This window comes from Quercus robur, chromosome 11, assembly GCF_932294415.1.
Source record: "Quercus robur chromosome 11, dhQueRobu3.1, whole genome shotgun sequence".
Taxonomy (NCBI): Eukaryota; Viridiplantae; Streptophyta; class Magnoliopsida; order Fagales; family Fagaceae; genus Quercus; species Quercus robur.
The window spans coordinates 43,768,212-43,840,300 of NC_065544.1; the positions used below are offsets into that span (position 1 = coordinate 43,768,212).

Below are 72,089 nucleotides of genomic sequence, written 5' to 3' on the forward strand. Positions count from 1 at the left end.
GGAGTTACTAGCAGAAAGGCGTGCTGCCATTTTTGTCCACAAAGTAGGTCTCCATGAGTCCATTTTAGAAGGAGACTCGGAAACTGTCATCAAATCTCTTCAAAAAGATGATATGCTTCAATCTGCTTATGGTCATCTCTTTAAAGACACTATGTTCTATGTCAATTCCTTGAAGAGCTCTAGTTTCTCTCATACCTATAGGAAAAGAAATTCTGTAGTTGATGCTTTAGCAAAAAAAGTTAGATTTAGTTCTAATTTAACTGTCTGGATGGAGTCTATTCCACCAGATATCAACACTTTTGTATTGGCAGATATGCCTTCTTCTTGATTTAATAAGACATTACAGATTGGATTCTCAAAAAAAAAAAAAAAAAAAAAAAGAGTTTTCAACGGTACTCAAATGTGTGTTATAAGAGCTTCCAGTGTTTTTAACGCCTTTTTTTTTTTAAACACTAGGTGTTTTCTCAGTAACTCAACATACATATAACATATATTTTGATTTTCTTTCTTTATTTTCGGGTTATTTTTTATTTTCCATTTTGTATAGGGTATTAAAAAAATAAAAAAATAAAACTTTAAAGTGTGTAAATTGTTTTTTTGTTTGTTTCTTTTATGAGGACCCACTCTTTTCTGCATGGGTATAATGATTTTCAAATTCCTCATTTTTTTCAATGTTTTGGTTAAAGCCTTATATGTGTCTGGTATATAGGTCTCATAGGTGTGAATACCAAATGATAGATACATATTTTGGAATGCATAAAATAATTATTAGTTGCAAATGATGCATCGAAAGGAGACATTATTTTAAAGGTCATGTTAATGGATGCTCTTAGAACAATTGTTAATAAACTATTTTAGAAAAAAATTAACACAACTTTTATTAGAAATAGAAAAAACTATCAAAACATTAATTTTTTTTTTTTCATAAAACATTTCCTAAAATGGCTCATTAGCAAATGTCCTTAGAGCATTCATTACTATTTCCTAATTTTAAATGAATTTAACTAGTACATGGTGAATTTTATGACATTAAGGCATCGAGGGGAAAGAAAATGACCATGAGAAATCGATCATTATAATTAAAGACCCAAAAAATCAGTTTTAATGGGCTTGCTTAATTTTTAAAGATATAAAGTATGCTTGCTCAACCAAGTATGCTTGCTCAACCATCTTTAATTTATGTCACAACAAAATTCTCTGATTTGCCAGAACTCCACGATCACATAAGTCATAACTATTTTTTATTGTGAGTTTGTGAGATATGGCAATTCACTTGAATCATATACAAATAAAGTTGGTAAATTCATTGATTTACTTTAATAGCCTATCACTAATATACATACCATCCACCCCAACCCCCCCCCCCCCCCCCCCCCCCCAAAAAAATACATACTTTCTGTACTGATGGATGATTGTTACTTTTTGCCAAAGTAACGTAATCTTATTTTCCTCAAAAGTAACATTAATAATTTTCCTTTCATAAAATCAATTCATGTAACATTTTAAATCCATAAATAAAAGGAATAAATCAAACCAACCTAAATCCTTGTTGAGGTCCAAAATATCACAATATTGTATCAAGGTCCAAAACAATACAAAATTGAAATTTTAGAACCATTTGGGCTTTCAAGGACGGGATAAGGCCCAAACTCGCCAATTAAGGACTACTTAAAATAAGTAGGAAGGGAATGGATAAGCTTTGGACCTTATGAAACAATGAAAAAAGGAAGCTCAACCCAGCCCTTATAAGAGAAAATTGCTTGGAAACTCAGAAAGAAAACTGAACTAGAATACCTGAAGATTCCCAAAAACTTGGGATCCTTAAGATATGGGGCAGGAGACCAGCTAGGATTGAGACAGCTCAAGGGAGCATGCCCATGAACACAAAGAACGAGGGTGGATATGTCTCATTAGCCGCCTCACGATGCAGAAAAAGGCAGATGACTTAAGAATCAATACTTCATGAAAAGAAATCTAGTACCTCGGGGAACACAAAGAGATGGACCATGAAGGAAGGTGGTTGAGGATCTTTCAGCTTAACAGAAAGGAATCCGCCCATTTAGAGAAAATGACAAAATGTAAAAGCAGCCAAAAGTGGGTCTGAAAAGTAACATCTAGAAGCTTTGGAAAAAAAAAGAATTAAAAGTCAGCCCTTAGGACCTCCCAAAAAAGGAAGGTCAGCTAGGGACTTTCGGGGGGGAACCCTCAAAAGGGGAAAATAATGAGAAAATAAGGAAGGGACCAGCTACCAATGTTGCTGACGCAACATTAGTTTTGATACCCAGGGCAACAAATGGAGGGAGGCAGTGGTATACCAAAAACCCTAGGAGAGCACTATAAAAGGAGAGTGAGTCAATAGTAAAAAATCATTCAGCAACAGTGAATCAGAGAGAAAAGATCCTTTGAAAAACTCCTTTAAAATTCAAAAGGGGAGAAAAGAGGGAAAACTCCATGAGAGATCCTGAGACAAACACTAGAGGATACATTTGGATTCAAAGGAATTCAAATCTCACAAGTCTTAGAAGCCTAAAAGAACTATCTAAGTCTGTGACTTTTGAACTTATTTTGACTTTGTAATATATCCCAGTGGAGAAAGGACCTAATGTACTAAAAAGAACAAGAAATAATGAAATATTATTCATCATTCTGAGGATCTCTAACGCTTTTTATTTGCCTTTACTATCCCTTTGCTGTTCTTTACTATACAATACACACACACACACACACACACACACACACACACACACACACACACACATATATATATATATATATATATATATTTTTTTTTTTGTATGTATGAATGTGTATGTGTTTTAGAGCCCATGTCTTTGTGCACAACTTGGTTCGTAATCAACCCAACATAGCTGCAGTGAACCAAGCCTAGTCCACCAAAAACAAGTATAAGACTCAGGATCCTTATTTTATTTGGAGCCTAGGTACTGTAAAAAAAAAAAAAAAAAAAAAAAAAAAAAAAAGGGATTATTGTTGCCTCGAGATGGTTCTCAAGGCACTATTTTCAGTTCGCTATGCTTATCTTACTTCATAGATAAGGGTATGAGGGGTCTGAAAATGCCTAACTTAAACTGGTTAAAATATGCACAAGTTAAGAACTAAAGGGAATGATAAATCCTAAGATAATATGACTAAGTTAAACAACCCACTTTGAATTAACTAAGTTAAATTGTATGATCTCAAAGTAAGTCATCTCAATTGAAATTAAACCAAGGCAAATCATCACAAACAGAGTCATATCGCAAGAATTCAATCGATCCAATCCTAATAATACTAATTTACATCGAAATAAAAGTTCATACAGATCAAATTATCACAAACATGTACATAATCAAATCAAACTACAAACATTCACAATTATAGATACTAAGGCATAAACTTAACATGATGAGAATTGTGGGGGGGAAAAGACCAATAGGCCCATTTCAATATCTATACTGGGCCAGGGGCTCAGTCCATGGAAAAACCCCTCCTCGGCAATGGAAAAATCCTCCTCGGATGGATATGTTCGAGGGTAAAAGAGGTAACAGACCATCAGGGGCGAGACTCCAGACCGCTCCACAGGGCAGGGAAAGCACGAAAGTGGAGAAAGACAACAGATAGAACGAAAGCGTGTAAGGGAAGGCAGCCTTTATTGTATTCAGTGCCCTGTGCCTGACACGATCATACTTCTCTGCTCTTACAACCACTCCCAACAGCTGGAGGTAGGGGCGGATGGGACAAGTTCCTATCATGGGGACCCCAGTTAAAAGGAGGAAAACGACTATAAAAGGGGAGTAAAGAGAAACAAAAGGGAGGGTGGAACCCCCAACACATCGGAAGCATCAGGAAAACTCCTCGGATTCTGCCGAGGACAAATTCTCTCTGTTAAACTTGGCCCACGGTGAATACCTTGACGGTCGTCATTCACACACCAAAGCTCAGCTCTTTGGCCTACTCTCTATAAATTCATTGTATTGGACTCACCAAGGCCTAAAAATAAAATGTGACCCTACAAGAACTTATCCATTCACAATGCAGTGGTTCGATTCATCGTACGTAAAATTCACACGCTTGCTTAAGTAATACAGTTATTGATTCAGGGGTGCCCCAAAACATGGAAGAAAACTCTAACTGGGGGAAAATAAGGTGAACAGATAGTTATTCATAAACAATACAATATGACTTCAAAATGTAAATGTTGAAATAGTACTTGCCAAAAAAATAAAAACCATTGAAAACGTAATTAAACTACTAAATAAAGATAGCTTCGAATTCATTTCAATGTAGCCTTACATCACTTGATATCCATAATGATTTTAAATAAGCCAAGAAGTTCAATTCCTTCATTAGGGGCTATATAATTACACAACCACAAGTTTAAGTACTTAATCAAGGACTATCTAATTGCACAAAATACAGAATACAAACAGCAAAAGCAAAGCGTTTATATCACATACATATAACATATAATAACCATCTTTGAAATTAATTGCAACCCTTTCTTGAACAAGAACACTCATCCCTTTAAACAAAAAACATTTTTAAAAAATACTACATAAATCAAATGCAAGAAAAATCAATTATAATGAATATTTAAACACATACCAGGATAATCAAACAACTCATGTCATCAAAAAATAACATTTCAGTTAATCCAATGGGTCAATGGTGGTAATTAGTTTGTAATTATTATAAGAAACTTAAACTACAATCATTACAAGGTTTAATATTTGTGACTGCATCAATACAACTGTAAGATTAGTTTTGGTATAGCAAAAAATAAGTACGATGGGAAATACTTTACACCAAAATGTTCTAACTAAATTAAGAATTTAAAATAAGAAAGCAATATTTCATATTTAACTAAATAACCACGTAAAACATGGGGCAAAAATCACGGAGGAGCATCTAAGCCAGAGAAAAAAATTCCTACCAGTCCAGCGTCCATTTTGTTCATCCTAAAACCTTTTTTTTCTAAATATTTAATATAGGAAACTTTCTAAAGAAAAGCCCTTTGGCCTCGCCTCGATTTTTTTTTTTTTTTTAAGCTCATGCCACATGCCCCATGCCCAAGAGCATACCTGCTATAAGACTAGGGTTTTAATTGTCAATGTTATGCTTTGTTTATTGTTACGTCTTTTGCATTTTATAGTCATGGGACTTAAATGTGACTTTCAACATAGTTAGATGGTCAAGATTTTACTTTTATATAACAGATGAAGGATTAGGATTCCAAAGGTTACTAAATGCTATTAAAAATAACCTCTTTTGGGGTAATTGTAGGCAACCTAAACAAAGAAATTGATCTACTATTATTTTAACATTAACCCAAATTATATCTAGCCAAAAAATTTAAATTAAACAAATAAAAAGCGCTACTTCAGCATCTCAATGCTTTTTAGACACATCCAACCTGCTCTGAGTCTGGACCAAAGGCTTCTGAACAAGCTAGGGCCAAAAACCGATTGCCATTTTAAATTCCAATTGATAATTTGGTTTCTAACAATCAATATCCATAGATTTTATGAAGAAAATTTGAGTAGTCTAGTCACACAGGATTTTCATAAAACAGAACAACTAGCAAGGTGGCAAGTTCAAAAGCAGGAAAAATACATAATTACACAATACTAAGAAAGCCTTTAATCAAAACGATCATATAACATATAACATAGAGTTGAGTCCTTCATCTATGTTCCAATACTGCAGGATTGAATAAAGAATACCTTTTTTTAGTACTCTGAGCAAGCCCTTATCTTAATAATCTTCGGTTCCTCTGATGTCTTTGGTTTCTTCTTCTTTGGTGGTTGAGTTCCATGATTGCTGCAAGTTTTACAGGCACACATAAATGATTAGCAATTCCTACATTAAAGGGCAAAAGATGATAGCTAGCTAGAACTAATTGTGTGTGCGTGTGAGAGAGTAGGAAACCTACGTAATCATGCAGTCCAACAAATCTATTTTGGCATCCAGTGAGTACTTCTGAATGGATAGAACATATAGAGGAGGCTCGTCTGCGTACTGATCATTGGTGTGAAAAAATGCAGAGAGGTCAAGTACGAAACAATAAAGAAAATTAGAAGTCTTTTTGGCTCGCTTGTTGGAGCTCAACAGAAGGCAGAATTTGTGATCGGATAAGTGGAGAAGACCAGGCATAATCCAACAGAAATATTCAGAATCCCCCAAAAATGGTGTAAGGTTGAGCCTTTGACAAGCCCACGATTTCGATTCTAAATCAAATCCATAGATAGAGCATGCATTCATATTCGTCATAGATTCGATGGAAGCCCAATAGGCCTTAGTATGATCAACAACTACAGCCCTTCCAAATAGAATATCTGAGCTAGCTACCGCCCAATGCTGCTGAAGCCAAGTTTCCCATCTAGAAGACACAACATTGTATTTTAAAAAATCAGCTCGCATGTTGTTTTCTCTGCTATTGCTCAGATCAACCACCATAATCTCGTGTTTGTCTTTCTCCGACTCCAAATGAGCGTAAACAATTTCATCGAATTTGCTTCTGATATCAGAGCAGGGTGGGTTTGGTAGGCTTTCCCAGGTTTCCAAAATGGGGTCATAAACCTCCATCCATCCACGGCCGGAGGAACGATCTTCGAGTATGGGTTCGAAACCATATAAACCGCCAAAAACATAGAGCTTGCCGTCTACAACAATGGTCTGAGGGTCTTTTCTGCGGTTTTTCATGGGCTCACCGAGCTGCTTCCATCCCAGATCAGGACATGTAAGGTCAAGGGTCCAGACAAACCTACTGGGCATATAGATATCATTCAGAGGGCAGTAGTCTTCGGGGCCTATAACATCTCCAAGTTCAGACGTAGGGGTCTTTAGATAGCCACCAGCAGCATACAGATGGTTGTTTAACAGTGCGAAGTATCTAGAGCTGCAAGGTTCCTTGGGAGTGGCCACTGAAAACGGAGTGAGATTCTTTGGGGTGAAGTTGCTGATATCCTTTACTTTTACTCCGTGAATTAACGAGTTGAGTGGAGCAGCTGGACGTGCGAGAAAGTGTAAAAGAGGAGGACGGGCCTCACGTTCTGGGACCTTAATGGTATAACACCTCACTTCATCGATCAATTTTTGCGCACAGATACAGATCTCATATTCACCGTCAAGATCATCTAAACTCCCCCAACCTATATTCTCCTCCACCTCCTCCTCCATAGGATCCATAGCGTTTTCCTTTTTTTTCTTTGAGATTAGGTTGGATGCGAGAGATAGAGATATTGAAAGGTTTGGGAATTAGGGTTAGGGTTAGGGTTGGGAATTGGTGACGATAGAGACTCACACGGACTAGCGAGTATTTACACGGATCCGAGTATTTATAGTATCTACAAGGTTGTTGAGAGATTTTTATATTTTTTATAAAAGTGTTATCAAAACTTTTTTTATTATTTATATTTATACTACTATTTAAAGGACTGCACCTGTTTGGACCGGATTTTTTTAGTTCCAAAATACTCCTATTTTCCTAGGTTTAAGTAGAGACAAAACTAAAAGATAATTTGGTAAAATAGACAAACAAAGCACTCCTAAAATTTGGAATTTTTTTCTTCACGTTCATCTTTTTATTCCCTAAAATTTAGCATTTTTTAGAAATAGGCTCAATGTCAAACACTACCAAATTAAAAAAAAAAAAAAAAAAAAAAAAAAAAAAAAAAAAAAACCGAAATTCTTGCTAATAATAACAAACATTCCACCAAAAACCTACTGCATCACGTATAAAAGTTAAAAAAGAAAAAAGAAAAAGAAAAAGGCTGTTCACCTCACCAGTATTCAAATGTCTGCAATATCCTATCCGAAAAAAAAAAATAATAATAATTAAAACTTCTCAGTTTCCCTCTCTTTTATCCTACTAATTCATTTATCCATTTCCCTCTCTTTCACCTCCCACTAAACTCAGTAGTTATTATTTAAGATAACTACTAAAAACTGACCATTTATATTCATCATTTTTTTCAATAGAAAGTGCCAAAACTGATTAATTTGAAAAAAAGAGAAAAATGGTACTCCATAGTTAATCCACCCTCTCACAAATCAGAATTAGGTAACTCTCTCTCCTCTTGCACTCTCTTCCTTTCAATTTCATTTTCAGGTTTTTTTTTTCTTTAGTCATTTTGATAAAATTTTCTTATAGTTATTTTTGGTTGATGCATTTTTCTTAAGGATATTTTTTATTGATGCATTTTGACAGGAAGAATTCAAAAAGACACATTTTGAAAGAGATTAAATGGTGCTCTACAATTAATCCACCCTCTCACAAATCACAATTAGGTAACTCTCTCTCCTCTTGCACTCTCTTCCTTTCAATTTCATTTTCAGGTTTTTTTTTTTTCTTTAGTCATTTTGATAAAATTTTCTTATAGTTATTAAAGTTGATGCATTTTTCTTAAGGATATTTTTATTGATGCATTTTGACAGGGAGAATTCAAAAAGACACATTTTGAAAGAGATTAAATGGTGCTCGACAATTAATCCACCCTCTCACAAATCACAATTAGGTAACTCTCTTTCCTCTCACGCTCTCTTACTTTCAATTTCATTTTTAGTTTTTTTTTTAATATTTATTTCTTGAGTCATATTGATATAATTTTTTAAAGCTTATTTATTTATTTATTTTTTTTTTTATGTATTTTGATAGAGAGAAGACGCATATTGAAAGAGATTATCATTGAGTGATTAGATTGATTGCGAAATAGTTGACGATGGTGATGAATCGGAGACACAATATTACATAAGCCCTTATTAAAGAGCCCCGATGAATGCAAAGGAGTATGAGACATCTAATTTCTTATTTCTTTTATTTTTATATCTTCATCTATTGTTGTTGACTTATATTCTTTGTTGGATTTCGTGAGGAAAAAAAATTGTAATTCTTTTTTTTTTATGAGTTTTTTTTTTTAAATTTTCCATCAGGTTGATCTAAAAGATTAAGAAGAACTAGCCTCTGAGAGTCTCAGAGGCTCTTCTATTTTTTGGGTAAGGGTTAATTTATAGCATTTATTATAATTTGGGATTACTACATTTTCCAATCACAAAAAAAAAACTTAGGGGTGTGATGAGTATTATGTGTGGTGAAATAATTTTTCATCACACCCCTAGGTTTTTTTTTGGTGATTGGAAAATGTAGTAATCCCAAATTATAATAAATGCTCTAAATTAACCCTTACCCAAAAAATAGAAGAGCCTCTGAGCACGCACGTGAGCGCGTGCTCAAAGGCTAGTTACTATTTAAAGGGGCTTTCCCTGTTTGGATTCCTCATTTTTTATGCTTAAAATACCATCATCATACTCACTTACAAGTTTTCAACTAACAGGAATAAATATGTAAATTAAAATTTTTACACTTTAAGACCCACAAACTCACGTACACTTTGCAGTTTCTATCTTTCATTCTTCTTCAGATTGAAGACATTTAGTTTAGCTCTAAGGGGCTTCCCCTATTTGGATTCCTCATTTTTTATGCCTAAAATACCCTTATCATACTCACTTACAAGTTTTCAACTAACAGGGATAAATATGTAAATTAAAATTTTTACACTTTAAGACCCACAAACTCACGTACGCTTTGGGAGTAGCCTTTGTTTACATTTTATTTAAAATTTTTGAATTGAAATAAAAATAGTTACCACAATACTCCCTGATTAATGATCAAAATATAAATGATCAATTACTATTTCCTTCTCCTCCCTCACTTCTTCTTTTTTTTTTTCCTTTTTTTTTTAAGAAAGTTTTTTTTTTTTTTTTACCATCATTGTATATGTTTTTGGCATTATTTTTTTTTTTTTTTTTTTTTTTACGTATGTAGCAACCTTGAGTTCTACTTCTTCTTCTTTTTTTCTTTTTTATATGTGTCACGTTAACTCCCTTTTCTTTTCTTTTCTTTTCTTTTTTCTTTTTTTAAATGTAATTTTCAAATGAATGGTTCCTTCATATACTTTATCATTGTATTGATGATGATGTGGTGATAAGATTTTAAAGAGACAACGATAGAGTTAAATTCTAAAAAACTTTTATCTTTATTCTGAACAATTTTAATAGGATTTTCAGGAAAAATGACCTCATCAAAATTTAAATCAAACACAACCTCTAACAAACTTATGCTATTATCTTTAATAACATGCACGCTAACTTTGGTTTGTTGATTAAAGTTTTTTTTTTTTTTTTTTAAATACTTGGTTTAACCCTAATTCTTTTATCTCTCTCAGGTTCACATACGCACAAATTTTTTGGATTGCATTGAGGAGTCATTGGAATGGAATATTAGATAAGTTCGGGTGAGAGACTTTACAAGAATTATTATATGTATTAACCTCACATAAAGTGGTTGTTATCTAAGAAATTGTTGTAAAAAAATTTCTTTTGTAATAGAAACTATATTTATCATTTGTATAATTCTATGTCAAATTCAATTTAAATTTTTTTCCATAAGTATTAATTTACTACTTCATAAAAAATGTTATGTACCTTTTTCTCAGTTTTAAAGGTTATTGATGTTGTTGATATATTTGAAATTTAAACTATTTTTAACTTCTGTTATAGATATATAGTAACTGGCTAACTTTTAGGACTAAAAAATTAAATTTTTGGATTAAACAAAAATTGATAAATGTTATTAAATTTTTTTTAAAAGAACAACAACACCAAAAGAAACTTGTATCTCCTGCCATAAAATTTGAAATTTAAGCTTTTATTTACTTATGTTATGGATGTGTAGTAAATGTCTAAATTTTAGGATTAGACAAAAAATGATAACTGCCGTAAATAAAAGTTGAAAAAAAGAACAACATAAAAACAAATACGTACGTACCAAAAATTAGTGTATGCGTGCATGGGATGTGTTCATTTTTTTGGTTCTGACTTTTTAAAATATGGGTAAGTATCCCATGAGAACTATTAACATATTAACGTGAGAGAAAGAGAGAGCAAAAAAAAGAAAATTTTGTAATAATTACTTACTAACGTGAAAAAAAAAAAAAAAAAAAAAAAAAAAAAAAAAAATCCTACTCCGCATTTCAAACTATCTAGAAAAACGTCCTATTTACTTTCTAAAAAAACTGTTTTATTTTTAAATTTGAATTTGACAAAGAAAAAACATGGATAGAACATGGAATTTTTTTAAAAGTGTAGTAACTAAGGATAGGGTCACACCAATTCCCCACCTTAATCTTTTAAATTTCCCTAAAATTTAGCCTTTTATTTTCTTTCAAAATCAGATATGTTAGTGCCTAAATATAAGGATATGGATGGAGAAGTTATAGTAGCAGTTTTATTGTAGAAGTTTTTTTTTTTTTTTCCCCAAAATATGGAAGAGATTTAAAAAAAAAATTTTAAAAAAAAGGAGGAAAATGTGAATTTGAACTTAAACTTGAATTTGGATGCTATTCCTACTGCTATGAACTTAAACTACATTTAGTGTACTTTTGTTCAATAAAAAATTTAGAAGAACAGCATTAACGAATTAAAATAAAAGTTCATTATTATTCCTATTGGGTTTTTGTTAAACCACCTTTAATAATACTTTATAGTATTTTTTTTTTCCTTCTTAACAAACAATCATGAAGTTTTTATACAATTTTTTTTCTAGATACTTTTAATCTTTAATTCCCAATTGTATTAGCCTTTTGTTAAGGTTAAAGCACCATTTAATACTTTATTAAAAAAAAATCTCAAAATACAATTGTGGTTTTATACAATTAACGTGTACCTCTTGCCATAAAATTTTCAATTTAAACTTTTTATTTACTTATGTTATGGATGTGTAGTAAATGACTAAATTTTAGGCTTAAAAATACTACATTTTAGGATTAGACAAAAAATGACAACTGTCATACATAAAATTTGAAAAAAAAAAAAAAAAAAAAAAAAAAAAAACAACAACAACAACAACGTGGATGGGTAGTTACTAAATTTTAAGATCTTTTTAGGAGCATTTCCTTTAACAAAAATCTTATTAATTTACTATTCCATAGAAAATGTTACGTACCTTATAAAATACTAGCCTCTAAGCATGAGCTCACGCGTGTGTTCAGAGGCTTTTTTATTTTTTGGGTAAGGGTTAATTTAGAACATTTATCATAATTTGAGATTACTAAATTTTTCAATCACAAAAAAACTTAGGGGTATGATGAGTATTATGTGTTAACAGGTAAAATAATTACTCATCACACCCTTAGGTTTTTTTGTGATTGGAAAATATAGTAATTCCAAATTATAATAAATGCTCTAAATTAATATATTTTTCAATCACAAAAAAAAAACCTAAGGGTGTGATGAGTAATTATTTTACCTGTTAACACATAATACTCATCATACCCTTAAGTTTTTTTGTGATTGGAAAATTTAGTAATTCCAAATTATAATAAATGTTCTAAATTAACCCTTACCCAAAAAATAGAAAAGCCTTTGAGCACACGCGTGAGCGCGTGCTTAGAAGCTAGTGGTTTATTAGCAATTACTCTAAGGGCATCTGTTAACATAACCCAAAATAAAATGCCCTAAGTCCCTTTTGTTGTTTACTATTTGCCGTTCATTTTTTTTAGGACAAAATTTAGTTACAAAATTGGTTGTAGTTAAAGGCTACAATCTTACTTAATATCTTTTTTATTGTAGGTAAATTTTGAGAATTCCACCATTGGATTACATCATATTCTTATATCCTCCATACTTGCAAAATTTTTAGAAAATTAAAGATCAATGGCTCCATCAATAAATTGTTTAAATTGCTATTTTTTGCAATTTTTAAAATTTTGCATAAAATATAAGCTTATAGATCGTATAATATAAAATATCTAATTGACATAAAATTTGACATGTGTATTAAAAGTGTAAAGAACATGCAATTCAATGGTTAGATTATCAAAATATGTACTAATGTTTATTTTGTAACTAAAATTTTGTCATTTTTTTTTTTTTTTTATATCTATACTACTATTAATGGGTTTTCCCTGTTTGGGATCCTCAATTTTGATGATTAAAATACCCTCAAATTTACCAATTTATAAAACTTAAATAATAGGGTTAGATATCTATACTACTATTTAAGGGACTTCCCTTATTTGAAATCGTCAATTTTGATGCCTAAAATACCCTCAAATTTACTAATTTGTAAAGCTTATATAATATGGTTAGATATGTATAATTACTGATTTAAAAACTCCTAAATTTTAGCTAAATTATAAATAAATAAATAAAAATAGTTTCTTCTATGATTCAAAACGACGCCGTTTTGGCTCTTTTTTAAAATAAATTTTGTAATTAAAATTAAAAAAATCATTATTAAAAAAAAAAGAAACAATTAGGGGAACGGCGTCATTCCCTTTAGTCAAAATCAAAACACACAAAATAGAAATTGTTCCCCTTACCTTAGAATAGTGGTGACTCCAGAATTGTTTTGCAGAAGTGTCATTAAAAAACTTAAATTAATAATAATTTAGTAAAAAGAGAATTTGAATTTATCGAATTATAGACAAAAAAATGCAAATACATTATTTTTTTATAGAAGAAATATATGAAGTTTTACAATTTCCTTTTAAGAGTTTTCATATTCTAAAATAGTTATATGATAGTTCATTATTAATTGTCATTATCTAAGGCTATCAAAAAAAAAAAAAAATGTCATTATCTATTATCAATGTGGATAGGTGTGATCATTTTATTTTCTTAAGTTTGTATAACATTTTTATTTTTATTTAGTTTTTATTTCCTATTTGTCATTTTTTTTTTTATAAAAAAATATTTCATTGTTTTTATAAAAAATATTTTAAACAAAATGACAAAACTAAACCCATAGGCATTGTATTAATTATTGACCCATATAGCCACATTCAATTATACATAAATAATATACTAAGTGTCTACTTAACTAATCAAATACTTGAAACATCATTTACTTTTTTAACAATATATACATATGTAACAAACGCTCTGTATTTTCTAATTCTTAAATTATATAAAGTTATATTATATTTATAATATGCATGCACACATTCACACACATCACAATTCACACAAATAATATTATGATAAAATAAATAAATAACAAATACAATCAGTATCACACGCATACATAATATAAATCTATAATAAAGAGATACTGATTTAGATAGTTAAATAAAAAAAAAAAAGAGATGAAATGAGATTTATGAGAATGAGATTAGAAATCAACTCAAAGAGAGAAAGTGAGAGTATTCTGTGTTTTGGTTTTTAGATGGGTTGATCTGTGTTGTTATTTGATTTTGGATTGAGTTGTGATCGAGGGTGCAAAAATACTTTTAAGTTTAAATCAAACTAATAAAACAAATATTATATATATATATATATATAATATTTTTTAATTTCCAAGTCAGGGGGTTCATTTGAACCCCCTAAAGATAACATATAGCAACTCTTGCCTGAGAAGCCCTAACTAAGAAATTTGGGGGGAAGAAGGGAGAAGTCTAGGTCTGGGTTGGCAGCAGTGAGTTCGAGATTGAGAGACCGGGTTTGAGAGAAGTGAAACCGAGATTGAGTGAAAGAAATCAAGATTGAGATATTTCGCGGCAGCCTAGGGTCCACATAGTGAAATATCTCAATCTTAGTTTCTCTCCCTCTTAGTCTCGATTTCTCTCTCAATCTCGGTTTCTCTCACTCAATCTCAATCTCACTTCTCTCAAACCTAGCCTCTCAATCTCGGACACACTACTGCTGACCCAGACCCAGACTTCTCCCTTCTTCCCTCCAAATTTCTCAGTTAGGGCTTCTTAGGTAAGGGGAATGATTTCTATTTTGTGTGTTTTGATTTCAGCTAAGGGGAACGGCGTCGTTCCCCTAATAACAATTTTTTATTTTGTTTTAATTACAAAATTCATTTTTAAAAAATAGCCAAAACGGCGTCATTTTAGCTCACTTAACACTACTAACTGATGTTTAACGGAATACTGAATTGACAACAATTGAAACTTAGAGGACTAAAATGACAAAACTTAAAGTTAGATGATTGAAATGACAAAGGCTAAAATTTAGAGGGTTAGTTTTGGTTTTGTGCCATTATAACAAAAACAAACAAACAAACCAAAAAAAAAAAAAAAAACAAACAATCTTTGTTACTTAACTTATCAAAGGAAGACTTCAAAGGAGGCCAACATCATGGCATCCCGCTTTCTCTCTCATTTCTTTTTAATTTTAATTTTTGGATTCTGTTTGCCAAAATATTTTGCATGCCTATATGTTTATTGTGCCCAAATTTCTTAATTTTTTTTTTCTTTTTCTTCTTAGATAGCATTTCCTTTGTCTTAGATAGCGTTTCTTTTGCATGCCTAAATGTTTATTGTGGGTTGAGTTTATTGGTTGGTTTTATGTATTTTGTAGATGATTTGCACGCCCAGAAATGAGAATTAGGGCTAAGGGACAAATATAAGAACGGAGGAAAAGGATGTAAGGCAAAGCATTCAATAGTATTTTCCCCCAAAGAACAGGAGAATGCAGTGCATTGAATGAAAATTTTAATACTAAAGTTATGCCAAATTCTTGACAGGAAATTGTCAATAAATTGTAATTTTCTTCATATACGCTAAAGTTACGAATTTTTTAAATTCTTTAATTTCTTGAAATTTTCTTCATCTTTGTTTTATATATAGAATAAGTGACCAATACATATGGTTATATGTAATTCTGTCAAAATTCAACACTATGATTTTTCTTTCAAGAAAACGGTGAAGAGTGAAGACGGATGTATTTTGGTTCTAAATAATGAAGTTTGTGGTGATTTGTGAATTGAAGTGGGAGATGAAGATTGGATTGAATTCTAGATTGGGTTTGTGGTTGAATTTATGGAGGTGAGGGCTTCTCATGTGCCGATCCCAACGATCTATGTAGAGATCTTAGTTTTTACATGGGTTGTGATCCCCATTATCAAAATTAACTACTTTTTCATCCACCCCATCTTTGGAGATCTTGATCTTTGAGGTTTGATTTTTTTTTTTTTTTTTTGAGAGAGAGTTTCAGTGTCCACTCCTAATGAGCGCTCTTTATCATCAGACCAAGACACAAATCGGTTTTTTGTGTAAGCAGAGATTAAACCCTAGATCTCTTATTCAACCATCAGAGATTTTACCAGTTGAGCTAACTGGAATCTACTGAGGTTTGATTATTTTGAAACATGGCCATTGAGTTGTTGGAAAGTGATTTTGTTTGTTTTCAAGCATAGTAGGAGTTAGTTTCATCTTTTATCAAAACAGTGTACTTCTGAGCTAACAAATTTATTCAAGGTTTTATTTTTATTTTTTACTCTACAAGCATATCAGATTGTTTGCAATTTTTTTAATAATTCTTTTCCTTTTAGTTATTACCTGCATTTTTCTTTTCACTATTTGTGGTTAAATAATAAATGTTCTACATGTTACCAATTTTATTACATTTACAATATGAAAGGGGGATTTTGATATTAGATGGTAATAAAAATCACATCAAATTGATTTGTGCGTGTGTGTTTTTTTCCCCATTTTTCCCGTAAGTTACAAGATAATTATACTTTTATCCTCATGACAATTGGGTGGTTTAAATTTCTAGATGTAAAAACAAATCATATCACGTTAATTTTTTCCACATCAAAAACACATCAAATTATCCATTTAAGTAAATATCAAACCAAAGTACTTTAAAATAAAAATATTGGCCCAGAGATTAAGTAATACCATAAAATATCATCTTTCAATCACCGAAACTTTGATAATCACATTTCAAGAATTGCCAAAAGCATATGATGATTATAGAATATTAGCCTTTGAGCACGCACTCAGGTGCGTGCTTAGAGAGTCTTCTATTTTTTCTAAAGGCCAATAATTTTCATTCATAATAATTTGGAGTTAATATATTTTCTAATTACAAAAATTATCTAAAGGTGTGATGAGATTTATACGAAAAAAATTATTTCACCCTCAAACGCATAACACACACCCTTAGGTAATTTCTTTTGTGATTAGAAAATGTAGAAACACCAAATTATTATGAATGAAAATTATTTACCTTTAGAAAAAACAGAAGAGCATTTAAGTGCACATGTTTAGAAGCTAGTTTTTCTTATTGAGTTTTTTATGTGGATTTTGTGATTGTGTTGGGGTTTTTTGGTGAGTTTTAATTCAAACCTAAATAACAATGAATTTTTTTTTTTTTTTTTTTTTTTTTTTTTTTTTTTTTTTTTTTTTTTTTTTTACATTTGAATTCCGTCCCTCAAATCAAGGTTTATATGCAACTTGGGATGCAATAATTTTTAAGTAACTAATTATGTGGCAGATAACATAGCAAAAATATCAATTTGGTTTCTACATTCTGAGATCATAGTCAATTTAATTAACTTTATTTTCAACTTACAATCAATTTGGCCTCTACCATAATTTAACTAACAAAAAATATCTACATTGTTAAACATTTGGCACATTTAAAACTTATTTGGCTAACAATAAAGAGTAATGCTACAGCCATAAACTATTTTACAATATTTTTACAAATTGTTGTTGTGACGAATTCTCAATGGTTCTCATCTGGACCCACCACTAATATCACTTTTTTTTATTTACCACTACCTACTCACCAAATTAGCCATTTGTAAAAATGTTGTAAAATATAATTTATAACTCTAACATTTTCCAACAACAAAATATGAGAGAGAGAGAGAGAGAGAGAGAGAGAGAGAGAGAGAGAGAGAGAGAGAGAGAGGCTTCAACTTTGAATGGAATAGAATTTAAAGTAAAAAAAAAAAAAATCAATTAAATATAAGACTTGTGCTTACTATAAAATTCTTATTCTAATAAGATAAATTTAACCAAAAAAAATTCATGTGTATTTATAATCATGTAATATTTTTAATGTTTCATGTGACTTGCTTAAATAATACACATGAATAGTTTTACATATTGTCACCTATGAATTGTGTAAAAATTATTGCAAGCCAAACTACATGCATGTAAACTTTTCCACTGTACATAAAAAGTATAAAACAACAATCTAGTTATTTTCTCCTCTTTTTTTTTTGAGAAATTTATCCACCTTTTTTTTATTTATTTTTTTTTTTAAGGAGATGCGTGGTTTCTTTTTTGATAATACAGTAAAATAATTTTAAAAGAAAGCTAATAGAAAATTAAAGTTCTACTCTCTTAAACACGAATCTAGAAATTATATTTGTTGCTTCATCTGCCGGTTAATTTGTAGTATTGGGCCCAAAATTACTTGTCCCTTTGAAAAACTCTAGTTGCCTTGCAGCCTAATTATTCATATGAAACAAAATAAGGTTATGTTTGGCATTTGTTTAAAAAGTCAATTTTTTTTTTTTTTTTTTTACTATTTGGTTTTTTTTTGTTACTATTCATGAGGGATTCAATTGTAACGGCTTTGCCAAACAGTTGTTGGTCTCCATCTCGTCTTCTTTAATTGATATTGTTGTTATTTGTGTTGAGACAGTTGATCACCTTTTAAATTTTTGTTCAAATATTTCATTTTATATTTAGTTGTTGTGAGACTATTGATTTCAAAATTAGGTAAAGTGCAATCTATTGAACCATGATTAGTTAGGCAATGTAAAAAATTTTGCCATATGTACAATATTTTCATAAAAAATTTTTAGGTAATAAGTTGATAATGAAAGGCAAAAAAATTAATTTAAGTATTGGGCCAAGATTAGAATCAATAATAACTTATCATCTAAGATTTGTTGCAAAAATATTATATAGATAACATTAATCTTTAAATGTTGTTGATTACAATATCGATGATGCATATTTCTAAGAAGGGGTAAAAGACTAATGGATTTATTTTAATATAAATGCAAGAAATCATTTATCAGTTCCGCATATTTGGTACAAAAAAAAAATCCTTTAAAAAATAATTTAAGTTTAGCAAAACCACAAAAGATAGATACGATAAAGACATTTAGAAGGAATCTAAATAAATATGGTTCCGAAATAAAAATATTCATAATTGCATCCGAAAGTTTTATCAACCCAGATATTCAATGAATTTTTATTCATCTACTAATCAATGAACCTAAAGTTTCATTTGATGATTACTAGCATATATGAGACATGTTAAAGACGAGAATATATCAAATTGTTTCATATATTTTTTTTGCGTTTTATTAATAGGTCGGAAATCTGAATATACTTTTTTTTTCTTCTTCAGGATTTTAATGCTTGTTTCTATAGTGCAATTCTGCTGATTTCAAATGTTGTGGAAAAATTGGGTACCGAGGTATGTTGAATTATTTACTTGTATCTATCTTCTCATCAGAAAAAAATAATAATAATAAAAGAAAAAATAGGCGGTTTGGGATGGGATTGGTTTGAATTTTCAAAGTGAGACAACAGTACGTACGATTTTTGGGCAACAGAGAGATAGAGAAGGATTGTTGCTCTCTGCCCTAGACAGAATGTAGCTGTGCTACCAAATCAATATAGCAGTGAATAGTGTATTATTGTACTCCCATCAGTCTTATTTCCTTCTGCCAATCACATTGCCCATTGCCTTCTTCACAAATAATATATATATCCATTGCCACTATTCGTACACCCCCACACAAACCCATTAGCTCATCATTTAAATATATATATATATATATATATATATATAGCTCCAATCAGGAAATTTACTTTAATTCAAGCCCAACCAAATATGATAAAATAGGTGTAAATATAAGATCTTTTAGATGAACTACATTTAGTTTTTGAACTTTTATCAGTAATTGTGACATACATCTAATACATTTTTTTCTTGCACATTAATGACACCCACAAACAATCTCAAGAGCATATCCTTTTTTAAGTATCTCCTTCCAATGTTTTAGAGGATAGACGAAACAGTTAAATTCACACATGATTAATGATTTATAAAAGAAAACTTCCATCTTTAATGTCATTGTCATGTATGAATTTTTAAAATTTTTTTTTTTTACTATTCTTTTGTTGGGAAAAATTATATATAAGTGGGACTAAATTTCAGCAAGCACAACTACATAAAAACACAAAAATTTACATGGAAGGCCTTTTTTTCTTGAATGGAAAAATCATGTAAAAAACTCTAAATAATTTCACCAAATTAAATAAAGATTATATAACTTAAGGATACAAAAAAAAAAAAAAAAAAAAAAAGTTTTAAGGGGTGTGTTATGTTTTTGTTTTCATTTTCATAAGTTTATTGATTACAAATTCATTTAAAAAAGTGTCTTGTTTCTTGAGGTTGTCTTTCTTGCTTACAAATTATTTCAGGTTTCATATATAGAGTAGAAAAAAGAAGAAGTAAGACATGAAATACCTTTAATTAGGTGCTTTGAAAGTAGATATTGCTTAGTAATGTGTAGTAACTTTGGAGAATGGGAAATGCTAACGAATGCCATTGGAGCATTGGTTAACAATCCATTTAAAGAAAGTTTTTATAGGGAAAAAAAATTAATGTTTTGACAAATTTTTTCATTTCCCATAAAAGTGGTGTTAAAACTTTCCTAAAATGGATTGTTAACCAATGCCTTAAGGGCACTTATTAGCATGACCCTTGGAGAATATTATTGATGATTTAAAGACATTTTATGCTAGGTCTCTTTTCAATCCACTAAAGAAGGATCATAGAGCTCTACTGATAAATTGAATTACGCTGGTGATTTAGGTAATGTTATTGCGGAATGTGATTTTATTTGCTATTATAAGGGAAATTAATTGTGGTCTCATTTATAGTTTTAATTCAAACTCTTATGGAGTAGTTGATATTTCCATTAAGGTCAATCATAGTAATTCATTTAAGTGAATTATAGATTTTAAGAAGGATCATAGAGCTTTACTGATAAATTGAACACGCCTCTAAAAAAACAGGTAACGTTATTGCATAATGTAATTTTATTTGTTATTATAAGGGAAATTAATTGCGGTCTCATTTATAGTTTCAATTCACACTCTTATGGAGTAGCTGATATTTCCATTAAGATCAATCATAGTAATCCAATTAAGTTAATTATAGATTTTTTAGTATCATGCTTTGACTCTCAACTTCTCTTTTCTCTTCTTTTTATTGCATTTTAATTTGAGGCACACATTTTCCTCAAAAATAAATAAATAATTTGAGGCGCACATTAGATATGTCGCACAATATAACAGGAGGGCAGTTATTAGTAGACTTTGTATAACAAATCTTCACAAAAATTTATCTTCACAATAAAATGGGATTAATTTTATTTATTGTAAGCTGCTTTTCAGTTTTTATTACCTTTTACAATTCTTTAGTGTCACTATGGGTGTTATTACTTGTTAGTTTACTAATATTGTTGGCCTGAATATAACATAGAATATCAGTAAAACATAGAACATCTTCTTTTCTTTTTTTCTTTTTTTTGGAGAAAAACTAATAGAATATCTATAAAACAAATATCAGGCAAAATCACATACAATAAAAAGAAATTAAATCAATTGCGTAGAAATTCCCTAAAAAGGATAAAAATACCTTCAAATATATTATAAAGTTTTATTAAAATGAAAAAACTATACTAAAAATTAAATAGACGATTTCAAATAGAATGCATTCATGAAATTAAAAGTTAAAGTAAAAAAAGAATAACTTTTTTTTTTGGTTTTAATAGCAAAGATAGAATTTATTGCATAATTAGGTAAAAATAATTACAAAGTATCACTTAGAATTGGTGAGACTTCCTTTATCCAAACTGTCTTAGAAACAATACTGAAAGCATAGTGTGACGCAATTCCCCTTTCCAAATTTGAAGTCTTTAAGAATTTGCTCCATCTGTGAGAAGTGCATGTGCTTGTATGACCATGCTGCTCTCAACAAATGTCCAAAGGTAGCTTGCCATGGCTTCATGAAATGTCTGCAATTGTTTTGCCATGCAACCCTCTACCATGTGCAAAAAAAATTAATGTTATATAGAAAATGTTTATGTCCTTCCATTATCCCCTTAAAACAAAAGCGTTATATACCAAAGAAATATATGTTATTAGTCAAATTTTAAACATGCATGGTAAGTGAATAATGCATGGTATGCTCTTTTCCATAATTGTTCTCGGAATTAAAAGGTGATAACTAAAAAGATTTAAAGAGGTAATAGAGGATGAGTAATTTAAATAATAATATTCTCTTTTCCAAAACTGTTGATGAGTCATGTAAAATAATGATATTCTCGTTTTTAAAATTGTTCTTATTGATAAAATTAAAATGTAAGGGTTTAAAAAAAAAAAAACAAACAAACAAACAAATAAATGTAAAGGGATGGAAGAGGAGGGATCATTTTAATTAATTTGTACTGTGTGAGAGACCAGGAAATTGCCTCTCAAAAAAGAGAGATTGCTGGAGTGCTTTTTAGGGCACTTTTCTTTTTGAGTAAGTGGTGTGGAGTCACCACTTATTTTTTATACAAAAAAGTAAGAAAAAATAAATACAACTATACATGACTGAATTGTTTCATTCATTGATTGAATAAAAAAAAATGACATAATTGGAAAATTGAAAATTACATGGTTTTAGGTCCTAGTTACAAACTACCAAATAATTACATGGCTTTTTGTCCTAGTTACATTCTACCCAAAATAAAATAAAGACAAGGCTTAGATCTACTTATCCAAATACCTAAATTCCGAGGCTAGGTTACGGAATGGGAAGGTGTTAGGCACCCATTCCGCCCAGACAAAGTCTAGTTTTCTAGACTCTTGTGACCTATGTACCCTTTATGCATGTCATGAGTGATATGTTGAACATGTGAAACAAAACTAAATCACTCAAATTTATTTATGAATGAATCCTCTTCTTTGTTTTAAGAAAAATTCAGATCTATTTTAGTGATGATAAAAAAATTGATCTTATTTTGGTTTAGAAAAAATTAGATCTATTTTTAATATGTAGAAAAAAAAATGGTTTTTGGAGATAAAAATTCAGATCTGTGTTTATTACATAAAACAAAGTCTTTTGATTTGAAAAAGTATCAGATTTGTTTTTTGAGAACTAGAAAAATGGTTTTTTGATGACAGAAAAACCAGATTTGTTTTTAGGAACTAAAAAAAATTGGTTTTTGATAAATGAAAAATCAAATCTATTTTTATGTTTTTTTTTTTTAAATGGAGAATATTTTTTATGAAAAGAGTTTCACTCATAACATAAATTTATGCAACATGAATTGAATAAAACAAACATAAACACAATCATGCTTAATCTTTTTCTTTGTTTCAAAATCTACATATGTTAAAAAAAATCATATCTGTATCTAAGAAAGATACAAATCAGTTTTTTATTTGAGAAAATTCAGATATGCATCTAATAAAGATGCAGATCCGTTTTTATTTTGAAAAGAAACTCAGATCTACATCTAAGGAAGATGTAGATCCATTTTTTGATTGAGAAAAATTCAGATCTGCATCTAATAAAGATGCAGATCCGTTTTTATTTTGAAAAGAAACTCAGATCTACATTTAAGGAAGATGCAGATCCGTTTTTTGATTGAGAAAAATTCAGATCTACATTCAAGAAAGATACAGATTTGTTTTTGTTTTAAGACAAATTATTGAAATTAAGAAAGAAATTATAACAATTACATATGAAAAATCAAGATAAACTAAGCAATGATTAACAATTCATTTATGGATAAAGACAAACATGCATCAACATGAACAAGAATCATAAAAGAGAAAAAAAGAATAAGGTGATTGAAAACAACCTCTTGCATGAGCACTCCTTGTTCTTGAGAGAATGTTTTAAGGTTCAAAGAAACTTATTCAATTATCTTTAAAACCTAAAAACCCTAATTTTAGTAGCAAATATTATAGAGGATCAGCAAATATAAGCACTTTGAGAGCCTAAAAAGTATGCCTCTCAGAGCACCCAAAAGAGGTTTTTCTAATTATGAGCTCCAATCTCTATTTATAGAGGTCATAAGACTCTAAAAAAATAGCTCCAACGTATATAACACGAATCGGGACTCATCCTTCTACGAAAAGGTTGAAAAGGGTGTGTTTTATCGTCACCTAAAAGAAATTGGGCCAAAGCCCAAAAGGAGCTAATTCGGCACTTTTAAAGTACCGTTCGGCACTCCAAAAGTGCCGAATGGTGCTCTTGGATGCCGAACACACTTTCGTGTTTAGGTGTGTTTTGGACTCTCCTTCTAAGGTTATTTGATCCGGTCCTTGCACCTAGATGTGTTTTCATCCTCAGTCTATGATTTTTCTATTTTTTGGATAATTTAGACTTTTAAAGAACAATTATCTTGTAGATAAATACCCTAAAATAAATCTTAATAAAGTTCAGATTATCCACAATTTTATTGTTATCCAATCATCCATTTTATTCCTATGCATGCAATCCTATTTTAAACACTAATTATCAATCAATCACAAAATCATTTAATTAATTTTAATTGTTTAACCAATCAGAATTAATTTAAATTAATCGTGTGTGGTCGACTCTACCTGGACACAATGCATGCTGACCATGCAAACTTGATCATGCGATATCTTTCGATTCGGTGGTCTGATTTGGAAACCGGGCACACCGTTGTAACCGTTAGAACCTCGATATCATTTTTATGATATGAAATGAATGAACTGATGCATGTAATGCAAGAACAAATTGATGCATGTAATGTAATCATGATTTTTGGGGTACATAGATGGTCATTTCAGTCATTCTCCTTGATTAAATCATGGGTGTAAAATTGAGTGTCTACATACTGATATTAACTTTTTGTAAAAACGGTCTTCTAGCAAATCATTATCCTTCTGAAATTTTCCTCAAAAAAAAAAAAAAATCCTTTTGAATGTAAATTTATTACTTTGTTCTTAAAAAAGGGTTATAACATAATTTGGATTTATTTATCATTTTTTTCCTTATTGAAAATGTTTTTGGGCTAATAGATGGTAATACATGTGGGCTTCAAACATGCGACAGTGAAAAGGAAACATTTTAAGGTGACATTTATTGTCTTCAGTATGAATAAATTATGATTTTGCAAAATATTAATTAATCACAACAAATATGAACTAAAGTACATTCTCAAAAATATATATATATATATATATATATATATGAACGAAAGTGGCTTTAAAGGCCATTACCTAAATAAATTAATTTAAATAAAATGAAATGATTTAGTAGTAAATGAGTATTCATTCTCATTGTGAATCCCTAATTTTAAGAAGAGATGACATGTGTTATCATATTATGCTTTAAGAAAGGGACACATGTCTATGTAGTGTGCATCTTCCAATTTGGAGAACCAACTTTTTGAATATTGTAGATGATACTTTACAATTTCATTTGAAATAGTTTTTATGTATATTAAGACCTACATATAATACTTATTAATATTAATTTTTTACCACAATATTGTTGAATATTTTGAAACATGATTTTCTTAATTCATATTTTATTTTAAAAATTCTATATATAAGACTATAAAATATTATAATATTTACCGTTAAAAGTAGATTTTATTTTTAAACAAATTAAATGATTTTGAAATCTATGAATAAGAATTTAAAGCAAGAAATACTTTTATATCCTAAAATTACATAAATTTAAACAACCTCCCAAACACTTCCTCAACCACTATATTCTAACAATGAAATATGGAGATCTCAATTGCAAATACCAAATTATTATCTCAATGAAATTAAGGAAATCATTTGTTGTAATTTAATTGTTTTTATTTGGGCTTCCACATCCTTTAAAAAAAAGCAAAAAATACTTTGAAATCATCATCGATTTTTATTTTTTATCATTATGACTCATATCGCACAAAATAACTGTAAAATAACCCACTAAGAAATCTACAAATTATGAGTTCTAACACAAAATAATAATAAAAACTAACTTCATCAATAATAACTTATAATGTTTCTTTTTCTTTAGTTCTAAAACAAAATAAATTTACGACTTTCCCAAACCAAATTTCCAAATACTTAAAGATTTAAAGCAAATCACAACCTTCACAAGATTCACAACGTCTGACTTCAACATCAAAATCATAAGCTACCGTCATTAAATAAAAACTTCTACTCATTTATATGTAAAAACTGTATATAAATGAGTAGAAGTGAAAAAAGGTGAATGAAAATACAAGGGGTTTTTTCAGAAAAGACTCATCTGGTAGCAGTGTTTAAGTATTGTTATTTAGTTTTCAGTGTTGTAGAAATACGTGTTTGAGTATTATGGAAATATATGTCAGAAGTGTTATTGTTGTTTAAACACTAAAAACTATTGTTTAAACAACAATGCCAAACAACCCCTAGACTATTTAGTAGTTTCAAAGACTCTTGTAATTACTTAGGGATATGTGTAAGTACAGTATTATGCTATTTTAGTAGTTTAGCAAACATTTCAACAACAAAAAAACGTAGTGTAGCAGATATTAAGGTCTCGTTTGGTAATGGTATCTAAACAATGAAAACTGTTGTTTAAACATCACAACACGTATTTTCACACACTTTTTCACTCACACGTATTTCTACAAAACTTAAACAATGTTATTAGAAATTTCTTACCAATGTGCTCCATTGTTGGTGCATGTGACTGATTAATAGGTTGTTAGAGGTAGTTATGCCAGTTAGCATAAGGAGTTCCTAGATCAGATAGGTAGTTAATCAATTATTCAGGATTGTAGTATGGTACACATACAAATAGATATTTAGCTAAGATCACGCAAAATTAACCAACAACTTTATTTCCTGTTCTCTCTTCGCCCTCTCAATTCTAGAGGTCAATCATATCCTCCAAAATCTGTTGTTTAAACAACAATGCTAAACAACTCCTAGACTATTTAGTAGTTTGAAAGACTGTTGTAATTACTTAGGGATATGTGTAAATACAATATTATGCCATTTTAGTAGTGTAGCAAACATTTCATCAACAAAAAAAGTAGTGCAGCAGATATTGAGGTCCCATTTAGTAATGGTATCTAAACAACGAAAACTGTTGTTTAAACATCACAACACGTATTTTCACACACTTTTTCATTCACACCGTATTTCTACAAAACTTAAACAATGTTATTAGAAATTTTTTACCAATGTGCTCCATTGTTGGTGCATGTGACTAATTAATAGGTTGTTAGAGGTAGTTATGCCAGCTGGCATAAGGAGTTCCTAGATCAGATAGGTAGTTAATCTACTATTCAGGATCGTAGTATGGTACACATACAAATAGGTATTTGGCTAAGATCATGCAAAATTAACCAACAATTGTGTTTCCTGTTCTCTCTTCGCCCTCTCAATTCAGGAGGTCAGTCATATCCTCCAAACAATCAATATCCATATTTTATGAAGAAAGTTTGGGTAGTCTAGTCGCAGAGGATTTTCATAAAACAAAACAACTAGCAAGGGATCAAGTACAAAAGCAGGTCCTTATCCAAAAAAAAAAAAAAAAGTACAAAAGCAGGAAAAATACATAATTACACAGATTGAGATTTGGTAAAAATGATCTTAATGCATTAATTACACAGAACGTTCCTTCTCTAATCACTCTTTCTAATGACTTTTTTCTTGAATTGAAGAAGAAGTTGCGTAGTTCATGTACATCTTCCCGGCAAAAGAACCTTCCTCCATGAGGATGTGATCCAACTTGCAATGAAACAGAACCGACTCTGCTCCATCTAAAACTTTTCTTTATCACTCAGATAAGGCAACATCTAAAACAAAGAACCATAAAAAATTTTAATACACAGTAAAAAAAAAATTCTCAAAATAATGAGAAGTTAGGGTTCATTTTGCAGTCGTGAGAAAGAACTATGCCCCTCTTTTTGTATTCTAATTCATCATTGATTCCTTTCCTCTTTTTGTTCTCCATTCTATTTGTTTCATTCTGATTATAAATCCTTTTGTTTTTCGTTTGCATACCTTTCATAAAATGTTCTTGCAAATTGCGTATAAAAGTTAAGGACCTGAGAAAGATATCCATCAACGAAGTCTACCATCCATATGATGGGGTGAGTAGGTTTTTTAATTCCGCTGAGGGAAAGAAATCAGATATCAGACACTTTTGCTGGCTACTGGCCTTGGTGGTCAAGAAGTGCTTCCCAAATGATTATGAAGAATCTTGTTCGCCTTTTTTCAAACTAATTTTTTTCCCAAGTGTATCTCCACCGAAAGGCTCTGAAACACAACTTTATATTCCAATATTTTATTGCCATATAAGACGGGTGAAAATATTGTAACATAAAGTTGTGTTTCAGAACCTGAAGATACACTTCGAAAAAAATTAGTTAAAAAAAAAGTGAACAAGATTTTTTGTAATCATTTGGGAAGCGCTTCTTAAGTCTTAATCACCAAGGCCAGTAGCCAGCCAAAGTGTCTAACATTTGTTTTCTTCCCTCAACGAAATCAAAAAACCTCCTCACCCCCATCATACGGATGGAAGACATCTAGATTTTGAGACACCATCATTCGGCCGATAACATCACCGCAGAATTGGCGGTTCTTGTGATACGAGTACAAAATCTTTCCAATACGTCGGAATATCTTACAGTAAAAAAAACCAAAGTGAAGCACCTTCTAGTTGTGGGATCGAACTCCCATGTAATGCAACCTATCGGTGCTTTGTCCAAGAAATCAACGATTGTTTGAAAACATATTAGAAAATCAATATAAACATAAAAAAAAGCCATATCAAAATAAAATGACGACAAAGAAACAAAAAATTAAAAATCTTACCCATGCATCCTCTTGATGAAGTCTTGAAATTAAGGGATTTAATCTGTTCATTGTAGGTGGCTTCTGGTTCTTGAATGCATCCAGCTCTTCGGGATGACTAGTAGCATCTATTCTTCTCTCCTTGAAGGTGCTCATCTCTGTTGATGCGGGTTTAGTCTTCTCAAATTTTTTGGAGTTTGGACTGAGAGAGATGAGAGATTAGAGGGGTGTTTGGTTTACTTTTTTCATCATTCAATTTCCGTCACTCATCACTCATCGCTCCTCACTCATCACTCTAAAATACCATGTTTGTTTGGCACCATCACTCACTTCCCATTACTCAATATTTTTCACACTATTTGTGGGCCCCATACCTTTCACCCAGTGCAACTTTTTTTTTTAGTACCCAAACTCACCAAACCCAGTGAAAAAAAAAAAAAAAAAAAAAAAAACCGAACAGCCAACCTAAGAGAAGAAAGGAAAAAAAAAGTCAAAAGGTGCGGTTGAGTACTGTTTGTGGGTCCTCTATGTGTGTTTAATTACAATATTGCCATTGAGTTATGAGTTATGGAAACTGAAAACAGCCAAAATGTGTTTTCAGTTTCCATAACTCATAACTCAAAAATCAGATAATTGAGTGATGGAAATAGAGTTATGGACTTCCCAAACAACCTTTTTGCTATGGGTCTCACCGTTTTTGAGTTATGAGTTATGGAAATTGATGAACCAAACACCCCCTAGACTTTAGAGAACTCTGATATGTTTAACTGGTATTTTCTACTATTCAACAAAGAACTGGTATTTATGGGGCCAAGACAGTAATACAAAAAAAAGAAAAAAGGACACGTGGCCTCCTCTGTATAGTTTGAAATTTGAAGTCCAAGAAACTTTAAAGCCTCTGTGGCTATAAATGAGATTGGTTGCTTTTGCTCCTGACAGAGTACTTGACTTGGGAAGGGTTAGGATCCGGTGTTGCACAAATTTTTATTATTTATTATTTTTACTTTTTATTTCTCATAAGGTTTTTTATAATGTTTTAATTCAAAGGTGAAGATTGAAAGTTGCTTTTTGCAATTATCAACCTCAACCACTAAAAATAATTGGTATTATTAGCCTATAGCTGCACTTGGAGTTACTATAGAGTAGGCCACTTAAAGAGAGAGAAAGAGATGTGTACTGATGAGGAATCTTGTTGGTTGCAGACCTATGGCTGCAGTCGCACTTGCAAAACTATTAACTAATTCTAGGTCAAATTCATTATTTGTGATCTGCAAACCTTTGATATACTTGCAGAACTATTAACTATTTCTAGGGCAAATTCACTATTTGTGATTTGCAAACCTCTGAAACATCAAATATTTCGTTCAGTTCTAATACATAGTGAAATATTTTAATCAAATTTGATGGAAAATTATGCACTTTTCCATATTTCATATTTCCTTTCACCTAAAGCCAAGGTTTCCACCAAGTGGGAAAATGAGTGACTTTTAAGAAATTGATATTGATTAACATGTTCCTACCCAATAAATATATATATATATATATATATATATTTATTTATTTATTTATTGGGTATATTGAGGATTATTGCTACACGTATGTTGTTGAGAAAGTTCACCATATCCAGAGGAGTAGATATATATGTTTTGATTTGCTAATAAAAGTAGTGTTGGTGTTAAAAAAATCCATGTAAAAACTACTATGTTCTAAACTTTAGGACCTGATTGGTAAAAGATTTATATTAACCTTTGATGGTGTCTAAAAAAAGCCAACTCCTTACTCGTCCATAAATGTCGTCCATGAGAAGGTTACACAAGCCACATTACTGTCGTCCAGAGAGACCTCTGGACGACATGTACTAACTGGTGTACTATCTCTCGTCCAGGAAGCACTTAGGACGAGGGCAAGGCAGTTTTGACAAAGATAACCGCTATAACGGTTATCAAATTGTACGCTCCGGACTCCGTAAAATTGGGAGAGGTTATCCAATGGATAACCGCTCCCTAAACCTATAAAAAGAGATGAGTCTCCGACAAAGAAAGGCAGGGTATTTCTTCTTTACAAACAATATTTTTCCATTAAGAGGAGAGTTACTAACTTCATCATTGGAGGAGTTTTGACCGGCCAACCCCGGTCTCCTCTGACCTTCTATTTCTTATCTTTCAGGCCCTCAACATCATCGTGATCCGTGCTGTTCAACTAACTGATTCCTTGATCGCTATTAGTTTGGCGCCGTCTGTGGGAAGAATTATACTTCTCTTTGACAAAAAGTTGATGGTACGGACTAGATCGAGGGCTACCAGCCCAGGCCGTCAGGGAAGCAGAGATGCTTCCAGTAACCCTCACCGCCACCGCCAATCCGCACCGGTCATGCAGAATTCATCTGTTCAAAACGTACAATCCATGGCGGCCGCAGTGGCGGAGTTGACTCGCCAAAACCAAGAATTAAGAATGGAGATTAATCTAAGGAGGCAGACGCGTGAAGAACGTGAGGGTGGAGGACAAACGCAGAGTCGTGATGACAGAGAGAACACTGAGATTGGAAGTCAGTTAAGAGGTACCACTTCACGAGCGGTGCCACATTTGAAGGAAGAGATGGACCAGATGAGAAGAGTCATGGAGGAAATGAAAGAAAATATGAGAAGGACAAATCCTATAGAAGACCTGGTCCACCGAACTGATTCCCCCTTTACGGCTTCTATCAACGGTCATCCTCTACCATTGAAGTTTAAGATGCCTTCTCTGGATTCGCACGACGGAACACGAGACCCGTTCGATCACATTGCTACCTTCAAGACCACCATGCATCTCCAAGGGGTTCCTGACGAAATAATGTGCAGAGCATTCCCTACTACCCTCAAGGGCCCAGCACGGGTTTGGTTCAGTAAAATACCCCCGAATTTGGTGAGTTCTTTTGAAGAGTTGAGCAAACTGTTTGTTAACAATTTCATAGGAGGACAAAGACATAAGCGTTCCTCGTCCAGCCTATTGACCATAGAGCAGGGAGAGAACGAAAGTTTACGGTCGTTCATCACCCGTTTCAATAGAGAGGCCCTGAGTGTGGACGAAGCAGATGACAAGCTCTTGTTGGCAGCTTTCCATAATGGGGTGAATTCGGATCTGTTCATTCACAAACTCTATGAAAAAGAACCCCAGTCTATGGCAGAACTTGTCCATTCGGCACAAAATTTTATGAATGCGGAAGACGCAATCATTGCTAAGAAGAGGAAGAGGTCTGAGAGAGTAGACGCAAATCCCAGTCGCCACTTAGAGCAGGGCCCTCGTCCAAAGAAGGGACGCACGGAAGACAGGAAAGACCGAGACATTAAGAAGCCGGGCTCTTCAGCACGGAACCAGCAGTATACCTCTTTGAACGTCCCACTTGAGCAGGTCCTAATGCAGATCAAGGATGATCCTTCCTTGAAGTGGCCGGAGAAAATGAGGGGAGATCCCAATAAACGCAATCGGAACAAGTATTGTCGCTTTCATAGGGATCATGGTCACGATACGGACGAGTGTTTCGATTTAAAGCAGCAAATCGAAAATCTCATAAGGCAAGGGAAGCTGAAGAATTTCCTTGGACGAGATAACAGGGACGAAAAAATGAAAGGAAAAATGGAAGAATCATCACGGCCACCACTCGAAGAAATAAGAGTCATTATAGGGGGAAGTTCGACAGGCCAGTCATCCAAGTCTAAGAAAGCATATTTGAAGGTAGTGCAGAGTGTCCAGCTTTCTGGACGATCACCGAGAGCAAGGACCACGGACGAAGCAGCAATCACCTTCACAGACGAAGACACTGAGAGAATTCATCACCCCCATGATGATGCTCTCGTCATCACCTTAATGATTGCTGACTACATAACTAGAAGGGTGCTTGTAGACAACGAAAGCTCGGCGGACATTTTGTATTATCCAGCTTTTCAACAAATGAGGCTAGGACGAGACCGGCTCCGTCCAATGAACTCCCCCCTAGTAGGTTTTGGTGGCATGAAGGTACAACCCGTGGGTACCATTTCCTTGTCAGTGGTAGTGGGGGCATACCCACGACAAGTCACCAAGGATGTGAACTTCCTTGTGGTAGACTGTCCGTCCTCCTATAACGCCATAATTGGACGACCAACTTTGAATAGTTGGAAGGCCGTTACCTCCACTTACCACTTATCAGTTAAGTTTCCAACAGAACACGGAGTAGGGCAGGTGCAAGGGGATCAACTGGCAGCAAGAGAATGTTACTTGGCCATGTTGGCCATAGACGAGCAAATTCAAGCCATGAATATTGAAGAAAGGAGAATGGTAGCCGAGCCTACCGAAGCATTAGAAGACATTTCCCTGGACGAAGAGAACCCTGAGAAGTGTACCAGGGTTGGGGCAGATCTAGAAGAGAAGATTAAGGAGGGCCTCGTCCACTTTTTGAAGAAAAATATTGATGTGTTCGCATGGAGTCATGAGGACATGCCGGGTATAGACCCTAGTGTCATTACCCACCGTCTGAATGTATGCCCTTCCTCCAAGCCAGTGCAGCAAAAGAAGAGGGTGTTTGCCCCTGAGAGAAATGATGCTATCAAAGACAAAGTTCAAAAACTGATGGGGGCGAGGTTTATCCGGGAAGTGTACTACCCAGATTGGTTGGCAAATGTTGTAATGGTCAAGAAGGCAAATGGTAAGTGGAAAATGTGCGTGGATTTTACCGACTTGAACAAGGCTTGCCCAAAGGATAGTTATCCGCTGCCACGCATTGATCAATTGGTGGATTCAACTGCGGGCCACAAGTTGCTTAGTTTCATGGACGCTTTTTCGGGATACAATCAAATAAGGATAGATGAGGCGAATCAGGAGAAAACATCCTTTGTCACAAGTCAAGGCTTGTTCTGTTATAAGGTGATGCCATTCGGCTTAAAGAATGCAGGAGCCACATATCAGAGATTGGTCAATCACATGTTTCGACAGCAGATTAGGCGGAATGTGGAAGTCTATGTGGACGACATGCTGGTAAAGAGCCAGGACGAAGGAAGGCATCTGGACGACCTGCAGGAGACATTTGACACGCTGAGACAGTATCACATGAAGTTGAATCCTAGTAAATGTGCTTTCGGAGTATCATCAGGGAAATTCCTTGGCTTTATGGTCTCTCATAGGGGGATTGAAGCGAATCCTGATAAAATTCAAGCAATACTAGACATGAAGCCTCCGCAGAATACAAAGGAGATCCAATCTCTTACTGGACGAGTCGCTGCACTAAACAGGTTTGTCTCTAAAGCCACTGACAAATGTTTGCCATTTTTTAAAGTTCTTAGAAAAGCATTCGAATGGACCGACGAGTGTCAGAAAGCTTTTGAGGATCTGAAGGCATACTTGACCAAGTCTCCATTGTTGAGTTCGTCAGTAGTGGGAGAGGAATTATACTTGTATTTGGCAGTAACCCCGTATGCCGTAAGTTCAGCACTGATAAGGGAAGAAGGTAAAGTGCAAAGACCCGTGTACTATACGAGTAAGGCATTGAGGGGAGCGGAAGGACGATATCCACAGATGGAGAAGTTAGCCTTCGCATTGATCACTGCTTCCAGGAAGCTAAGGCACTATTTCCAGGCACATGTCATTAATGTCATGACGGATCATCCACTCAAGAAGGCGATGAACAAACTGGAGGCAGCTGGACGATTGGTTCAGTGGGCCGTCGAGCTCAGCGAATTTGACATCAGATATCAACCAAGGCATGCTATAAAAGCTCAAGCATTAGCAGATTTCATTGCAGAATTTACCCCAAGTCATGAAGAGACAAAAGACAATGATAGATGGGTCGTCCATGTGGATGGATCATCCACAAAGTATGCAAGTGGGATTGGTGTGGTTTTACAGTCCCCAGAAGGAGACAAACTGAGGCACAAGGTTCGTCTACAGTACCAAGCAACTAACAATGAAGTCGAGTATGAAGCCCTTCTCAAAGGGCTAGAATTTGCTAAGTCTGTGGAAGCCAAGTCTATACTCGTCCTGGGTGATTCTTAGTTGGTCATGGGGCAAGTAAATGGAATGTACGAAGCAAAAGAGGAACGGATGAGGAAATACCTTAGTAGAGTGATGTGCCTAATGAAGAGATTTGAAAAAGCTGAATTCGTCCAAATCCCAAGGGAGGAAAACATGGAAGCTGATACTATAGCGAAAGAAGCCTCGGCAAGTGAATTTATGGACGAATATGACCAAATTCAGTACATGCCAAGCATAGATATTCCAGAAGTACAACAGGTGGAAAATAGAGGAAACTGGATAACCTCGATTATATCATACCTGAAAGACGGACAGCTACCAAAAGAGAAAGACGAAGCAAGGAAGTTGAGGGTGAGATCGGCTAGATATCTACTTCTGAACGAAGTGTTATACAAGAGGGGCTTTTCTCAACCTTATCTTAGGTGCTTGGCTCCGGACGAAGCAAACTACGTACTGAGGGAAGTTCATGAAGGAGCATGTGGCAATCACTCCGGAGCCAAGTCCCTTGTCTCCAAGGTCGTCCGTGCAGGGTATTACTGGCCAAATATGCAAGCTAATGCTAAAGCGTATGTCAAGGTCTGCGACCAATGTCAACGATTTAGCAACGTCCCCAGACAACCATCAGAGTACCTCACCCCGATGATGGCACCGTGGCCCTTTGCACAATGGGGACTAGACATTTTGGGTCCTTTTCCTCAGGGCATAAGGCAGATGAAATTTCTAGTTGTGGGCATCGATTACTTCACAAAATGGGTGGAAGCTGAACCGCTGGCGACGATCACACAACAAAATGTTAAGCATTTCGTGTGGAAGAACATTGTATGCAGATTCGGAGTGCCCAAGGTATTGGTATCTGATAACGGACGACAGTTTGACAACGCACTCTTTAGGGACTTCTGCGCACACTTTGGAATACAGAATCACTATTCCTCACCCGCTCATCCTCAAGCAAATGGTCAAGCTGAAGTGGCAAACCGATCCTTGTTGAAAATCATCAAGACCCGGCTTGAGGGGGCAAAGGGGGTATGGCCAGAGGAGTTACCTGGTGTTCTATGGGCCTACAGGACGACGGTGAGAACCCCTACGTGGGAAACTCCTTTCAAGCTAACTTATGGAAGCGAAGCAATCATACCGGCGGAAGTACATATGGCCAATCACAGGGTGATGATGTATAAAGATAAGGACAATGAGGAGCAGCTCCGTTTGAACCTTGATCTAGTAGACGAGGTAAGGGCAGACGCAGAATACAGAACAGCAAAGTACAAGAACCTCATGGCTAGGCAATATGACGCAATGGTAAAGCCTAGGCGTTTCAACATAGGAGATCTCGTCCTAAGAAAGGTCTCTTTGGCAACCAAGAACCCAGCACATGGGAAATTGGGCCCGAATTGGGAAGGACCCTACAGAGTTATCAACTGTAAAAGGCAAGGATCCTACTACTTGGAGGCCCTGGACGGGAGGAAACTGGAGCACCCTTGGAACGTGGAGCACTTGAGGAGGTACTATCAGTAAAAGTCAGCCTAGACGGAAGTATGGCCACAGACGAGGCTGGACCTTGTCTGAAGACTTATTCTACTTATATTTAATGTTGTGTTATTAACTACTATTTCACTATTTATATTTAGTGTGTTGTGGACGAAGTTAAGGCTTTACTATTTATGTTGTGTTTATGGACGAACTTATGGAGCTTGTACTTAATAAAAAAGGCATAAATATATGTATATGCCTTACCTGAAAACAATGTTTATGTTATGTACAAAGTATTGTGCAAATTTCTAAGTCTCCAAGTTATTTTCGTTCCAATTAACTCACCACAAGGCTGAAAAGCCCAAGACGAGGAAAATCTCCGGACGCGGGGATTTAACTTCGACAAACAAGGGAAATGTATGCATGCCCAAGTGTAGACGAGAAAATTTTCCCTGAAATGGTACGTCCACAGAACATCCGTCCCTGAAGTAGACGGGATGGAAGATAGTACGTCCACAACACGGACGAACAATAATACGTCCACAAAGCTCAACTGAAACGTGAGATTTACATGTCCACACATGGACGAATACATGCAAGGACGATGTTCTGGTTAATTAACCAAGAACGTTCCAGAGCAATTAAGCTCAAGGACGAATGCAAAGTCTAGAAAAAAATAAAAAAAGAGGCGAAGTCTCAAGACGGGTGATGCTGACATCTGGGATTTCTCCAAGACGAGTATAAAGTTACAAGCATTTCATAAGATCACCCTCATAGACGAGAAGAAATTTTAAAGCAAGCATAACTTTCGTCCTTGATATAACAAAAAAAAGAAAACACAAGTGTTTAAAGGGAGGACGACCAACGTCCAAACACCCTTAAGTTACATGATAACTCGTCCATAAACTAAGGACGAGATAAATAAAAAGTTACATCAAGTCTTAAAATTATAAAAAAAGAGGCATCAGGCTGGTGGGGCATCTTTGTTCTGCTCGTCCTGAAGTGGCTGGGTTGTAGCATCATCCTCCACATTAACGTCTTCTGAGCTCATCTGGAGGAGGGAGCTGGTAGGAGCACCACTGAGATTGAGGTTAATAGAGCTGAAGTCAATGTTGGGGAAGTTCTCGACGACGTCCATCCTGAAGTCCTCAAACCCAGTCGCATAGTTAGTATCCAGCAAATCAGTGAACTGCTTGGACGCCTTGAACTCTGCAACTACGTCTTCCTTGGCCTTCTTGAGAAGATCACTCAGCTCGTCATTCTTCTTTTGCAAGTGATCAAGACGAGTTTCCTTCTCCACAACATCAGTCTTCATCTCTTGAATTTGATTTCGCAGCTCCTTTGCCCCTTCGTTGGCTTTAGCAGCTGCCTCAGCCCAACGCTTGCTCTCGTCCTTCACTTCCTTGATTCTCCTCTCTAACAAGACCCTCGTCTTGTCAAGATCAGTTGCTTGCCTGGACGCGGCAATGAACTTGGACATGGCCTGAATAATGGTTTAGTTAGGAAGCTTATCAAAGAGGACGAGACAAAAAAAAAAAAAAAAATACATACATACCTTGAAAAGATCATGAACCCCAGAATGCTCGAAGTCCTTCAAAGACATGTTGTAACAGGTAGACACGTCCTTATCAGTCACAGCCATCTTAAATCTTTCCCAAGCCAGATCCTCATTCCCAATGAGGTATTGAGGTGCTTGGGGAGAAGGCTGAGACGTGGACGGCGTCTTGACTATGGACGGGACTTGCATGGGTGAATCTTTGGGCTCAGAATCAAGGATCTGGACGTCTTCAGGCTCATGAACAGGAGTAGGCGCAGGTTGAATGTCTTTGGGCTTGGACGACTTATGTTTGACCTTTTTCTCCCTGCGCCTGCTGGGAAGATTGCCCAGGTCAACTCCCAGTGATAAGTTTTTTCTTTTCTCACCTACGGACGGGTGAGACTGAGGTGCGTCCTTCCCAGTGGCAGCAGCGTCGTTCACAACTTCTTTACCCTTGTTTTCCTTCATTGTAGCTATTCCTGAAAAAAGAAGGGGTGTTAAAAATAACAAGTAAAAAAAAAAGAGGAGGAAAAAAGAGAAACAATTATACTGACTTACGTCTACGAGTGGTGAGCTCGTGTGCAAGGGCTTCACTGAACGGGTTGGGACCTAAACCCCAAGTGGCAAGACGATGGAGGGTTACCAAAGAATGGAAAGCCCTATCCGTGTATAGACGAACCTTTTGGATTCTTTCTATATGAAACCTGTCCAGATGAGGTCGTCCAGCACCTAAAAAAAAAAAAATTTATTATTTAGCCGTCTACAAAGATAAATACAACACAGTAAAATGACAAACACAAGCATACCTTCAGGACGAAGGTTCCCTAACTCTCCTGTGTAGGGAGGAAACGGGTCTTGAGAAACCTCGAGTGGGCGTCCAGCCCAGAAACCTGAGACGAAGAAGAACTCCGTCTTCCAGTTCCTATCCGAGGAAACTACGGACTTAATCAATCTATAATATTTCCCTCTGGCTATGAATTGATAAAAGCCAAGGGACTGATTGATCTCAGAAGGCTTGTAACAGTAGAGGAACTCGTCCACAGTCAGAGGACGGTTCCCCTCAAAGACCTCCCTCCACAAAACTTGCATGGAGACTACTAACCTCCACACATTGGGGTTAAGCTGACAAACACCTATACCTAACCTAGTGAGTAACTCTCTGGCAAAAGCATTTAAAGGTAACCTAAGTCCACCTAAAAGATAGGCTTCGTAAATACCTATCCCAAAACGAGGTTGACAACACCACTCCCCACGAACTGCTAACCTAGGATTAAGGTCGTCTGGGATTTGGTACCACTTCTTAAGCAAAACTAACTTCCTATCGTCCGTCTTGGACTCTACTCCTATGGCACAGCTATACACTACCTCAACCTCGTCCTGAACTGTGGACGAGGGGGCACTTGTGCCTGCCTGGGATCCAGACTCACTCCTCGTCTTGAGTCCTTGGAGAACTTCTAAGGGTACCCCAAGGACGCCGGACACATACTCATCCGTGGTGTTCCCTTCACTACTAGTACTATTACTGTTATCACTAGAGCCACTAAAACTACTTGGGTCATGATACTCGTCTATGGCTTTGCCTAAACTATTGCTAGACGAGGAAAGAACGGTCTCAGACATTGTAGAAAACTTAAAATCTGAGAACGAGGAGTAAAGAAATACCTGAAATCTAGACGAGGGAACTAAGGATGAGATGATGCTTCTAGACGAGGATCTAAGACGAGGATGCTCAGGGAGGGAAATCTCATAAATGTGAAGGGCACTAGAGGAATTCAACTATTTATAAGCTGAAAACTTTGGGATGCGAAACGACGCAGCCAACCAAAGTGCGCCACGTGGCATAGATCTCGAAAATTGAACCAAGTGCATCAGTTCATCAGTCAGATTTTGACACGTGGCATACAGTACACATTTTTGAAAATCCCCCAAATTATCCTTAAGACGACACATATGGACGAAGGGGCAATTGATGGTGTCTAAAAAAAGCCAACTCCTTACTCGTCCATAAATGTCGTCCATGAGAAGGTTACACAAGCCACATTACTGTCGTCCAGAGAGACCTCTGGACGACATGTACTAACTGGTGTACTATCTCTCGTCCAGGAAGCACTTAGGACGAGGGCAAGGCAGTTTTGACAAAGATAACCGCTATAATGGTTATCAAATTGTACGCTCCGGACTCCGTAAAATTGGGGGAGGTTATCCAACGGATAACCGCTCCCTAAACCTATAAAAAGAGATGAGTCTCCGACAAAGAAAGGCAGAGTATTTCTTCTTTACAAACAATATTTTTCCATTAAGAGGAGAGTTACTAACTTCATCATCGGAGGAGTTTTGACCGGCCAACCCCGGTCTCCTCTGACCTTCTATTTCTTATCTTTCAGGCCCTCAACATCATCGTGATCCGTGCTGTTCAACTAACTGATTCCTTGATCGCTATCAACCTTGTTTAAGTGTTGTGAAAATATATCACAATTTATCTATTTTTCAAAATAACCACAACTTGTCAAATCAATAATTATTAAAAAAAAAAAAATTGTATCTTTGGATTAACTTTTTGAAATTGTATTATCCAAAAAAGAAAAAAAATTTATTTGAAAATATTTTTATTTAGGTGTGCAAACTCGATGAGAAAGAGAGTAATGGACTTTAGTGAGGAAGTCTCATGGACCGGTCCTACTGTTACAAGCCAGGTGGGCAGGTTTTTACTGGGGAATTGATGAATTCCATAAATGGAAATAACCCCATTATAAAATTCCTTTTTACGATTGATCCTCTTTCTTTTTTGCACTTTGCATTTGCTTACCAACAGAAGGAAGCGTGCAGACAATAGTCAAAGATTGAACAAAAATTATAAAGATGGGCTTCAACTCGATCAAGATCATTGAGATCTTCTAGCTTTAAAAAAAGATCTTCTGGCTCCACTTCCCAAAAGAAAAGAATTGATATCGTGGGGCCCAAACGGTAAAGCCCTCACATGCCTTCTGATGATGGATGGGAAATTGAAGTCCATGAAACTTAAAGTTTGTGGCTATAAAATGAGATTGGTTGCTTTTGCTCCTGACAGAGTACATGTCTCTTGGGAAAGAAAAACTTTAGGGCACTCACAGTAGTGGTGCTATATAGGTATAATGGTATTTTTTAGCTCTCAATCACAAAAAACAATGATGTAGCAGTGGAGCTAAATCTAAAAGATTTAGCTCCTCAACTACAGTGCACATCTATCTTTAGATGCGCACTGTAGCAAAAAAAAAAAAAAAAAAAAAACAAAATTTTATTACACTTTTTTCTCTTCACTCATTAAATAAACATTTCGTTTTTTCTCTTTCTCTCTCTCTCTCCGGCTTCTCTTCTTTCTTCTTTCTTCCTCAATTTTTTTTTTCTCTCTAGCTCGCTGGCCAGCTCCCTCATCTCCCTCATCCCTCAGCTCACCGGCCAGCTCCCTCATCGCCGATCTGTTCCGCCGACCCACCCCAAGCCCCATCGCTGATCTCCCCAAGCCCCATCGCCCAGTCCGTGCCTCTCTCTCTCTCAATCACTCTCACCTCTCTCTCTCAACGTCTCCAACCCACGCCTCCGCCGGCCTCAATGTCACCAACCTAAGCTGACCTAAGCCCCAATACGCCGCTAGGTTTCATCGTCGATCGTTGATCCAAGCTCTGGGTTTCTTTGGGTTTCATCGTCGAAGCCGCCACTGCCTTCCTCGTTGTGGGTTTCGTGGGTTTTTCCGTCGATCCAAGCTTTGGGGTTTTTTTTTTTTTTTTTTTTTTCCCCTACGGAGGACTGGTGGTGGTGGTGGTGGTGGTGGTGGTTGTGGCTGTGGTTGAGGAAAAAGATTGGAGATTTGGGTTTTTTTTTTTCCCCTACTGTGGACTGCTGGTGGTGGTAGTGGTGGTGGTGGTTGTGGCTGTGGCTGATGGTAGAGGTGGTTATGGTTGGTGCTGTGGGTTTTTTTGGTATTGGAATATATTATTTTATTGTAGTGGTTATAATATTTTATTATGATGTTTATATTATTTTATTGTGTTGAAAGCTAAAATAAATCCACTGCTGCAGCATGTGTAGGTAAAATAGATAAAATAATTTTTATTGGTGTCAAATAGCTAAAATTATAGATCCACTGCTGTGGATGCTTTTATCATGTTTCTAGTGTATATTACTTCTCTCTCACAAGGGGGTGGAGCCCACAAGTGGTATTTTGCTTGCTTTTCTAATGAAAATTCTGAATTCATTTATTTTTTTTGGTACTATTGGAAGCTAGCCACTAGCCAGTTAGTCTATAGCTGTCACTTGGAGTGAATATAGAGTAGGCCACTTAATAAAGAGAGAGAAAAAGATGTGTACTGATGAAGGAAACTTGGTTGCAGAACTATTAACTATTTCTTGGGCAAATTCATTATTTTTCTGATATGTCAGATATTTTGTTGAGTTCTGATAGTGATATATAGTGAAATATTTTAATCAAAGTGGTTGGAAATTTATGCACTTTTCCATATTTCATATTTCCTTTCACCTAAGCCAAGGTTTCCAACAAGTGGGAAAATGGGTGACTTTTAAGAAATTGATATTGATTAACATGTCCCTACCCAATATATATATTTATTTATTATTTACATGTCAATTCAATTTAAGAGTCAATCCAGGCTATATATCCAACACCAATTTCTACCAACTCTTTTTTGTTTATTTAATGGTAAAAATATATTTATATATCACAATTAGGGAATGTTTGGTAGTATTGTTCTAGTAACATTGCTTGTATTTTTTGAAAATATGTGTGGGTGAAAAGTATACGAAAATAAGTGTAATGTTGTTTAAACACTAAAAACCATTGTTTAAAATACCTTACCAAATACTAGCCTCCAAGGCTCCTCTGTAGTCTAAGAAGGATTAGGGTTTTGGTTGACTTTACAGTCAACCATGATTAAAAATACCAAACTCTTCAGCCACATATTAGCCTCCAAGGTCCCCTGATACGCTGTAGTCCAAAAGAGCTAGGCTTTCCAATGTTGGTATTTTTCTTTTAATTTTTAGGTAAAATTAGTGATTAACCCGTGGGAAATAGTTTAACAAAAGTTATATATTTTCGCTTTGCTCAAAGGTACACATGCTAAAAGTGAATGAAAATTAGTAAATCCAAGTGAAAATAAAGGTGGAAAACAAATATGAAGAGCTTGATCAAATTCATTTCAAAATGTCATTTAAATAAATTCTAACCATCATAACAATGAAAATAAAATCCTCAAACAATACTATAATTATTCTTTTTTAATGTTAAGATCCTATATATAAATTAGAAAAATGTAATCATGCGTAATCCTCTTCTAATATGACAAATAAAGATACATTACTTTTGTCCCTACCATTTATCCCCAAAGAAGCAATCCATGTTGGCCTTCACAATATGTGAGCCATGACAATAGTCAATCAAGTGGAAACTTGTTGTCGATGTATAACCCTTTCCTTTCCTCTTTTTTTTTTTTTTTTTTTTTTTTTTTTTTTTTTGAGAATGATGTATACCTCAATCATAATTAGAAAGACATTAATAATGAATTAGCTCTAGACTATCCTACAATAATTTTTTTTACTTAAAAGTAGTCTCTTTTTGAAGATCTTCAACAAGAGAAATAGACAATCAAAACTCTCATCAAAAGGAATATATATATATATAAAACGTACACAAATTCCAGTTTTGAAAGAAATGAAACCTCCTAGTTTTCTATTTTTTATTTTCATTTTTATATATTTTTTTATCTTATGATGAGTTCAACACTAATTTTAAAGTTTTACGTTAGTCTAAAGTCTAGACCTTCTTTCTTTTTTGCATATGAATTATAACCTTTTAACTCTAATGTAAAATTTTCCTTTAATCTTAAAATATAATAAAAATCCATTAACATTTAAAAAATATACAAAACTCCATCAAATTAGTATTTTTTTTGATACACAAATTAGTATAATATATGTGTGTGTGTGTAAGGGCGAGTTTTGGATCCTAAGCCCAAAAGAGAAAAGGATTAAGGCTCAAAGAGCCCAATACAATAAATTTGTAGAGAATGGACTGAAAACTAGGCTTTAATGGCTTGGACAACACTCACAGTGGATTAAAGATGATAAGAAAACAACGACAAACAAGTTTTGTGCAAGGAAATTCTTCCTCAGCAAAGTCTGAGAAGAGTAGTTCTTGAATATATCCCTCTTAAGCTTGATTACAATTCTAGTTCTTAGTGCTCCAGTCTTTTTTCTTTACAGATTCTCCGATCCTCCCCTTGTAATTGGGGTCTTTCTTCTTTATATTACCCTGTTTGCCTCATCTCAACCCTCCACGTGTAGGTCAAGTTGCTGGCTTTTATCCTTATCCCATCAACACCTTCCTGAAGTCTTTGGGAATAGCTATAAGGCTGAATATCACTGTTCAGGTATCACCTCCACATTAAGAAAAAGTGCTAATAAATAAATTTTAAAACATTTATTTCATTCAAATTTGTAAATTATTATTGACGCTTGGTAAACATATTGACATGTACAAATAATTGTTTGACACATGACATTGTTTGTCCATATAATACAAATAAATATAGGAAGTCATCATATGTCATTGAAGTATAGATTGAGAAAGAAACATGTGTCATTACTGTTTGTGTCCATCAGTTGTGAGATCCAACTTTTATAATATACTAGTAAGTTACCCATATGATGCACGGATAATATTGTAATGTTTTGTATAAGATGGTTTTGGAGAATGTTGTATATATATTATAGCATAATTGTTATAGAACTTTATTAGTAATGAGTTTATCATAAAAAGTAACAATTATAAATTGCATACACATATCCATTATAATTATTCAATTGAAGCAATGAAAAAAAAAAAAAAAACTTTTGACATATATTATAGAATAAAAGTTAATATAGAATGTGTCTTTCTCTTTCTTCTTAATTCTAAAACAAAATACACATCCCAAACACCCACAGTTAATCATATCATTTACAAAACTCACAAATCCACAATGTTTGACCTTGACATCAAAATCGTAATCACCGTTTTCACTCAATATAAAATGCAAGCCCTCCTTCCTTGGTTGTAGCCAACTCAAATGGGGTAGGATTAGATGAAACAACAATGTTAGAGCTAGGTAGGTTTGCCAAAAAATTAAAGGTAGACGACATCATTTCTTGTCTGTGTATATTTGACATGGGATGACATGAAGGGCCATAGGTAGGTATATATAAAGAGATAGAAGTGCGAGATGTGAAAATAGTGAATTAAAATGTAAAGAGTTTTGTGTGTATGTGTGAGAGATGGAAAATCTTGAAATACTGAACCAAAAGATATAAAGAATATTTATTTTTTAATTAGAAAAGTTTTAAAACATTGAACCAAAAAAAAAAAAAAAAAATCAATAATTAACTTGTTCTTATATTTTATGTGGTTTAAGAGTATTTCAATTCTTTTCATAAAATATGCCACATGGTAAAATCTCGTGCTCTTCAGTATGAGGTCTCTATTTTTACTTATATATTAATTAAAGATAGATAGATAGATAGATGTTTTCCCATCTCTTTGTACAAGAGTTTTCAATGGCACTCAAATGTGTGTTATAAGAGCTACATCATTTAATTTGTTCTTTTTTGGTTCTTGGGTTTTCTATTTTTTGTGCCTTCATAATCCCAGATAAGCTAAAAAGCCTAAATGGTTAGTGCTTAAATTGATTCATGGGAGGCGAAAAGTAACACTGGAAGTTTCGCTGATTAACGCCTTTTATTTTTTAAACACAAGGTGTTTTCTTAGTAACTCGCCATACATATAACATACATATTGATTTTCCTTCTTCATTTTTTGGGTTATTTTTAATTTTTTTTCATATTGTACAGGGCATTAAAAAAAACTATAAAGTGTGTAAATTGTTTTTTGTTTCTTTCTTTCTATGAAGACCCACTCTTTTCTTCATGGGTATGATGATTTTCAAATTCCTTATTTTTTTTCAATGTTTTGGTTGAAGCCTTATATGCGTCTGATATATAGGTCTCATAGTTCCACTTTCAAAAAAGAAAAAAACAGGTCTCATGGTTGCGTGAATACCAAATGATAGATGCATATTTTGAATGCATAAGACAATTATTAGTTGTAAATTGACTCTAATAATGCACTGGAAAGAGATATAATTTTAAGGGTCACATTAGCAAGTGCTCTTAGGACAATTATTAACAAACCATTTTAAAAAAGTTTTAACACAACTTTTATAAGAAATAGATAAAACAGTCAAAACATTGATTGCTTTTTTCTTTACCCATAAAACATTTCTTAAAATGGCTCATTAACAAATATCCTTAAGACATTTGTTAACATTTCCCTAATTTTAAATGAATTTAACTGGTACATGGTGAATTTTATGACATTAAGGCACCGAGGGGAAAGAAAATGACCATTTCGATCATTATAATTAAAGACCCAAAATATCAGTTTTAATGGGCTTGCTCAATTTTTAAAGATTTAAGGTATCCTTGCTCAAGCATCTTTGATTTATGTCACAACAAAATTCTCTGATTTGCCAAAACTCCACGACCACATAAGTCATAACTATGTTAATTTATTCCGAGTCTGTGAGATATGGAAATTCACTTGAATCATATACAAATAAAGTTGGTAAATTCATTGATTTACTTTAATAGCCTATCTCTAATATACATACCATGCCAAAAAAAAAAAAAAAAAAAAAAAAAAACTTTCTGTACTGATGGAGGGTTGTTATTTTTTGCCTGAGTAACATAATTTTATTTTCCTCACAAGTGACATTAATCATTTTCCTTTCATAAAATTAATTCATGTAACATTTTAAATCCATAAATAAAAGGAATAAATCAGACCAACCTAAATCCTTCAACAAAAAAAATAAATAAATAAATAAATAAAAGGAATTATTGTTGCCTTGAGATGGTTCTCAAGATGCTAATTTCAGTTCTCTATGCTTATCTTACTTCATAGATAAGGGTACGGGGTCCGAAAACGCCTAACTTAAATGTTTAAAATATGCACAAGTTAACAGCTAAAGGGAATGATAAATCCTAAGATATAACAAAGTTTTCAATATGACTAAGTTAAACTACCCACTTTGAATTAACTAAGTTAAATTGTATGATCTCAAAGTAAGTCATCTCAATTGAAATTAAACCAAGCCAAATCATCTCGAATAGAGTTATATCGCAAGAATTCAATTGATCCAATCCTAATAACAATAATTTACATTGAAATAAAAGTTCATACAGATCAAATTATCACAAACATGTACATAATCACATCAAACTACAAATATTCACAAGTACAGATTATAATGCATAAACTTAACATGATGAGATCATGAGAACTTATCCATTCACAACGCAGTGGTTCAATTCATTGTATGTAAAATTCACTCGCTTAGGTAATACAATTATTGATTCAAGGGGCCCCAAAACGTGGAAGAAAACTCTATCTGGAGAAAATAAGGTGAAGAAATATTTATCCACAAACAATACAATATGGCTTCAATATGTAAATGCTAAAATAGTACTTGCCAAAAATTAAAATAAAAAATCCCCTACAATCATAATTAAACTAATAGATAAAGATAGCTTCGAATTCATTTCAATGTAGCCTTACATCACTTGATATCCATAATGATTTTAAATAAGCCAAGAAGTTCAATTCTTTCATTAGGGGCTATATAATTACACTCCTACAAGTTTAAGTAGTTAATTAGTCTAACTGCACAAAAAACAAATAGCAAAAGTGAAGTGTCCATCCCACATACATATAAAATATAATAACCATCCTTGAAATTGCAGCCCTTTCATAAACAAGAACACTCATCCCTGTAAACAAAAAACATTTGAAAAAAATACTACATGAATCAAATGTAAGAAAAATCAATTATAATGAATATTTAAACACATACCAGGATAATTAAACAGCTCATGCCATCAAAAATAACGTTTCAGTTAATCCAATGCGTCAATGGTGGTAATTAATTTGTAATTATTGTAAGAAACTTAAACTACAATCATTACAAGGTGTCAATATATGTGACTGCATCAATACTACTGTATGATTAGATGTATAGCAAAAAAATAGTATGATGGGTAATACTTTACACCAAAATGTTCTAACTAAATTTAGAATTTAAAATAAGAAAGCAACATGAATCAATATATCATATTTAACTAAATAACCACGTAAAACATGGGGCAAAAATCACAGAGAAGCATCTAAGCCAAAGCAAAAATATCCTATCAGTCCAGCGTCTATTTTGTTCAGCCTATTACCTTTTCTTTTTCTTTTTTTAAATTAAATATTTAACATAGGAAAACTTTCTAAAGAAAAGCCCTTTGTCCTCGGCTCGAATTTTTTTTTTTTTAAGCTCATGTCACATGCCCAATGCCCAAGAGCATACCTACTATAAGACTAGTGTTTTAGTTGTCAATGTTATGCTTTAAGCTCATGTCACATGCCCAATGCCCAAGAGCATACCTACTATAAGACTAGTGTTTTAGTTGTCAATGTTATGCTTTGTTTATTGTTACGTCTTTAGCATTTTATAGTCATGAGACTTACATGTGACTTCCAACATAGTTGGATGGTCAAAATTTTACTTTTATATAACAGATGAAAGATTAAGATTCCAAAGGTTACTAAATGCTATTATAAAAAACCTATTTGGGGGTAATTGTAGGCAACCTAAACAAAGAAATTGATCTACTATTATTTTAACATTAACCCAAATTATATCTAGCCAAAAAATTTAAATTAAACAAATAAAAAGCACTGCTTCAGCATCTCAATGCTTTTTAGACACATCCAACAACCTGCTCTGAGTCTGGACCAAGGCTTCTGAACAAGCTAGAGCCCAAAACCGATTGCCATTTTAAATTCCAATTGATAATTTGGTTTCTAACAATCAATATCCATATATTTTATGAAGAAAATTTGGGTACTCTAGTCACACAGCATTTTCATACAACAAAACAACTAGCAAGGGGGCAAGTACAAAAGCAGGAAAAATACATAATTACACAATACTAAGAAAGCCTTTAATCAAAAGGATCATATAACATATAACATAGAGTTGAGTCCATCTATGTTCCAATACTGCAGGATTGAATAAAGAATACCTTTTTTTAGTACTCTTTGCAAGCCCGTCTTAATGATCCTTTTCCTCTGATGTCTTTGGTTTCTTCTTCTTTGGTGGTTGAGTTCCACGATTGCTGCAAGTTTTACAAGTACACATAAATGATAAGCAATTCCTACATTAAAGGGCAAAAGATGATAGCTAGCTAGAATTAATAGTGTGTGCGTGTGAGAGAGTAGGAAACCTACGTAATCATGCAGTCCAACAAATCTATATCGGTATCCAGTGAGTACTTCTGAATGGAAATAACAGATAGAGGAGGCTTGCGATCCGGATCACTATAAATATAAAAAAATGCAGAGAGGTCAAGTACGATACAAAAAAGAAAATTAGAAGCCTTTTCGGATGGCTCGTGGGAGCTGTTGCGGGAGCTCAACAGAAGGCAGAATTTGTGATCGGATAGGTGGAGAAGACCAGGACTAGTCCAACAGAAATATTCAGATTCCCCAAAAATGGTCCAGGGTTGAGCCGTTCACGAGTCCACCTTTTTGATTTTAAATCAAATCCAAAGATACAGCATTCAGTATTCCATTTCTCCATAGATACGATGCAAACCCAATAGGCCTTAGTATGATCAACAACTACAGCCCTTCCACATTGAGTATATGAGTCAACTAACGCCCAATGCTGCTGAAGCCAAGTTTCCCATGTAGAAGACATAACATTGTATTTTAAAAAATCAGCACACATGTTGTTTTCTTTACTATTGCTCAGATCAACCAACATAATCTCGTGTTTGTCTTCCTCCAACTCCAAATGAGCGAAAATAATTGGTTCGAAATCGCCTCCGATTGCGATGCTGAAGGGTGGGTTTGGTAGGCTTTCCCAGGTTTTCAAAATGGGGTCATAAACCTCCATCCATCCACGGCCAGAGGAACAATCTTCAGGTATGGGTTTGTAACCATATAAACCGCCAAAAACATAGAGCTTACCGTCTACAACAATGGTCTGAGGGTCTTTTCTGCGGTTTCTCATGGGCTCATCAAGCTGCTTCCAACCCAGATCAGGACATGTAAGGTCAAGGGTCCAGACAGACCTACTGGGCATATAGATTCCATGCAGAGGGTAGTCTTCGCGCCTCTAAGTTCTTCAAATTCAGACCTAGTGAGTTTTGCATAGCCACCAACAGAATACAGATGGTTGTTTAACAGTGCCAAGTATCTAGAGGTGTAAGGTTCCTCGGCAGTGGTTACCGAAAACGGACTGAGATCCTTTGGGGTGAAGTTGCTGTATTCCCTTATCTGTGCTCCATGAATTACCGCGTTGAGCGGAGCAGAAGGACGTGAGAGAAAGTATGAAAGAGGAGTACGGGCTTCATGGTCTGGGACCTTAATGGTATAACACTTCATCACTTCAGAGCTCGTTTCTCGTGCACAGAACAGATCTCATATTCACCATCAAGATCATCTAACCTCCCCCAATCTTCCTCCTCCTCCACCTCCACCTCCTCCTCCATAGGATCCATAGCTTCTTTCTTTTTTTCTTTGAGAATAAGTTGGATGCGAGAGATAGAGAGACATTGAAAGGTTTGGGAATTAGGGTTAGGGTTGTGAATTGGGGAGGAGAGAGAGTCTCACACGGACTAGCGAGTAGCGAGTATTTATAGGGATCCGTATAGACGACCCGACCCGTGGTCCCACTCCGTCTGGCCATTTCGGCCGTAAGACATGAACAATGGGCTTGAAAGCATACTTCGACATGGGCCTTATTATTTCGTCACCAAAACACGTATCTGGGATGGGAGTTCTTACTTTTAGGCCACGTTGGGATTTTGCTAATTACTGACTTAGGTCAGCCGCATGTGAAAGATTACAAAGGAGCAAATCAAAGCAATATTAAGTTGGCTAATTCGATAATATATAAGCCTTCGGTCAGTTTGAATGAATTTCTCCAATTTGGTTGTTGGTTGTAGGAAGCAGGGTAGTGCTCCCGTGCTTGTGCATGTGGAAGCAGTAGAGTCTTGCAGGTTCTCCCTTGCAAGAGTGTAGTGGTCCTCACCTACGTAGGACCAGTGTTGGGTGAAAGTATGGCAGCAGAGTTAGAAGAACTGTGGAAAAAGTTGTCTTTCACAGAGGAGGAGGATGAAAGCATTGTGTTGGGAAGGAATACTACAGAGGCTGCGATAGCAATAGGAAAAAACTGTCTGTTGATGAAGGTGCTTTCACACAGGAGCATAAACATTGATGCTCTTAGGAAGAACCTTAGAATGGTGTGGAAACCAAATAAGAGCATCCAGATAAATGAAGTTGAAAACGAACTCTATCTAGTGGAGTTTGGAGATGGAAGGGATAAGAAGAGAGTCATGGAGATGTGTCCATGGACATATGAGAAGTCCTTGATTCTTTTGAGAGAGTTTGAGGGCGAACGGATACCAAAGGAGATCTCACTTTGGCAGTCCCCTTTTTGGGTGCAAATACACAATCTCTCTTTAAAAAGCAGAACCAGAGAAACGGGCAGAGCTATAGAAGCAAAGCTGGGGGAGGTTTTGGAAGTCGACGTAGAGGAATCTGGTGTTCACTGGGGAAAATTTTTGAGAGTGAGGGTGAAGATTGATGTTACGAAGAAACTTGTGAGGGGAAAAAAGATTGTAATAGAGGGGGGAGAGCAGAGGTGGATAGCCTTCAAATATGAGAGGCTTCCAAATTTTTGCTATAGATGTGGGCTGCTCAGCCATGGTTTAAAGGATTGTAAGGAAGGGAATGATAATGAGGACCAGGTGGATTTGAGTAAACTTCAGTACGGGGCATGGCTATGAGGGGAAGCGCCGAGGAGAGGCGGAGGTGAATTTATGAAGGCTCGACAGGAGGAAGGAAGGCCGGGGAAAGGGTGGTCGGAGAACAAAGCGGAGGAAAGTCAAGCGAGAGTGAAGCACACGACAAAAAAAAGAAGTGGGGCGGAAAAAGCGCCGGAGTCAACACAACCACCCTTGGGGAATGAGGACATGGTGAATGAGACAAACTGTGCAGATCAAAGTTGTCAGGAACCAGTGAAGGATCATGGAAAAGGAAAAAGTCTTTGCCTAGGAGAGATGACAAATGGAACCTTACCTATTTCTTGCAAGGAAGCCTGCGGAGAGATGACAAATGGAACCTTACCTATTTCTTGCAAGGAAGTCTGCAATGAGAGTGAGACACAAAAGGCACCAACGGATGGGATGCAGTGGGAGACAGGGACGTCTCAGGAGGAAGATAAGCTGTTTGACTTTAAAGTGGCGCCAACGGATGAAGCAATTAACGAGCTAGAAGGCCAGGTAGAGGTAGAACGTGGGCTAGGCCCAATGGCACTATGTTATAAGGAGAACACGGGCTGGATTGCGAAACAGCTGGGCCCAGTGAGTGGTCACTGGAAGAGGCGTGCCCGTGAGGCCCGCAATGAGTTTTTGAAAGAGGAAAAAGCCCCAAACGTGAAGAAGAGACTTGACCCTATCACGTTAGAAGAACTTGAACCACACATATCAGCTCATAAAAGAAGGAAAGTAACAGAACGCAACACAACACAAAAGGAAAACTCAGCTTTGGATGGCGATGAGGCGGTGGCTGCGAAGCAGCATCGCCGAGCCCAGTGAGTGTCCTGGCTTGGAATTGCCGGGGTTTGGGGTCATCCCCGGCAGTTAGGATCCTCTCCGATGAGGTGAAGGCAAAAAACCCAATTTTGGTCTTTCTATCTGAGACCAAGGCTAGTGTGAGTCGTATTAAGGGGCTTCAGAGGAAGTTGGAGCTTACTCAAGGCATTGCAGTACCGAGTGATGGCCAAAGTGGTGGTTTGGCGATGTTATGGCGTGAAGGAGTAGATGTGAGGCTTCGGAGTGTTTCGCACTCACATATCGACGTTTGCGTGATCGGAGAGGGTGGGGCGTGTTCTTGGAGAGCAACCGGTTTCTATGGCCACCCCGATACGAGGAAGAGGCATATCTCATGGGAGCTGCTTAGGACGCTAAAAAATCAAAGCACACTTCCATGGGTTATGCTTAGTGACTTCAACGAAATCGTTCGTCCAGAGGAGAAGCTGGGCTGGTTGGAACGGGTTGCGGATCAGATGAGAAATTTTCGGGAATGCTTGAATGAGTGTGGTTTGCTTGATCTGGGTTTTGTGGGGCAGAGGTTCACCTGGTGTAATGGTAGATTCGGGGAGCAACGAATGTTGGTTAGGCTGGACAGAGTAGTGGCAGATGAAAGATGGATTGAGCTTTTCCCCGAGGCACAAGTCCAACACATTTCCATGTCAGCTTCGGATCATTGTCTGCTTGCATTATTCCTAAGAAAGAAAAAACCCATCAAGCCAACAGAAAGGAGGTTTATGTTTGAAGAGATGTGGGTTTGAGACAAGAGTTGCAGGGGAATAATTGAATCGATATGGGCTCCCACACAAGCAAGTGCAGATGGGTGCATTGTCGACAAGATTAAAATGTGCCAATCCCAGCTTAGACAGTGGAATCAGAGGACTTTTGGAAATGTTAACACAAGGCTAAAAAGACTAAAGGAGCGGCTTCAATTTCTTGAGGGGAAGAATCTTCTTCACGAGACAGCTTGTGAAATCAAAGAAGTGAATAAGGAAATTAACGAGACTCTCATAAGGGAGGAGGTGATGTGGAATCAAAGGTCGAGGGCGCTTTGGCTGAAAAGTGGGGATAGGAATACTAAGTTTTTTCATGTGACAGCGTCTCAACGACGTAAAAGGAATAAGATTGAAGGGATTATGGAAGAGGGGGTATGGCTTGATAGTCCTGAAGACATAGAGAGAGTGATCCTCAACTATTTCTCAAGCATCTATAGTACAGACCATCCCAACTCTTTTGAGGCAAGTTTGAATGCGGTGGATCAGCGGGTCACTCAGGAGATGAATGGCGAGTTGCTGAGAATGTTCAGTGAGGAGGAGATTAGAGCCGCATTGAACCAAATGCACCCGACCAAAGCCCCTGGCCCCGACGGTATGTCACCCATTTTCTTTCAACAATACTGGGAAGTGGTGGGTCAGTCAGTGGTAAACTGTGTTTCTGAAATTCTTAATACTGGTGTAATGCCTCAGTCTTTGAATGAAACTTATATATGCTTAATCTCAAAAGTTAGTTGTCCCCAAAAGATTACTGAATTCCGCCCGATTAGTTTGTGCAATGTTGTATATAAAATTGTATCCAAAGTCCTTGCAAACAGGTTGAAGAAGATATTACCTGGTGTGATTAATGAGTCACAGAGCGCTTTTGTCCCGGGAAGGCAGATTACGGATAATGTATTGGTGGCTTTCGAGACAATGCATTGCATAAATCAGAAGAGAAAAGGAAAAAAGGGTTTGATGGCCATTAAGCTCGACATGAGTAAGGCCTATAACAGGGTGGAGTGGGCGTTTTTGGAGGCAATGATGAGGAAATTGGGCTTCCAAGAGGAGTGGATCAGGCTGATTATGATGTGTGTAACAACAGTCTCATACTCCGTTCTTATCAACGGGGAACCAAAAGGCAAGATCACTCCGACGAGGGGCTTACGCCAAGGGGATCCTATCTCTCCCTACCTTTTCCTTTTGTGTGCGGAAGGGCTAACGGCTATGCTTCGAAGGGATGAGAGAGAGGGGTTAATTAGTGGGATTTCTGTGTGTAGGGGAGCACCAAAGATTTCACATCTCTTGTTCGCCGATGACTGCATTATTTTTGGGGAGGCAAGTGTTAGGGAAGGAAACAGGGTGCTAAAGGATCTTGATGATTATGAAAGGGAGTCGGGTCAAAAGCTGAATAGAGAGAAGACGTCACTCTTTTTCAGCAAGAATACGGGCAGGGAAATCCAAGAGGAAATCAAAGATAGCTTCGGGGCTCAGATCATAAATAAGCACGAAAAATACTTGGGTTTGCCTACCCTTGTGGGGAGAGGAAAGAGGAAGGCTTTTAACAGGATAAAAGATCAAGTGGGAAGGAAAATAGCGGGGTGGAAGGGCAAGTTACTATCAAATGCGGGGAGAGAAATTCTCATTAAAGCGGTTGCCCAAGCAACCGCAACATACACGATGAGTTGTTTCAAACTCCCAGATTCCCTTTGTAGAGAGCTAAATGCTTTGGTGAGCCAATTTTGGTGGGGTCAGAAGGAGAAGGAAAGGAAGATGGTGTGGATATCGTGGGAAAAAATGTGCACGCCCAAATCAGAGGGTGGTATGGGCTTTAAAGACTTAAAAGCCTTTAATCTGGCGCTCCTAGCAAAACAAGGGTGGAGGTTGAACCAAGATCCGGATTCTCTCACCCACAACGTGTTTAAAGCTAAATACTTCACAGAGTGTACGTTTATGGAAGCACAAGTGGGAAAGAAGCCATCCTATGTGTGGAGAAGTCTAATGGCTGCAAAGGAAACTATTGAAGCGGGATCTCGGTGGTTGATTGGAAATGGGAGGAAAGTGAACATTTGGCGGGATAGATGGCTTCCGTTGCCCGATGCATCCAAAGTTAGTAGCCCACAGAGACACAATACTGAGGTGGAGATGGTTGCACAACTCATTGACTATGAGGTTGGTACGTGGAAGTCTGAATTCATAAGGGAGGTCTTCCTCCCCCATGAAGCGGATATCATTCTAAGCATTCCGTTAAGTACACAAATGCTAGAGGATTCAAAGGTATGGGCTTGGTCAAAAAATGGCCTATTCACGGTGAGAAGTGCGTATGGGGTGTCACTAAAACTGTTAAGGAAGACGAGTCAAACAAGACCAACTGGGGACAGCTCTGACAAAACAAAAGTGGCGCAGTTGTGGAAGACAGTGTGGAAGCTCAAGTGCCAAAATAAAATAAAGCATTTTCTATGGAGGGCTTGCAAGGAGATTTTGCCAACAAATTACCGCTTAGCTGTGAGGAAGGTGAGTAACAATGACCGGTGTGGATTTTGTGGCGAATGTGAGTCTTCGGGTCATATCTTGTGGGATTGCAAAGTTGCTGTTGAGGTGTGGAGGGAGGTGGATATTGGTCTTCCAAGACTGAACCAGCCCATGAGGGACTTTGTAGATGTGTTTTGGGCAGTGATGGAGAGAAAAGGGGATACAGATTGGGTTTTGTTTGCTATTACGGCTTGGCATATATGGAATAATAGGAATAAATTCAAGCATGAAGGAAGGTGTAAGGAGCCGAAAAGAATAGCCAGGGAGGTTCGTGATTTTGGATTAGAAATCCAAGAAACTCATCTGCCAAGTCCACGTACTACTGCAAGAGTCTGCAACCAATGGAAGCCATCGAGACAGGGGAGGTATAAGGTAAATGTAGATGGGGCGGTTTTTGCAAATTGGGGATGGTGCGGTGTGGGGGTAGTTATTAGAAATGAGAATGGTTTCATCATGGGGGCAATGAGCAAAAAACTACCCCTTCCTCTTAGGGCCACGGAGGTGGAAGCGAAGGCTGTGGAGGAAGGAATTAAACTGGCATGGGATCTGGGACTTAGGGACATAGATTTGAAAAGTGATGCTCAGGTAGTGGTGGGTGCTATTGCTGGAAATGATCCAGGTCCTTGCTCAATCCAGAAAGTGGTTGAAGGCGTAAAGTGTTGGCTGAAAGGTTTTAAATCTTGGAGTTGCGCTCATGTGCGTAGACAAAGTAAGAGGGCAGCACATATATTGGCTAAGGAGGCTTTCAATGCTACGGGCTGTGTAGTCTGGGTAGAAGATACCCCTCTTGTAATTGCAAATCAGATTCAACTAGATGTAAACGTTATGGACAGTTTGTCCTAAGGAATGAAAGTTATGTTTTCACTATAAAAAAAAAAAAAAAAAAAAAGCCTTCGGTCAGTTTGTAAAACCATATAGAGAAAATAGACGGTTAGGGCTGGAGCGCACGGAGCAGCGACTGTGTGTGACGTCCTCTATGGCTTTTCTTTAGCATTGTGCATTGTGACTATTTCTTTAGTTATTATATTTGTCTAGTTGAATGTTTAGTATTTTATTTTTGTGTTTTATTTCCATTACTATGAGTAGCTAAATTTATAATTAAGGCTGAGAATGAAACCTTGTTAAAGATTATCAATAGTATTTATGAGATTTAATTTTTTTCACAATAGTTGTTTTTTAATGATTTAAATTGTTCTTACATCACATCTATTGACTAAGATAGAATTCTAGATATGAGTTCAATCATGTTTTTCTCATGTTTTTGGATTTATCTTAATTAATTGAATACTTGGTTTATTATGATTTGATTTTAAGAATTGGATACTCTTGTGATTTGTTTGTCAACGGATACAATTGATGATTTGATTTTATACATTGGAAGCAAAGAAGAACATGCTTTAGATTTTTAAACATAAGTTTTAGTGATAATATTTTCCACGATAGCAGTTGATTTCAAGATTATCATGTAGTGGTTTCTCAAAAAAAGATTATCATGTAGTGGTTGGGAAAAATTAATGATCATGAATATATGCTGATATGAATTAACAAGGCAGATTCCAAAACCTTAATACATCTCTCTAGGTTGTTTAATCTCTTTACTGCCTTATTTTATATCTTTGCTTAAAATGGACGCAAGTGCCCACGTGCGGTTGGGGACAACACAGTGGTTTCATCCTAGCAATGGGTGAATACGCCTTGGCCTAGGATGGACCATGGCGGAAAAATGGAGTCGCCACCTAGATTAGGTCTAGGAACCATAGATTAGCACCGTTCGTGGAATGATTGATCTATTACTAGAGCATGTGTCTAGAGTTTAGGTATGGGGATGGCAAGGTGTTAGGCACCCAACCCCACCTGACCTGTGAGTTAACTTTCACTCATTGTGTTCCACATCTTAATCCCATTAAAGGCACGCTCAACATTGTTATCTTAGACTCACACACTCTAACATGCATCTAAGCACACAAACATTGTATTCTCATCTCAAACCCTAGCATACATCTATCATGACATCATAGCATACATCAGGGGCAGAAACAAAACATGGCTACAAAATCATATTAAAGGCATTTAAACATCAAGAACATGGCTTCCAACCAAACATGCTTGCATCCATTGCCAAGGCAACATCATAAAATGCATGTCTATGTGAGTGCATGACTTACCTCACTTATCTTACTACATCACAGCACCTATGCATCAATGCATGTTCATGTAATATGCATGTTCATGTCACATTAAAAGGTCGAAACCCTAACTAGCATCAAGAAACAAACAAACAAAACAAAACATGGAGGCAGGGGCTTTATAAGCATGAAAACCAACTCAGAATAGAAACATGTTACATAAACAAAACAAAGAAACAGAAGTAAACAAGACTTGGATTAGGGTTTTTGGGCACGAGTATGCGTGTGCATACATAGGGCCTACATGCATAGCCTAGTTGTATGCGTGCACACACTTTGAGGATGCGTACACATGTAGAAAGCAAGCGCACGCATACACACCCTAAACCCTAACCTAGAAAACAAGAACACTAAACAAGCAAAAACTAAAACCTAACATGCTTATTACAGAAAGCAAGATAAACCTAGACTAAACAGACATATTAAAACATATATGAAGCAAAATAAAACAAGAACAAACAAGAATAAAAAAATAAAAAATAAATAAAAAAAGGAAAAGAGGCAAAAGAGGGCTAGAACCTTTATCTTCAAAACAAAGGCTCTTTAGCTTAATTTTGACCGCTCTCCTCAGTTAATCTAGTCACAACTAAAACAAGATTAGTTTGTAAACCTTGAAACTATAAGATCAAGACTAGAAAAGGTCTCAATCAGAAAAATATTATCTTGAAAGTGTTTTGTGAAAAACTCCCTTTTTGATTCACTATTTCTAGCGAATCTTGTATGTTTTCCTCTTGGATTCTGTGTTGTTTTGAAAATGTACCATGTATGGCTTTTTATAGTAAAAAAATGTCGGTTTGAGACCGCTCCCAAGCAAATGTGGGATTTGTTCCAAATCTTTTTTTAATGCAGAAAACATTTTCTTACATAGTTTCTGGAACCCTAGCATGTGCACGCATGCCCATGTTTTTGTTAGTATACATACCCAAGTGAATCATAGAGGAGAACCCAAGAGACTTTCCAAAAATTTTCTTTAGTTTATAAAAGAGTTATATTTTCCATAAACACTTTCCTCAAGTCAATTTCAATCTGATTGAGGCCCTAAATCAACCTTGGGCTTTAGAATTCTAACATAATTGGAGAACGGGGGCCTGAGTCATAAGGGATACAAAATGCGGTGTTTACACTTAGATCAATTTCTTATTTAGTTTATTTAATTTCAAAACAACCAATTTTTATTAAACTAGATTAGGATTAATTTGCTTAAGGTTTAATTAATTTTCCTATGTTCATACAAATCTCTATGGGTTTAACCTCGTTCATGTCAAACTATAGTTTGGTACGGTTCGTACACTTGCAAGTATTTTAAAATTTTACAACAAATTTTTGGCGCTGTTGCTAGGGACTTGGTTAGAAAAATAAATTAGATCTTAGTTGAATTTTTCCTTCTACTAGTTGTAGTTAGGATAAACAAATTTTTAAAAAAAAAATTTTAAAAAAACCAAAAAACAAAAAAGCTAAAGAAAAAAATCATCTTTTTCTTGTTTATTTTCTACTTCTAGATTAATCTTTGAGTTTATTTCCTTGTTTATTTTTATTTTCTTTTGTTCTAGCTGATGTTTGACAGAAATTAAAATTTATAACAGTCAACTTCATTAGGTACATTTCCTCCTTCTCTCTACCTTACTCACATTATACTTGATTCTCATGTTGCATATCAATATTGTTGCTCTCTTTTCATTCAAGGCATATATTTGAGAGTATCATTTTTAACATTAAGGACAATGTTTGGTTTAGGTTTGGGGGGATGTACACGGATTTCTATCTTTCTTTTTGTTTTGTGTAGTGCTAAAAGAAAAGGAAAAAAATTTCTTTTGCTTGGCTTGAGGTTTATGCTTTAAGTTCATTATACTACTCTTGCATAAAGAATTTCACTGCTCTCATGCTTAATTCATTGCACATGCACATAGCCACTCAGACACAACTTGCTGTTGAAGGATAGAAGTGATTAGAAAATCTTGAAGATAACATATGGAGACTGTAACCCCTGTGAGTTTTTGAGCCAATCATTATTTTTGGAGAGTTATTTAATTTTTCTAATTTTAAAGTTCATTTAGAAGTGCATAACATAATCCCCTTGTTGTAGTCTCATTGTCCTTTCTTTTGGCCAAGAAAAAAAAATTTATTTTATGCCACACTTGAATCTTTTAAAGTCATTAGTATTGAATGAACTATACTAGTCTTTGGGAGATGAGATTAAGCCATTTTTGTCCACTTTGAGCCATATATGTGTTTTTATTTTTCTTTCTTGATACATTATCGCTAGTCACCCTGTTGAGCCTTTTAATTAGCCTTCTTTCTTAAAGAGTGTTTCAAGATGGAATTTGATCAGTTTGTCTCAATATGGTGGCTGTGCAAGAATTCAAAGAAGATAAAAAAAAGAATTCAAAGAGAAAAAAAATGGAAAAGAAGAAAAAAGAAAAAAGAAAAGTTCTCATCAAATTTTGAGAAGGGAGGAATATTGCGTTGAAGAAGAAGAGTTGGAAAAATGATATTAAATGGAAATTCCAAAAGTGTTGACATTCCGACTAATCTTGAAAACACTTCTTATATTTATCTTCACCCATTTTTATTTCATTCCCTTTACTTTTACCCTACATTAAGCCCTAATAAAGTCCTTATTTGATCTTGAACATTATGTAGTTCAAATATTGATATGATTGAAAAAAAAAGTGTGGTATCAATATTTTCGGCGTCCCTTCATGAGACTACTTGTTCTTTCTTGTTTAAGTGTTTTTCATGTGATTTATATGTGAGGTATTTGATCTTGCTTACATTATTCCGCTCACATATCCTATTGAGAGTGTTACACTCTATTTCAAAGTGATTTCATTTGTTGAGTGATAACACCAGAAAGATTTGAGTTGAAGCATACTTTCAAATAGAGATTCGAGTCAAGTTTATTTTAAAACTAAGAGTATGTTTGGGCTGGCTACTACTTTTCACTCACATTGAGTTTTGATGGCATGTGAACTTTCTTGGCAATTGTAGTGTTTTTGAACTTGAACTAATCCTCTTTGCAAAAGGCAAATGAAAAAAAATAAAGTTTTAGTTTTGTTTGATTTTCTTTGTTTTGCTTGTTTTAGTATTTATTCTAAGAATTTTATAAGTATATTCACTGCAAACCCTCACGAGATTACAATTCGTTCACTAGTGTAAGCTAGGGGTTTAAAGGCTTGTTGCATATGCTAAATGCAATTGAAATTTCCAACGAAAGTGGATTAATTAGGATTTTCTTTTTCTTCATTTTAATTTCTTATTTTATTTTTACTTTTTATCTGTTTTGCTCGAGGATTAGCAAAATGTAAGTTTGGGGGTATTTGATGTGCATTAAAAATATAGCCAATAAAGTACTCTCATATCTACATATTTAGCCTTAGTTTTATTCTATTTTGTGATGAACTATATATTATATTTGTGTTATAGGTAATAAGAGCTTTAAAGAAAAGTGGGGCTAGGCCAATTGACTCAAGCCAACTTGCATCCAGTCAGGCGTGAATTCAAGAGAAGACCAAAAAGTAAAGAACAAGAAGTGAGACCTACTATTCAATCTGACACGGTAAAAGTGCTGAGAAAACATTTAGGGTCTTTTTAAATACCGCTTATTTTTTAAAACTGAAAATTTATTACTGAAAAAATTGTAGCAAAATAATTTTTAAATGTGTGAATAGTGCCGTGGGACCTAGTTTTAAAGTTGTTTTGCTTAATTCCGTATTTTTAGGTCCCATGAACAGTGCACGAGACTCACAGAAAAATGCCAAACGCAAAGGAAAATCAGTTTTCAGTGCAATCCAAACATGCACGGATCCCACAACACTATTTACATATTTAAAAATTATTTTTAGTAATAAATTATTAATTTTTAGCAATAAATAGTATTTAAACCGACCCAGTCATGAGGCAGTGAAGTCAGCCTGTGAAGTAAAAGGAAAAAGAAAAGCAAAGAAAAGTAAAAAGATGAAAATATGAAAGTTTGCTTTTGTAAGACATTTACAATGGGCTTGAAAGCATGCTTTGACGTGGGCCTTAATGTTTCTTCACCAAAACACGTACCTAGGATGGGAGTTCTTACTTTTGGGCCACGTTGGGATTTTACTGATTACTGCTTTAGGTCAGCCGCATGTGATGGATTACAAAGGAGCATATGATAAATCAAAGAAATAGTATTCGATTTGTATTAGGGGTGGCTTCTCATGTATAAGCCCTTGGTCGGTTTGTAAAACTAAATAGAGAAAATAGACGGCTGGAGGTGGGGCGCATGAAGCAGGCAGCCACATGTCGTTTCCTCTATGGATTTTTCTTTAGCATTGTGACTATTTCTTTCTCTATTTAATTTGTCTAGTTGGATATTTAATATTTTATTTTTGTCTTTTATTTCAATTACTATGAGTAGCTAAATTTATAATTAAGGTTGAGGATAAAACCTTATTAAGGATTATTAGTAGTATTTATGTGATTGAATTTTTTTAACAATAGTTGTTCTTTAATGATTTAAATTGTTCTTTCTTCACATCTATTGACTAAAATAGGATTCTAAATATGAGTTCAATCATGTTTTTCTCATGATTTTGGCTTTATTGTAAGTAATTGAATGCTTGGTTTACTATAATTTGATTTTAAGAATTGGATTACTCTTGTGATTTGTTTGTCAACGAATACAATTAATAATTTGATTTTATATCTTGGAGGCAAAGAAGAGTATACTTTAGATTTTTAAACATAAGTTTTAATGATAATATTTTTCATGATAGCAAGATTGATTTCTAGATTATCATGTAGTGGTTGGGAAAAATTAATGATCATGAATATATGCTGATATGAATTAACAAGGTGAATTCCAAACCACAATACCTCTCTCTAGATTGTTTAATCTCTATACTACTCTATTTTATATCTTTGCTTAGATCAATTTCTTATTTAGTTTATTTAATTTCAAAACAACCAATTTTATTAAACTAGATTAGAATTAATTTAGTTAAGATTTAATTAATTTTTCTACGTTCATACAAGTCCCTGTGGGTTCGACCTCGTTCTTGTCAAACTATAATTCGGTATGATTCGTACACTTGCGAGTACTTTAAAATTTCACTACAAATACTAATATTTTACAAGAATAAATAGTTATAAGCAAAATGACATTTATATATTTTTTAAACTCTCTAAAATACTAGTAGCAAAAAAGTATAGGTAGTTTGTAGTAATTATTGTAGTGCAAAAAAGAGGAATATGGGGCTTGTGTTGTATTTTAAATGTGACATAAAATTTAGGTGTTTGGAATATATTATTTTTCCTATTTGACCCTATTAAGTGATTTTAACGTATTATAAGTAATGTGTGAGTGTATTTTGGATCATCTAAAAAGTGGACATCTAAGAGTTGTATGCTCTTAATAATAGTAGATTCAATGTTTAGATTAAAAATATGGTTATATATACTTGAAATAGGAAGGTATAAGTTTGTAAATAAATTGTAAAATATTAAATTACTATTTGTAATTTATAAATGATATAAAGAGTCTGTGAATGTAAAAATTATATAATAATTTTCAACAATGCAAATTTGATATCATTTGTAGGTTCATAAACGAAATGGATCCTAAAAATTCCATAAAAAAAAAAAAATTGCATGTGGCACATGAGACATGAGTAGGGTGAATTTCGAGTCAAAATTTCAAAATTAGATCAAGTGATTGACATGTGAACTTAGGAAAGAGATGCCAAGACAAGTTGCTATGTATGTACATTGTCAGTTTGTAAAATTCTAAGGTCACAGACATTATTTTAAAAACTGGACCTAACCAGCTAGTCCGACTGGTTTATTGTACATGTGCCTCAAAAACAAATTAGTATTTTTTTGATAAGTAAAAATAATAATTATAATAAATATGTACATTGTACATACTCAATTTGTAAAATTTCAGAGTGATAGCCATAGTTTTAAAACCAGATCTGATCAACTGATTCGATTAGTTTAGCCATACCTATACGGCTATACTGGACCAATGAATACCCTAAAACCGAAAAGGGTCCAATTAATGCATGCCCTTGGGACATACATTAACAAATTCATTTTTGGAAAAATTTTACCGGAAATTAAAAAAGCTGTCAAAACTTTTTCAATTCCCGATAAAACTTTTTTCAAAAATGGTATATGACACACGTTAGTAAAATCCAACCGAAAATATTAAAAAAACAGTCAAAATCAGTATATAGGAGGTTTCAATCTCCAAAACTGTGTACCAGAACTGGTTTTCGTTGGTTTTGATTTTTTTTTTTTCCCTCTATTTTTTTATAACTTACCATAAAACTTTTTGACAATTCCTTTTTTCTTTCTTAAAAAGTATGCTTACATGCATTACATCTTTCATTGGGAAGAAATGGACCAAATAACAAATTCAACATTGAACTAAAGAATATTAGACCCACACGGGAGAGGATCCCCTCCAGTTTAGAAATCTGCAGTTTCCTCCCATTTTAAAATGGATGAGTGACACGTGGAAATAAAGTGATCCAACGGATAGAAAAAAACCAAAAATTTATCTTTTTTTTTTTTTTTTGGTAAATTGGAACTTCAATTAAACAAAAGCTAAGAAATAGAGGCACCAACAGGGCCTACTCTGTTCAAGTACAGCCCATTCTTATTCGCCTCTAGGAGGGGAATCAAGTCCACAGGCGGACTAGACAAGGAAACAAAATCAATAGATTGCATGAGGCCTATCCTAGCCAACTTGTCAGCGCACATGTTGGCTTCTCGAAAGATATGTCTGATACGGCATTGTGGAATGCGAGCGACTAGCTGTTGACAATCATCAAACAAAGGGGAGAGAATGGTGTTGGCATAAACAGGATTGCTAAGTGCAGTAACTAAAACACTAGCATCTAGCTCAACAATGACAGAATGATAGTTCATAAGATGGCAGAAATGAAGACCGTCTTGAAGCGCCCAAGCCTCCGCTATGAAGCTGTTGGTATGTCCAATATGTCTCGAAAACCCCCCAAGCCATCTCCCTTGGTCATCCCTCATCAGACCTCCACACCCCGCTGCATTCAAATGATCAGAAGCCGACCCATCTGTATTTAACTTGACCCAACCTGACTCTGGCTTTTCCTAACTGATTTGTCTAACCACTCTAGTTTGGTTTCTGCTAGGTCGATTGATGCACAAAGCATACTCCGTGGCTTGCATGATGATACTCTTTGCCAATTGAGGGTTTGCTCCTTTACCCTTGAAAACCATTTGGTTACGTTGCTGCCATATAAGCTAGATAGCAAAGGGAAACAATACATTCCAAGGAGGGTGGTTCGAAGAAGACAGCCACTTTGACTTGGCATTGATGCTTAGCCAATCTTTGATTCCTTGAGAAAAAAAAGTGGAATTGTTACTGTGAACACCAAGTTGACGCCATGTTGGTTTCACCGCATCGCAATCTCGGAGAGCATGGATAATGGATTCGTTTGCTGCATTGCACATTGGGCAGGAGATATTTAACTGCATACCTCTAGCTGCCAAGCACTCTTTTACACCTATGGCCTGATGAAAGCATTTCCACATGAACATTTGGATTTTAGGGAGGGTACAAAGTTTCCAAATCCAGGTGCCATCAAAGGCATTAGTGTCCTGATAGTCCAAGGCTAAGAGGTAGGCACTCCTAGCATCAAAATCCCCCTTAGGGGAGAATTTCCACACTAGTTTATCCCCACTCCTTGCAAAAATGGGTGTAGGGACTGCCTGGACAGTGGCCTTAATTTCTGGAGGAAACTCAAATGGAATAGTGGACCAATCCCAACCACTAGTAGAGCAAACATCCCTGATTTTGAGGTTCTCGGTCTCACGGGGGAGAGGGCCTTGAATAAGATTCCTTAAGGGACCAAGATCCGACCAGCAATCATACAAGAAATTCAGCTTACTGTCATGACCAGGAACCCATTTAACTCCCTTTTTAAAAACCTCTTCCCCTTTCCTCAGCCCTTTCCACGTGGGGGAGCAAGCAAGCCTAGCTGCGTTTCTGGAATTGATTCTCTGCCTAGTGCAATACTTCAGCTTTAGGACTTTAGACCAAAAAGCGTTACTCTCCGTGTGCATCCTCCAATTAAGCTTGGCTAGAAGGGCCGTGTTTCTGCCTTTGGCTGTTTGAATCCCCAACCCACCGAGGTTTTTTGGTTTTGTGACTTTACTCCAATTGACCCAATGCATTTTCTTAGCTTGATCCATGGATCCCCAAAGGAAACTCCTATTCACCCGGTCAATACCATCCAAAATCTTGCTTGGCAATAAGTTACTTTGCATAACATACGCAGGAATAGTAGAGGATGAAGATTGAATGAGCACCATTCTGCCTGCCATGGATAAAAGATTAGCTTTCCAACCCGCGAGTTTTTTCTTAACTCTATCCAGGACAAAGGAAAAATCTTGCCTGCAGTTGCCTGGGTGTTTAATCGGAAACCCCAAATACTTACCCAAATTAGAGGTTGGGGTAAAGCCAAGAAGACTGGACAAGGCTTCTCTTTGATCGGGGTCAACATTCGGGGAGAAGAAAACCCGGGACTGCGCTGCACTAATGGTCTGACCCGACTTAGCGCAAAAATCACTAAGCACTTCTCTGATGGCTAGGCAATTCTCCGGATTGGCATGAGCAAAAAGGACTAAATCGTCCGCGAAGAAAAGGTGAGAGAAAGGCAGCCCATTTCTGGAGGTCTTAACTGGATTCCAGCTCTTGTCGACACACTTCAACTCAATCAAATGGCTCAAGTACTCCATACAGATGATAAAGAGGTAAGGGGAAAGGGGGTCCCCTTGCCTAATACCTCTCGAAGGCTGAAAAGGCTCCAGGCAGCCCCCATTAAAGATTAGGGAGGAGGAAACCGATGAGAGGCAACTCATGATTAGCTCAACTAGACTACTAGGGAAGTTTAAGATAAGGAGCATTTCTCGGATAAAGCTCCATTCAATCTTATCGTACGCTTTTTCAAGATCAATCTTAATGGCCATGAGGCCATTTTTCCCTTTAGTTCTGCCAATAGAATGGACTAATTCCTGGACAATGATGAAGTTATCCACCCCTCTCCTTCCTGGGACAAACGCAGCTTGAAGGGGAGAAATTAGTCTCTCCAAATGCGATCTAATCCGAGCCACAATAATTTTAGTGATGATCTTATAGACCGAGTTACACAGGCTGATGGGTCTATAGTTGGCAATGGTTTCAGGGCCTTGAATCTTGGGGATAAGAACAATATGGGTTTTGTTAAGGTATGCTGGGATTTTCCTATCAGAAAAAGCTTTCAGTACTTCATCCTTAACTGAGTCTCCCACTGTTAGCCAAAAACGCTGGAAGAAACCCGCATGCAAACCATCCGGGCCCGGCGCCTTATAAGGTTTCATGGACCATAGAGCACTCTTAATCTCCTCAATACTAACCCTCTCTTCAAGAGATGATTTCACCTCATCCGTGAGTTGAGCACGCCACTGATTTAAAAAAGGGACTCGGTGACCACTTTCATGAGAGGTGGTATACAGCTTCACAAACCCACTTCTAAAGAACTCCATAACCTCCCTTTCCTCAGTTATCCAATTCCCCAAATCATCCATGACGGCTGCAATGTGGTTCCTCTTCCTTCTTGTAATAGTAGACACATGATAGAAGGCCGTATTACGGTCTCCCTGGATCATCCAGTTAATTCTGGATTTTAAGGCCCATAAATCACGTTCTTGGTCCAGGATAAGGTCAAGCTCTTGATGGAGGTGCTTCTCTAAATTAATAAGATCAGTGCTCGGGTGGGCAGCCAGAGCTTTCTGAACCCCGTAAATTCTAGCAATAACTCTCTTTTTCTTGTGATGGACATTTCCAAAGTGAGTTTTATTCCACACCGACGCATCCCTAGAAAAGGTGTTAATGCACTCTGCCAACTCTCTACCCCCGCTCCAGGCCCGAGACACCACACTTGGAAAAGAGGTATCAAAGAGCCAAAACTCCTGGAATTTAAAAGGTCTAGTAAGATTGATGTTTCTAATAGGAAGAGTCTCCATAAGAACCAGACAATGATCCAAGTGACATCTAGGCAGGTGCGTGACTCTTGCATCGGGGTAAAGCAGGCGCCACTCCGGATTCATGAAGAATCTATCGATCCTCTCAAGGATAAGATTATTTAACTCTCTTTTATTTGTCCACGTGTATCTTGGCCCAGAGAATCCCATATCAACCATATTGCAAAAATCCAGGCAGTCCTTAAAGGCTAGAGAACGGTTAACATGAACACCTCTACCCCCAAACTTATCTTCCTCAACTAAGGGTTCATTAAAATCACCGGCCATGATCCATGGCATGTTATGAAGTTCTGCCACCTTAGTTAAATTTTCCCATAAGATTCGTCGCTCCTCACTTCTAGGACTAGCATAAATTGCAGAAAAAATCCAGGTAAAATTAGAAGGGCGTACCTTAACTTCGACATGAATTTCCTGCTCCGTATTGGCTAAAGCTTTAACTTCCACTCTGTCTGAGTTCCATAGTAGCCAAAGACCACTAGCGTACCCAATTGTTTCAGTGTGGATGGCCCCATCAAACGGGAGCCTATCAGTAATTGCTTTAGCTTTAACTCCACCAAGCTTAGTCTCCATGATTACCATAATGGCAGGATCATGGTTCTGAACCAAATCACGAATATAACTCTGAAAATTGGGCTTCAGAGCACCCCTGCTATTCCAAATAATTATCTTCATAATGAGATGATGGACGTTTGAGAGGCACCTGTCAAAAGGAGGAATAAGCTTCATCTCCTTCCTCAGATACCATCTTATCCACTTCCCCGATTTCATCATCCAACCCTTTCCTGAGATGAGGACCAGCTGAGATTCCCGCACCCTCATTTTCCAAACCCAAGCTTCCTTCTTCTTCGAAATGATCCATCTCACTGTGCACTTGGTCCTTGCTTTGAACCTGTCTATGGCCACCTGAGGATTGCCGATTCCCATCGCACCCATTAATAGCGCCCAAACCTTCTTCATTAGAAGCCATGAACTTGAAAGAGCCACTTGGGGAAGCATTGGTTTCATGGCTAGCACCGGAAACTGTACTGGCAGAGAGGGAGGTGAGTTTAGATGAAAGATCATGGAATGGGTTTGTACCGGCGTTGCTAAGGGAATTTCCAGGAATGCTTCTAGCTAATATCTTTTTGCCTCTCACTGAGTGAGGATTCTTCTTTTTGTTTAAGGCCAAACCGGATAGAGGGCCAGGTTTACTACCAAATGTGGCATTGGGCTTACCTTGAGGATCAGTATTCAGGCTTGGGCCGAGGCCCAGCGAAGGATTCGTTGGTGTGAAGCCCGCCTCATTATGATTTTTGCCCCTAAGAATGTCATTTCGAATGAAGGACGGCCCAGTCTTAGAGCGCTCAACTTGCATGTTATAAGACGTGGAGCGGTTAGCAGAATTCCTAGCTTGTTTGGTGGACCCCCCCTGACTGGAATTTTGGCTTATCCCCTTGTGGCTCCCTTTTTTCCTTGTAACAATCATCCAGGGGCCGTACTAACATGAGGCGTCCTCCACTACACTCGTACCTGACGTGGATTTGGCAGGCATAGTACTGACCGACTCAGTATGATTTTCCTCACGCCCATTGCATGACCCAGCGTTCTCTTCCGGAGCTGCCTCCGCCGTGTTCATCGATTCCTTGCTCTTACTAACGGTGTAAGGGCATGCTTCCTTCAAATGACCCAATCTCCCACAGGAAAAACAGAGTTTCTGAATGCCTTCGTAATTAACGGCCTGCTCGAATCGTCCAATGAGGATGGTGTTGATCAGAGGCTTATTGATATCTATTTGAATGCACAACCTCGCATACTTGCCCCTTGCTTCCATGGCAGTATGCGTATCTATCCTTAACACCTTTCCAATGGATTCACCGATCTCTCTCAAGACCTCCGCCTCATACAGTTCAAAGGGTAGCTCATAGAGACGAACCCACACAGCAACCAGCGAGACGTTCGCTGAAGAAGGCTTGAAAAACGGCTCCCATGGCCTTATGGATAGGAAATGGTCCCCCAAAAACCAAGGTCCCCGTCTTAGAACAGAATTTAAATCTTCCTTGGAGAAGAACCGAACCAGGAAAAAACCGTAGCTGAGATCAACTACGTCTATTCTGCCTTCAGGTTTCCAGATTTGATTCAGTTTGCTCTGCATGTAGGAGAAACTCACCGAACGTCCCACCAACTTTACAATGACTGCCTTACACCAACGCTCTCGTAAGAATTTCTTGGTGTCTTTCGAGAGTTTGATGGCCACCAGACCTTCACGGAGTTCACCGATATCCTCATCATCATTGTCCGAGTCGTTTTCAGCGTCCATAAGGTCTGTGAAATCAAAAGCATTAGTAAACGCTGCAGGGATTTCGCCCACGAGCTTATCCCTGAATGATGCATTTTCCTTGCTCCAGTGGTTATGGTTGTTTCGTAGTGGAGAGCCCTCACTGGGTCCTTCGTTGAACTAGGCATGCCAACTGTCTTTCACCTTTTTGTTGCTCCGAGCTAGCTCCGCTTCCTCTTCCCTAGAGAGAGTTCGTGGCTTCATTTCTTACTTACCTCTCCCTTTATCATTTCTTACTTACCTCTCCCTTCACCATTTCTAAACCACCCCTGCCTTCACCACATCCATCGTTCAACCTAAGACCACCGCTGCCTTCACCACCTAGACAAGACCTCACAAATCCCTTACCACCATCAAAGCCACAGATCTGAGCCATCAAGCAGTCCAAGCCTCCCTTCGGACTTGTGAGTTTTCTTCAGCCCCTTCGCGAAACCAATACCACAGATCTCTTCATCGGCCTCTGATATACAAAACCAAAAAATCTGATCTCCATCATCGATCTCATGCACCGCCATGCGTGTCTTAAAATTTTTAACCATCAATACAAGCGCTACATGCACCGCCTAAGATTCGCTATCAACTGGTAGAGATTCAAGAAACCAACGCCACAGATCTCTTCGTTGGTCTCCGATATGCAAAACCCAAGACTCCGACCTCCATCGTCTCTGTCACGCGCCTCCACACGTGGCATGCACATTGACCATCGATCCACACGCCGTCACCGTTAACTGTGGCACAAGTCACTGCCTTTTTCTTGCTCTGATTCTGACGACTGTGGCCTGAAGGTTTGCTTCTGCTTCTGTTTTTGAAAACACAAAGTGCTTATTTTCTTGCCGTTAGATCATTTTATTTGCACGTGTCACTCATCCATTTTAAAATGGGAGGAAACTACAGATTTCTAAACTAGAGGTGATCCTCTCCCGACCCACACAAAAGCTAGCCCGTCATTTAATGCCTAGAATTCCCTAATGAAGTGTGGTGTTTAATTGTTTATAGAGGAAGTATAGCATCCCCTTTCATTTTCCAACGTGGGACTTGCATTAAGTTTTTATTACAAAACAGCAAGTCCTACATTGAAACAATAAAAGATATTGAGAATGTTTTCACAGATAAATGAGCCCTCTTCTCTTTTACCTTTCATTCTTAATGAGTAAAAGTCTCACACTGGTAATTTACATAATAATGACTAAAAAGTCTCTATAAATCCCTCTCCTCAGTTCAAAATGGAAAAGAATCTCTAAAAATATTTGGACTCACAAACTAATAAGTTGAGAAACATATATCTAATTAATTTTTATTATTATTTATGAGATGGTCCAACCATTGATCAAACTCTGATCCGACAACAAAACTAGAAATCACTCTGTCTGGTTCTCTGTTCAGAATGGTTTTAAAACAATGTGACAACCAAAGCTCATACATGCCCAATTCATTGTAACTGCCTCAGTTATGCATCAAAATTTTAAGCTGAGACTACCAACTAAACGATTTAGAAACAAACAGAGAGCATGAGATTTTCCTCAACAAAGCCTTTGTCCCATGTATTTGATCAGTTTAATGAAATACATTTAGTCATTCCATCTAGAAAGCACCAACGCAAACATAGAACACAAGTATGATAAGATATGGACACAGTATAGGCAGTTCTTCAAAAACTAGGAGAGGAATAGAGGATACTGTGGGGAAGAGACAGTTAACTATTTTAGGTCTACTTTATGTTAATTTTAGGATTAGAAACAAACAAGCATCAAAATATTTGACAATATTTTGGAAACAAAATCAAAAGCAATAATAAATATAAAGATAGTCCAACTATTGTGATTGACTTGTGTGGTTGTTTTCTTCTTCTGCAGAGTTATATATCATATGATATCAAATCATCCTGTTGGAGAATTCTCAAGTCAACAC

The 72,089-nt window shown here is 35.7% G+C and overlaps 3 protein-coding genes and 1 non-coding gene across 5 annotated transcripts; 2 read left to right on the forward strand and 2 right to left on the reverse strand.

Moving 5' to 3' along the window:
• Window positions 1-3,549: 3,549 nt before the first annotated feature.
• LOC126706350 (uncharacterized) lies at window positions 3,550-50,381 on the reverse strand. Of its 2 annotated transcripts, XM_050405770.1 has the most exons (4): window positions 49,653-50,381; window positions 5,930-6,576; window positions 5,721-5,817; window positions 3,550-3,742 (listed from the first exon to the last, which is right to left on the reverse strand). In XM_050405770.1, the coding sequence occupies exons 1-3, from the start codon at window positions 49,845-49,847 to the stop codon at window positions 5,727-5,729; spliced, it is 933 nt and encodes a 310-aa protein (XP_050261727.1). In that variant the 5' UTR covers window positions 49,848-50,381; the 3' UTR covers window positions 3,550-3,742; window positions 5,721-5,726. The 2 variants fall into 2 exon arrangements, with proteins under 2 accessions (XP_050261727.1, XP_050261726.1); XM_050405769.1 differs by lacking the exon at window positions 3,550-3,742 and having other exon boundaries at window positions 5,538-5,817.
• LOC126707764 (small nucleolar RNA snoR83) lies at window positions 45,304-45,444 on the forward strand. Its single transcript, XR_007649070.1, has one exon. It is a non-coding gene; the product is annotated as a small nucleolar RNA snoR83 (small nucleolar RNA).
• A 445-nt stretch (window positions 50,382-50,826) lies between the features above and the next one.
• Window positions 50,827-51,555, forward strand: LOC126705078 (uncharacterized protein At4g02000-like). Its single transcript, XM_050404031.1, has one exon. It carries the CDS (start codon window positions 50,827-50,829, stop codon window positions 51,553-51,555), a length of 729 nt encoding a protein of 242 aa, XP_050259988.1.
• A 17,789-nt stretch (window positions 51,556-69,344) lies between these two features.
• LOC126705079 (uncharacterized) lies at window positions 69,345-70,696 on the reverse strand. Its single transcript, XM_050404032.1, has 3 exons — window positions 70,621-70,696; window positions 70,423-70,502; window positions 69,345-70,301 (listed from the first exon to the last, which is right to left on the reverse strand). The coding sequence occupies exons 1-3, from the start codon at window positions 70,694-70,696 to the stop codon at window positions 69,345-69,347; spliced, it is 1,113 nt and encodes a 370-aa protein (XP_050259989.1).
• Between the last annotated feature and the right edge of the window lie 1,393 nt (window positions 70,697-72,089).

Excerpts from the sequence above, each read along its gene's own strand:
- LOC126706350 (XM_050405770.1), bottom strand. The coding sequence starts at position 49,847 with ATGCCCAGTAGGTCTGTCTGGACCCTTGACCTTACATGTCCTGATCTG. Across the intron at positions 6,577-49,652 it reads CTGGCCGTGGATGGATGGAG|GTTTATGACCCCATTTTGGA; the intron begins GTTTATGACCCC and ends GGATGGATGGAG. Across the intron at positions 5,818-5,929 it reads TTGTTGGACTGCATGATTAC|CAATCATGGAACTCAACCAC; the intron begins GTAGGTTTCCTA and ends TAAAACTTGCAG.
- LOC126705078 (XM_050404031.1), top strand. The coding sequence starts at position 50,827 with ATGGCAGCAGAGTTAGAAGAACTGTGGAAAAAGTTGTCTTTCACAGAG.
- LOC126705079 (XM_050404032.1), bottom strand. The coding sequence starts at position 70,696 with ATGGCGGTGCATGAGATCGATGATGGAGATCAGATTTTTTGGTTTTGT. Across the intron at positions 70,503-70,620 it reads GGCCGATGAAGAGATCTGTG|GTGGTGAAGGCAGCGGTGGT; the intron begins GTATTGGTTTCG and ends GGTCTTGTCTAG. Across the intron at positions 70,302-70,422 it reads TAGAAATGGTGAAGGGAGAG|TTCAACGAAGGACCCAGTGA; the intron begins GTAAGTAAGAAA and ends TGGCATGCCTAG.